The 70,769-nt window shown below is 42.5% G+C and overlaps 1 long non-coding RNA gene across 1 annotated transcript; it reads left to right on the top strand.

The window, feature by feature from the left end:
- The first annotated feature begins 35,817 nt into the window (after nucleotides 1-35,817).
- LOC122559405 lies at nucleotides 35,818-58,726 on the top strand. Its single transcript, XR_006314423.1, has 3 exons — nucleotides 35,818-35,918; nucleotides 38,343-38,440; nucleotides 58,203-58,726. It is a non-coding gene; the product is annotated as an uncharacterized LOC122559405 (long non-coding RNA).
- The last annotated feature ends 12,043 nt before the right edge of the window (nucleotides 58,727-70,769 follow it).

The raw sequence follows: 70,769 nt of genomic DNA, 5'->3' as shown, positions 1-70,769 counted from the left end.
TGTATGGAATGAGCTGCCAGAGGATGTGGTGGAGGCTGGTACAATTGCAATATTTAAGAGGCATTTGGATGGGTATATGAATTGGAAGGGTTTGGAGGGATATAGGCCGGGTGTTGGCAGGTGGGACTAGATTGGGTTGGGATATCTGCTCGGCATGGATGGGTTGGACCGAAGGATCTGTTTCTGTGCTATACATCTCTGTGACTCTGATATTATGGTTCTCCAGCATCTGCAGTTCTCACTTTCTCCGAGTTTATGAGATTGACAAAGTCAAAGAGAAAACCTGAACAAATGGGAGATCTGACTGTGTCAGCTACACTGCAGAAAGACCTGCTTTGCAGCCTGGACCTAATTGAAGAGGGCAGGATAAACGTTTAAAAGTCTTGAAGCCCTATTTTGAACTTTCTACAAATGTTATCTATGAATGAGATGTACTGGAGGAAAGAGATATTTGCAGAAGGTCCAGCAGAAAGATTAAGGTCAGAATACAGGATGTATCTTGGTGGAAAGAAGCAACATGGAGGGGTGTCCGGTGGTGTTTCTGATTAACCATTCTACACCATCTAAGAGGCTACAATACCCACTTTCAAGATGATAAACTGACAGAATGATCAATGAGGAAAGGTAGCATCAAATAAATATGAAGAGTCAAATAGACGTTGGTGCTAACTGCAACAACATGAGTATTGCCAACTTGCATGGAGTCGCTCAGTATAGTGACACAAATGTGAAATCATTAAAGACACATTTTAGGTGAGATGTTCGAACAATGCTCATCCCGTTAAGATAATTTAAGCTCAGACGCTATTGTTATGAGAGTAGAGAAGATCTGCAGTTCCAAGTTTTGAACATTAAGCAAAACCCACTCATTAGATTACTTACAGAGTGGAAACAGGCCCTTCGGCCCAACAAGTCCACACCGACCCGCTGAAGCGTAACCCACCCACTCCCGTACATTTACCCCTTTACCTAACATTACGGGCAATTTAGCATGGCCAATGCACCTGACCTGCACATCTCTGGACTGTGGGAGGAAACCGGAGCAAACCCACACAGACACGGGGAGAACGTGCAAACTCCACACAGTCAGTCGCCTGAGTCAGGAATTGAACCCGGGTCTCTGGCGCTGTGAGGCAGCAGTGCTAACCACTGTGCCACCGTGCCACCCACTAACGGAGGGCATTCATCTTAACGGAGACATATCTAAATTCTAAATCGACAGGTCCGAGAAAAGCTTTAGTGTTTACAGGGAACCAGATGAACATATCCTAAAAAAAGGGACACAAAGCTGTTTTGACAGGTCTTAGCTGGCTTCCTGTCCAATATCAACCTAAAGGAAAGGAGTGTGAGACCAACTCAGCATCTCCAAGGGGAGTTCCAGTTGCCTTCAAATCCAGCTTGAAAGAGCAGGATCAAGATCAGGAGCTGGAAAACAAAGGGAGTAATCAGGAAAGTGGCAATTCCTACAGACTGGATTAGCACCATGGTAGCAGTAAAACAATCTGGCATTTCCTAGAGGCATGGCACTCATCCACAGATTCAATCAATAAGCACATCGACCTGTACCTAATATACCGACCACTGCAGCGGACAGCTGGAACTGACAACTGGAAGTGGCAGATTCAAACCACTACAAATGCTGGAGGAAACACCACAGAAGCGCTTCACAGGAGGCTCCCAAGCACTGAGGATGTCACCTAGACAGGGGACGAAACGTCTGCAACACAAATTCCCAGCTCGGCGAACAGAACCACAACAATAGTAGATTTGGCAATGGAGATGATCTATAGCAAAATTAATTGTCATTTTTTTTCTTCAGAAGTTCCTTCAAACTTCTGACTTCTCCTTCTGCTTCACCATTTGTTTGCATGTGATGAGTTAACTCGCTACATAACTGATCCCATATTCTTTGATAAATTCTCCAAATTGCTTATTTGTGAATCATTGTTCATTATCTGAAACAACCACAATCAGGAATACCATGCACCGAATAGATTTGTTTCAATGATTTTGTCACCGGGTCCACTATGATACTGTGCAAACGATTTGTCTCAATCCACCTTGAGTAGTGGTCAATAATAATGAATATTTTCCCTTTATTCAAACAGGTCTGTTCCAAACCAGTCCAAGGCCTTGATGGAACTGAATGTTATTAAATATTCTTTCTGTTCCTGACTGCTGATAGTGAAAATTAGGCAGAAAGATATTAATTCCTCAATTAAATTAGTCAATGAAATGGCTGTTTGGCTCTTCTGCAACATTTCGATTTTCCGAGATGACCTTGACATTGTCTTTCAGAAATATCAATTCGAAGTGCTTCAAGTATTACCAATTTTTCATTGAAGACGATCAAATCTTCTATCATCATGCAATGTTTTCTTTGCTCAAAGTATTTTGTTAATCACAAGTTGCTGGGGATTTATGCTGACCCTCCATCCGTGCAATATCTTCCAATCTGGAGACAATCTTCATTTCCCCTTTGAGCTTCTGTAATCTCTTCCAATTTATCTCTGATGCTGGTAAGTGATTTGTTGCCAATGATGTACACACTTCTACCTTTGCTATAATCTATGAGTCTTGTTCTCCAGTGTTGTTAGAAGCTATTCTTAGTAGCACCTCTGCCATTGGTCGACATTTCCCTTGTATTGTCTCTGTGCTTCAGTTCTCTATCATCAAATACAGTGTAAAATATTGAAGGTGAAATGGCATCTCATCTCCACACATTAGTTTTTATTTTCAGTCTGAAACAAAGAAAATAGAAATTGCTGGAAAAGCTCAGCAGGTCTGTCAGCATCTGTGGAGAGAAATCAGAGTAAATGTTTCGGGTCAAGTGACCTTGCCTCAGTTTCTCAGCAGGCACTTCAGAACTGCTGAGCTTTTCCAGCAATTTCTATTTTTGTCTCTGTTTTGCAGCATCTGCTGTTCTTTCGCTTTTTAATAAAAGCCTCAAGATGTGTTAGAATTTTAAGACTTAGCCCCTTAACATTGCTTCATTAGATTAGATTAGATTACTTACAGTGTGGAAACAGGCTCTTTGGCCCAACAAGTCCACACCGCCCCGCCGAAGCGCAACCCACCCATACCCCTACATTTACCCCTTACCTAACACTACGGGCAATTTAGCATGGCCAATTCACCTGACCTGCACATCTTTGGACTGTGGGAGGAAACCGGAGCACCCGGAGGAAACCCACGCAGACACAGGGAGAACGTGCAAACTCCACACAGTCAGTCGCCTGAGGCGGGTATTGAATCCGGGTCTCTGGCACTGTGAGGCAGCAGTGCTAACCACTGTGCCACCATGCCGCCCACAACATAGATCAATAAACTCCTGCATACCCATTTACTTTCAAGATTTCTTTTGTCAATCCCAGGAAATCATTTCTCTATTTTTGTTAGAGGCCTTGAAGCAGAATGCACTGGGTTAAGTTTTCCATTTTCCTGATCTCGTAGCTAAACTGCTCCCAGGACTGTGGATGATACATCTGCGGCTAATATTGCTGGCAACTGTGGGTCATAAGGTGCTAATACTTTGAAAGAAGTTAACAATTTCTTAATCCCATTGAAAATATTTCTCTGGCTGACATCCCAGCTTCATGGTTGACCTTGCCTTAATAATTCTCTCCGTGGTTCATTAACTGCCTGTATGTTTGATATGAATTTCCCCACTTTACCAAACATACCCAGGAATCTTTGAGACAGGGTGAGATTCCACCTATCAACTTTTGTGGAAATTCTCATTTTTTGAGAATAAGCTGCTGCTCCTGTCACAGATTCTAATATCCCCATTTGGTTTGGGAACAGAGCTCATACCTGAGCACCATTACGTAGGTATTGTAATCAGTGAAATAATCTATAGTTGCTGCATATTTTCAATCTCTGCTTTCATTTTCTTGACTCGTGGCATGGTGCCTTTCGTGAAATGAAGCAATAAACTGGCATTGCATTTGTGTTTAATGTAACATTGTATTCAATTTTTAATTTACCTAGTCCTAAGAATAAATTTAGAAAATTCTTTAGATTTTAATTTCCTTTCTTCCTTAGCACATTGCATTTCAATTTCAATGTTGAGCATGCTCTCCTGCTGCGAGGTGAATATACTTGATTCTGTAAAATGGGTTCAGTCGTTTTCCTTCTCTTTATACTTGAATCTTACCATAATCTGAACTTCTACTTTCAAATTTATTGCATCTGAGCTTTGTGTTGATTTGAAGGAGGTTTTCATTTGGTCATAAAGAATACAAACACCTGCTCCAGTGTTCAGTGTGAACACTGTCTAATGTTCCTCTTCATCGAGATTTACTGACCAGTATTTCATGTCAGAATCATCTGTTTCTACCTGGTTGTCTAGCTTCTGTGGCTGTGGTTGTCTTGTTTCCTAGATGTGACAGTGTTTAAAATACTGTTGTCTTCTATTTCCACTGGCTACAGGTTATGAGCCATAACTTTTTTTTTAAAAATGAGGTTAAAAAAAACCACAATAATGGCTGTCAGCTTCATATAGAAGAAACTTCTTTCCACCTCATCTAAAACATCTCAATGGCATTTGGTGTGCCTCTATTATTTTTGCCTGGTTTTCACTTCAATATGCTTTCCAGTTTTGGACCTATCAGCTGCATTGACTAGCATGACATCTGCTATGAAGCCTCCAACTCTCCACAAACCACTGTGCCAGCTGGCTTCTGGATCTGAATGTGCCTCATGCTCAGCACTACTTTCACGAGCACTAAAAACTTCTGTAATTGTAGTAAATCAGACAATGCCTCACCGTTAAACTACATAGTTTAAATTACCATACACAGCAATTCCTGCGAGTAAAAGAATGGATTGACTTCCTAATTTCTCCCTCTATTTGCTAAACAAACCAGAAATCACTAGAGAATCTCAGATGGAGAAGCAGATGATTTCTTCACGAAGAAGAGTCTTTGGACCTGAAATGTTAACTCTGCTTTCTCTCCACAGATGCTGCCAGAACTGCTGAGTTTCTCCTGTTGCTGATCTCAAACATCTGCAGTTCTTTATGTCGCTAGGATTCTAAAACACAGATGTCCAGCAAGAAATCAGACCCTTTGGTCCAACCTGTCCATGCCGACCAGATAGCCTAACCTAATCTAGTCCAGCAGTTTGACAGCACTTATGGGCAGCATGGTGGCTCATTGGCTAACATTGCTGCCTCACAATGCCACGGACCCAGACTCGATTCCAGCCTCGGGCAACTGCATGGAGTTTATAGATTCTCCCCGTATCTGCATGGGTTTCCTCTGGGTGTGCTGATTTCCTCCCACAATCAAAAAGTGCGCAGGTTAGGTGAATTGGCCATGTTAAAATTACCCATAGTGTAGGTTATTAAATCAGGGGTAAATATAGAGTAAGGGGATTGGGTCTGGGTGGGATACTGTTCGGAGTGTCAGTGTGGAACTGTTGGGCCAAAGGGCCTGTTTCCACACTGTAGGGTTTCTAATTCTAAAAAAACACTTGTCCCATTTTCCTCCAAAGCCTTCCTATTCATATACTCATCCAGATACCTTTTAAATGTTGTAATTGTACCAGCCTCCACCACTTCCCCTGGTAGTTCATTCCATACATGCACCACCTTCAGCATGAAAAAGTTACCCCTTACCACCCTTTTAAATCTCTCTCCTCTCACCTTAAACTGTGCCCTATAATTCTGAATACCCCCACCCCAAGGAAAAGACTTTGTCTATTTATCCTATCCATGCCCCTCATAATTTTATAAACCTCACCCCTCAGCCTCAGACACTCCAGGGAAAGCAGCCCCAGCCTATTCAGCCTCTCCCTGTAGCTCAAATTCTCCAACCCTGGCAACATCCTTGTAAATCCTTTCTGAACCCTTTCAAGTTTCACAACATCTTTCCGATAGGAGGGAGACCATTATTTTCCCATTTGTTAAATTTGGCTCGTTCTTGTCTTATGAATACTAAGATACACTTTGAAGGTTTGCAGGACTTCATTTAAGCTGAAGACTTGAAATAGATCACCATTCCTTCACTCTCGCTGGGTCAGAATCCTGGAATTCCCTCCTTAAAGGCATTGTGGGTCAATCCACAGCATGTGGACTGCAACAGTTCAAGAAGGCAGCTCATCATCACCTTGTCAAGGGGCAACAAGTGAAGAGCAATAAATACTGGCCCCGCCAGCAAAGCCCACAGGGTCATAGAGTCATACAGTCATAGAGATATACAGCATGGAAACAGACCTTTCGGTCAAAATTGTCCATGCCGACCAGATATCCTAAATAAATCTTGTCGCATTTGCCAGCATTTGGCCCATATCCCTCTAAATGGGCGCCCACAGTGGCACAGTGATTAGCACTGCTGCCTCACAGCACCAGAGACCCGGGTTCATTTCCTGCCTCAGGTAACTGTCTGTGTGGAGTTTGCACACTCTCCCCGTGTCTGTGTGGGTTTCCTCCCACAGTCCAAAAATGTTAAATTGTCCATGGTGTAGGGGAATGTGTCTGGGTGGGTTGCTCTTCCGAGGGTCGGTATGGACTTGTTGGGCCGAAGGGTCTGTTTCCCCACTAAGTAATCTAATCTAAACCCTGGCTATGCATATACCCATCCAGACTCCTTTTAAATGCTGTAATTGTACCAGCCTCCACCACATCCTCTGGCAGCTCATTCCATACACACATTACCCTCTGCATCCCACAAATGAATAAAAAAAACAGAGTTCCACATGAACTCAGAAAACTGTTATCAGGAGATCTCTCTCCAGAAGCATATGACCTTAAGGCATCATTACATCATAATTTTTTCAACACATGCTATTAACCCCCTACTCCATACTGTACTCTGGGAGAAGGTAGGAGAATGGACTTGAGAAACACATCAGCACTGATCAAATGATGTAGCAAGCTCAATGGGCTGAATGGTCTAATTCTACACTGTTTTCTTATGGGCTAACATATAGCTTAAATCAGTTCTGGCCTACTTAAGTGGTTGAAGCTTAAATGAGGCATTCTGTCTTCATTCTATGTTAGAACAATGGAAAAGTAAATCTATATTCTCAGATGAGCAGAAGGTAAGCAGGAAGGCTGGCATTAATGGTGTGGCGCGTACCCAGCAACTGGAAAAGACACTTTCCTCTGCCCTGATTTTGCTACATTTTATTTTCCACTGAATATTCTTCAAATTCAAGAAACAGGTAGCTAGATACACTGCTAAACCATGTGTCGGTCAGACTAACGCTCAAGACGAAAAGCAGACAGGCTCAAGCCAAGCCTTTTCTTAAAAAAAGAAAATCCATAATTCACTATCAAAAATAGCAGCTGAGCATTTAGATATTTTAGGAGTGGCTATCATTTCTGAATCATTTTACATTTCAGGAAAAATAAACCTCCAAGGCATTTAGAACATTATCTGTGGATGGTTTGAGTCTGTGCTACCTGACAACCTATTCCAATTTGTCGTTTGATGGAAAAGTCATTACTGAACGGGCAGGAATCAAACGCACGGTTGAAAGTCAAGTTATGAGCTAAATCTTTCAGAAAAGATGGTTTGCATTTAAATTATACCACCCTGCATATCTGAAAAAGACCTTCAGAAGAAAAAGGCGCGGGTCCTTTCTTAAGTAGTTTTTACAGTTTGAGACAATTCTTCTTAAACATTTTAAAACGTGGAGCACCCTGCAATGAATACCATTCTTGAGGTAAAAGTGTCACTGTCAAGCTTTTGACAAGAAGAGCTGTGTTCTATCGATTGAAAAAGAAATCAAATCAAAGTGGGTCACGTAAGCATCACTGGGTCCGGTCACTTCTATAACTGTCACTGTGAAATTCAGGACAATTTCAGAAAAGGGAAAAAGAGTGAAGCTGGCATTTCTGTGTTGACACAGATTGTAAGGGTAACTGTGTAACAAAATCCCGTGTCCCCACAGGCAATTGAATGCTAAATTATTAATGTTCAGAATAGTTGAGCAGAAGTAGACAAAGATTCGAATAAAAAAGAAAAATTAAGCTTGATCGTAATGTTGAGAAAGATCTCACCTTAAGGCAAACACTTATGAAACTGCAACAGATTTATCCAACCTTCCCTAAAGTGAAGGGAATATTGTATTTCACATCAGTTTGTATGTTGAATTGCTTTCTCATATTCATCATTTTTGTTCATGTAAAATTTAACAGACAGAGTGATTGACCAGCAATTGTAACAGTAATGAATTACATTAATGTTATTAAAATTCAAATGAAGCATGAGAAACACTCTCCACCAACACTGCTGTAACATCTGAAACCCAGCAAAAAAAAGGTATGAAATAACAATGGTTAGCTGTTGTCTGACAGGGTTATTAAAATAACGAACATCTTAGATTTCTATTGCAGATATATTTATCCTTGCAGAAGGGAGCTGTTATGAGGTTTAGCGGTTTTTAATAATGCAAATAGGCAATTGCTGGTAGCGCATACAATAGGAACACTAGCCTCTAAAGGTGGAGAAACAATAATTGGGCTCTATAACAATGTAAATATTCACTGCTCACAGAAAACACTCGTCTCCTTTCCTTGTCCACTGACTGCCAATTTTTGAATAAAATTTTCTAAAGGTGCTTCTGACAATCATTATGATCTTAAATTCTCAGCAGATTGAAACTGACTCCAGAAATAGTTCCCATTAGAATCATAGGGATCTTTAGCAAAGAAAAAAGCCTTTGGCCCATCAAATCCGTGCCAATCAAAAACAACCACCTAACTATTTTATTTTCCACCATTTGGCTCATATCCTTGGCATTGTACCTCCAAACTGATTGACTCTGATCAACCTACTTTAAACAGGCAACCTGATGATTTCTTCTGTAAATTACATGAAGATTTGGGGTTATTTTTGTGTGTGCCACCATAGTCTTACCAGACCATAGGGGCTGCTCTCTTACTAAAGAGAAGCAACTGGTGGCAATTTAACCTAAGGGCTACCAGACTTCTGGCAAGGGAAGAAGTTGAGAAGGAGAGTTCTTCATGGTAACATCAAACCAGGGATGGAAATTGAACCTACACTGCTTTACAAACCAACAATCCAGCCAACTGAGCTAAACCAATTCCAGCCATTACCTATCTACAGGCAGTGATATAATAGTCTTGCCACTGGACCAGTACTCCAGAAACACAAACTAATGTCTGGAAACGTGGCTCAGAATTCCAACATATCTGATGGTGAAATTTAACTCCAGCAAAATTTGGAATTAAAACATAGTCTAATGGCAACTGTGCAAACATTATTGTAAATATCCATCTGCTTCCAGCATTCTTGAGGGAAGGAAATCTACCATCCTTACCTGATGTGGAGGTAGCTTCATATAACATGAGAAGGTTGGTAAGTAAAGCAGGATAGCACAGTGGTAACACTGCTACCTCAGTGCCAGGGACCTGGGTTCAAATTTATCCTTAGGCAATTGTCTGTGTGGAGTTTGCACATTCTCTGCATGGGTTTCCTCCGGTTTCCTCCCACTGTCCAAAAAAATGTGCAGGTTAGACCAATTGGCTGTGCTAAATTACCCTCTAATGTCTGGGGATATGTAGGTTAGTTGTGAAATGTAGGATTACTAGGATAGGATTGGGCCAGGGTGGGAGACCTTGAAGGGTCAGTGTGTTTTTGTTGAGCAGAATGGCTTTTTCTCCACACTGCAGGGATTCATCGGTAGTTAGAAGAATGTGAGGTGACCTTATTGAAACATACACGAGTCTTTGAAGTTAAACGTCACACAACACCAGGTTTGATTGGAAGCACACTAGCCTTCAGAGTGCCGCTCCTTCATCGGGTGGTTGCAGGCGGCGCTCCAAAGGCTAGTGTTTCCAATTAAACCTGTTGGACTATAACCTGGTGTTGTGTGATTTTTAACTTTGTACACCCCAGTCCAACACCGGCATTTCTGCATCAAGATTCTTTGAGGACTCAACAGGGTTGAAGCAGAAAGGTCATTTTCCCTGGTGGGAGAGTCTAGGATCAAAGGGCATAGTCTCAGAAAAAGGAGTCACATATTTAAGAAAGAGAGGAGGAGGAATTTCTTTTTTCAGAGGGTAATGAATCCGTGGAATTCTCTACTGTAGAGAGGTGTCGTGGCTGGGTCGCTCAATATATTCAAGGCTAAGATAGAGAGATTTTTCATCAGGGAGGGAATCAATAATTACCGTGAAAAGGCAGGAAGGTGGGGTTGAGGATTAATCAGATCAGCCATGATCTCAGGGAACGAAGGAGGAGGCTCAATGGGCTGAATGGCCTACTTCTGTTCTTATGATCTGATATTGCAATGTCCTCCAAGCCCATACGGTCTTGCGAAAGTAAGTGAAAAGAAACTTTGTTTGTATAAAGGAGAGGGATTTTGTCTTCACAACTGTGTCCAAAACTCCCTTCTTGAAAATTGACAATTTAAACAGTTGGTGGGGATAAGGGGTCAGATACTACCTCAGACAGTCACGCCACAAGGATTTCCATTAAAAAACACTTGGTCACTTTCTGTTTGCCTAATTTGATTCATTTTTCTACTGTTGAATTATTCCAAGGTATTTTCTTTTGTAATTAAACTTCATTGATTTTAGCACAAGACGCATAGCAGAGGCAATACACATGCAAATGGTGCACACTCATAGCAGGATCACTGTTTAATCGGTTCTGCCTGATTTCAAATGGAAACCAACTACTGTGTAGATTTAACTATACTTAACAGTGGCATGATTTACAACTTCAAAATTAATGGCAAAACCAATGTAACGTGTGTCAGTTTTAAAAATGTAAAAGAAGAAATGAAAAATGGAACAAAAACTCCACAGCATTACCCATCCTTTTCGGCAGCTTGGGATTGTTTTTGTTGGCATCGGCCTGAGTCTCCTTGTGGAATGTTATAGGCCAGGCCAGACACCCTCAAATTATTTTAAGGTAGTAGCCTGAACCCTAACTTTTTCTTATTTTAAATGTAGAGGTCAAGTGGTAGTGATGCAACTGGTCAAACCACTCAGTGTTAAGCCAAACAAATTTATTTCAACCCTACAATTAATACTTGAACAGAAGAAAGTAGAATTTAGAATACCTTAACTATTGGAAAACTTAACCAACCTGATACAGCTACTTAACTAATGAACTGTAGCAATACAGTAACATCCCATAAACACACCCCAAGGCAAAAAGGTAAACTCAAACACAGATTCTTATGAGCAGTAGGGAACAGCATCCAGAAAGATTTCAAAGAAAGTCAGGAATCTTTTACTGAAGCTTGCAACACTTCTGGATTACAATACCTAGCGACTGCTACAGCTAAAACAAACTAGAAGATACCTGAACTGGGAGAACTGGCCACTCCTCTTCCATTGTTGAATGGTTTAACTCCTGAGACTTTTCAGAACCTCTGGGAGAAAGTGAGCACTGCAGATGCTAGAGATCAGAGTCGAGGGTGTAGTGCTGGAAAAGCACAGGTCAGACAGCATCTGAGGATCAGGAGAGTCGACATTTTGAGCATAAGCTCTTCATCAGCTCTTCTCCACTCCTGATGAAGAGCTTATGCTCAAAATATCGATTCTCCTGCTCCTCAGATGCTGCCTGACCAATTGCACTTTTCCAGCATCACACAAACTCTTCTGAACCTCTGCCTTTACGACCTCTCTTCAAAATAAACTAAGGACAAACAATAATGTTTTTATAGTGACAGTATTATCACAAACAGCTTCACTCAGCAGGTGACTTAACGCAGTACTCTCTTCAGCATGGACCCAACTCTGATTTCAACGGGGGTTAGTTCCTCAAGCCTAGAGCCATGACATGGATGAAGTGGATGAGAGAATTGCACAGAGGCTGGATCCCATCACCAAGTCACCCTTTATTTACATGTGCACAGTACACTAGCTGTGCACAGTACACTAGCTGTGGTCAGTCGGCTCAGTCAGTCTTCAACTCAGGTGATTTTAATCACCTGGTTAGATATATTTTCTTCTCCGGAGAGATTCTAATCTAAGTTATTTTATTTTATTAAAACAATACAACTTACAGTTGACAAACAGAAAGCAGTTCACAAAACCCCACTTATATACAGGGGAAAGGGCAGCAAAGCCAAACCCCTAAACCCCACCATTCAGGATGATGAGGACAAACTTCAAATCCCATTTCCATTTATCATAAAGATAACACAAGCAAGACAAAGCAATCAAATGACAAACAGTGCATAGAGTGCAGACCCAATATAGCTGTAAAAACATCACCTGACACCCATCCATACCACACACTGATCAGACCGTCCTTGGCTAGCCTTCCTGCAGGACAGTCATCAGCTTGCCAGTCTCCAGGCACCCTGCATACTGACTGACCCTCCCCAGGCCTGTTTTCCTCCATGCTGGTCATCGACCACCCAGCTCTCAGTCACTGACTGGACTACCCTGGCCCACTTTCCTACAAGCTGGCTGGTGGACTTCTGGTCAGTCAGACCCCCAGACCACTTTCACTCCTCATTATTCATTATTCTTCCTCACTCCCCTAACCACCACCTAATAGTGGTAGTGCTCTCTCCTAGTTATATCAGTCAGCCAGGGCTTTCCTGATTGGCCCAGGTTACAATCCTAATTAAGGAGTTTGTCATCAATGAGATCCACCTGGTCCCAATCATTGCAGTGGTCTTCGTCTTAAATAACATTTTTAAAAATTTCTTGTTTTTCTTTATTATGTTGTCGTGGAAGGACTGTTATTCTGAACTTTTTATTTCTTTATTTTTCTAATTTATTACAATGATTTCATACTTTTTTTAAGGTCTCTAATACTGGACTTTTTATTTCTTGATTTATCTAAATTTTTTTTCCTTACAATTTGTACTCTAGAATCTGTACCTAGGTACGCTTTCACTGCATCTGCTGAAGGAGCAGCACTCTGAAAGCTTGTGATTTCAAATAAACCTGTTGGATTGTCACCTGGTATCATGTGGCTTCTGACTTTGTCCACCCCAATCCAACACTGGCAACTCCACATCATGGGTACCTTTATACCTAAGACGGTGCTGTAAGTGGTGACTTGTAAACTTTTTCATTGTACTCATGTGATAATAAAGTTAATTCAATTCAATTCAAGTCAAGTCACCATGTATTTGGAGCATGGCAGAGAGCCCAAATTAGGCCAAGGTGTGACACACCTGGTTATCCTGGCAAAGAAGTTTGGAGCACCCCGAAAGCGAGTGCTTCCAATTAAACCTGTTGGACTATAACCTGGTTTTTTTAAGGATTTTTAAGGAAATTTGGGGCTTAGTTGAGGTAGAACCTCGGCTTGTATTTAAAAAAATGATTATTTGTATCAATGAACGTGTAGGATTGGGACTTTCAGTTCTTGGAGTCATCACAATCTATAACACAGAAAAACCCATTGGGTCTATGCCAGTCAGAAACAAACACCTCACTATTCCAATCCCACTTCCCAGCATTTGGCCTGTAGTTTTATTGAGGAATCCTAACAAACAGTGGAGTTACTGAACTCCTGGTTAAACAGCTGAGGCCCTCTGGTCATCCAGGCTTGAGGCCTGCAATAAACCCAGGAAGATTACACATCACAACTTCCATGTATGACCCAACTGGCACGGTCAGTACTGTCCCCTCAGTAGTTGGGCATGCTAGTTTTGTGGGCACCTGCCTTAATATGTGACTGATAGAACCTCTATTGGATTCTGCTGGTGCTTTCCAGTGAGAATTTTCTGTTACCTTCAGGGATCGTATCTTGTCATATGGTAAGTCATCTCAAAATGATCCTCAGGTAATGGTTTGTCTTTGAAGGTATTCATTTTCATGTAGACAACAAAAGAATCCAAAGCAAGAGAAAGGCAGGAAGAGACAAGCCACAACTATTTGAGTGCCAGGCAGTTGCTCTCTTTTGATAAATCAAACTGTTCTTATCAATACAAATCATTCAGACTGACTCAGTCGGTTGGCACAGAAGACACGAGAATGTAAGATGAGGAAAATGCCATTGAGGCTTGGAACCTCAAACATTATTCAATTGTCTGTACCTCATCTCCAATTACTCAGCATCGACCCCTTCCTTTCGATACCATTTTCTGACTAAAATCTCCGTCCTGAAGATTTACACTGTTCCTGCATCTGCAGTCTTTTGGGAAAGAGAATTCCAGGATTCCTCGGAAACATAAAGAATATGCCATTTGGCCTTTCAAGCTGGTGCCACCTTTCACTATGACTATGTCTGATCCCCCAACTCATTACCCTGCTCCTGTCTTCTCCTCATACCCTTTAGCCAAAGAAATAAAGAATCCACATGTAACTCCTGAATGGTCTCAATTTTTGTCCCTTAATTCTAAATTCCCTCACCATCTCACTAATTCTTTACTAAATCCCTCTTATTGTTTGGAATATCTCCAGTCGGCTACACCTTCAACCTGTTAAACTCAAAAGATTAATTAGTTCTTAACAATCTGGCCTCATAATGTAAACCTTTAGCATCAATGGCATTTTAATGAATATGCGATGTACCCCTACTGAGGTCAGAACTATTTAGGAATCCTTGTGCATGATTCACAAGAAGCTAACATTCAAATTCAGCAGGTAATATGGGGATATAAATGGAATGCTGGCCTTTGTTTCAAAGGGAATTAAATATAAAGTATGTAGGTTTAGCTAAAATGATACAAGGTACTAGCTAGGCCACAGCTGGAAAACTGTTTCTGGAAAACTGATAAGGAAAATTTTATTTCCCTTATCTCAGGAATGATACATTAGCATTGGAGGCAGGCTGATACCAGGTATGGAGGGATTGTTTTATGATGAGCCGTTGAGTAGGCTGGGCCTGTAGTCATTGGAGTTTAGAAGAATGAGAGGTGACCTTATTGGTACATATAAGATTCTCAGTGGACTTGACAGGGTAGATGCGGAAAGGTTGATTCCTGTTGCAGGAAAATCTAGGAGTATCCTATTCTTGGATAATCGCAGATTAAGGGCTTGGCCACATGTTTAAATTCATAGAATCCCTACAGTATCTAAGCAGGCCATTCAACCCATCAAGTCCATATCAACCCTCCAAAGAGCATCTCACCAGACACGCCCTCCTGCCCCTGTAACCATGCATTTCCCATGGCTAATCCATCTAGCCTGCATATCCCTGAACACTTGGGAGGAAAGCAGAGTACCTTGGAGGAAACCCATCCAGGTGTGGGGAGAATGTGCAAATTCCACACAGAGTGTCACCCAGGGCTGCAATCAAACACAGATCCCTTGTACTGTGAGGCAGTAGTGCTAACTGCTGAGCCACCATGCTGAGGACCTACTTTACTCAGACAATAATGAATCTGTGGAATTCTTTACTGCAGACGGTGTTGAGGCTGGCTTTTAAGTATATTCAAGGCTGAGATAGACAAATTTTTAATCAGGAAGGGAATTAAGGATAATGGGGAAAAGGCAGTTTATTTATCATTTTTCCTACATAGCGTGCTCAAGCCTGAACACAAAGTCCAAGATAGAGATCAGACAAGGTTTTATTCCACTGAAACATCATTTTTTCCCTTTCCAGTCCCCTCTCACTTTCTGATTAGTCTTTGATTGATGTGTTTTGGGATGGTGAATATTTTCCCAGTGAGTCAATGGGTTTGACAAGATGCAGAAAAAGGATCTGATCCTTGTGACGGATGTCAAATTCTCTTTTGTTGCTTCACATCGCCCCGCCCCATGAACACCGCGTGGAGTTGTTCTTCGACATGTGTGAAATCATCAGCCTTACCAACACCACAAAGGGAAGTACCAGCCTACTCCAGAAAGCACTTGCTCATGGATTCAGACCATTCTCAGGATCTGTCAGTGGTGGAGAAGTTCACTTCCCTCAGCGGCACACTCTTGGGTTGTCTATATTGGTGAGGGCATGTGGAAGAATTGCCAAAACAAGTCGTACCCTCAGAAGAAATTCCTCCTCATCTCTGTCTTAAATGTGCGACTCTTAGTCTGAGATTATTCCCTGTGGTCCTAGACTCTCCCAGACAGACTCTGGACATTATTCTGGGAATGAAGAATAAGTCTGTCTACCTTCTTGAAAGTCTATTGAACAATTGACTCTCTCAGTCTGGTTTGCACATGGTAGACGTGTACTCTGTCCCATTGTCATATCAAGAAGCTCAACCACTCACCCAAGAATACTTTCAGAGGTGCCTGAGGATCAGGTCAGTCAGTTATAACTTTTTTAAAAACTTGTATCAAGTTGAATTCACCTAGTGTTGACATCTTCCAGCATGTCATACATCCCTCTTTCACTTCCAGTGAAGAACCAGTACACACAAGGAAAGACCATCAGAGTTTTTTTTTAAATTCATTCGGGATGAGGGTGAGGATGCTAGGCCAGTATTTATTGCCCATCCCTAATTGCCCAGAGGCCAGTTCGGAGTCAACTACATTGCTGTGTGTCTTAATCTATATTGGTCAGACCAAGTAAGGATGATAGTTTCCTTCCTTCATGGACATTAATGAACCAGATAGGCTTTTCCTGAAAATCAGAAATGGATTCATGGTCACCAGTAGACACTTAATTCCAGGTTTCTGTTGGATTGGAATTCCACCATCTACCTACATGTCTACCATCTGCTGGACTCGAACTAGGGTTGCCAGAACATCCCTGGATCTCTGAATTAACAGCAGTGATAATATCATGAGGTCATCGCCCTCCCATGTAAAGGCAAAGGTCAGCCATGCAGAACCATCATGTCTACTCTTCCATTGAATGACATCATGACTGATCTGATAATCCTCTCACCCACTTTCCTGCCTTAACCTTTGATCCCCTTACAGATTAAAAACCTATCTATCTCAGCCTTGAATATAATTAATGACCCAGCCTTGACAGCTCTCTGTTGTAGAAAATTCCACAGATTCACTCACTAACCTTTGAGAGAAGAAATTTCTCCTCAGCTCTGTCTTAAATGTGTGACCCATTAGTCTGAGATTATCCCCTGTAGTCCTAAACTCTCCCGCAAACCTTCCTACATCTACCCTATCAACTTCCCCAAGAAGCTTCTATTTTTTAATAAGGTCACATTATTCTAAACTCCAATTACTAATACATTCCAAAACCAGTCAATGCACGACTAAATGGGAAAGAGTAAGAGGACTTAATATTTTTGGTACAGGGGTGGGTTGAAATTTTAGGGATAGTGCTGTTTTGAGAAAGAGGTGCAAGAGGTTTGGTGAAGGGGGTTGAGAAAATCACCAGAGGAGTTTAATTGGCATGATGGTAGCCAGGTGTCCTGCAATGATCCCATTGTCCAATCAAAAGGTTGGCGCTGTCGGGCTAATGAGGTGCAAGTTATTTTGTCGCACAGCAGGGTAACAGGCTGGCATTGCCCTGAGATTGAAGCTGGCAAGTTTAAAAAGCTACTTGCCGGATTGGGCAGTGGAGAGAGTAAAGGAAATGGGGCCTCTGTTCACTTTCCAATCCTCCAGAACCCCTAACCCACCAGAGTTGCAGGCACCAATGACCATACTGTGGAGAGGTTTTCTTGCAGTCTGGCAGCCATTGTTTTACAAAACCATTACAATTTTGTCCAGCTGATTCAAGATGGAGATACCTCTATGGTGGATCCCATCCTCATCCTCAAAGACAACAGCAATTGTAAAGATAGTAAATTAAAAGTCAACTTCCATGAGAATACTGTAGGAAATATCTCACTTCAACATCCCCAAAGCCTGTCCACCATCTTCAGGACACGACATTCACTAAGGTCCTTCAGGGAAGGCAACGCCCATCCTTACATGGTCTGGCCTATATATGACTCCTATATATGACACAACAAAGTCATTGACTTTCAGCTGCCTTCTAGGCAATTTGTGTCAGGTAATATATACTGCCCTAGCCAGTGATGCTCTCACCCCATTAATGATAAAAGATAATATCAGATGCATGATGGAATACTCCCCACTTGCCTGGATGAGTGCAGCTCCAATAACACTCAAAAGTCTTGACATCATCCAGGGCAAAGCAACCCACTTGATTGGCACCACATCCACAAACATCCATTCCCTCTTCCACCGATGCTCAGTTGCAGCAGTGTGTACTGAATACGCGATGCACTGCAGAAATTCACCAACGATCCTCAGACAGCACCTTTCAAACCCACAACCACTTCCATCTAGAAGGATAAGGATTATTGGGAACACCACTATTTGCAAGTTCCCCTCCAAGCCACTCACCATCCTGACTTGGAAATATATCTTCATTGCTTCAATGTCACAGGGTCAAAATCCTGGAACTCCCTCCTTAAGGGCATTGTGGATCTGCCTACAGTAAAAAGGCATCTGGATGGGAATATGAAGATGAAGGGTTTAAGAGGGAAATGGGCCAAGTGCTGGCAAATGGGACAAGATTAGGTTAGGAATCTGATCAGCATGGACGAGTTGGACCGAAAGGTCTGTCTCCATGCTGTACATCTCTGACTCTATAAGCTGCAGTGATTCAAGGGCAACTATTAACAGGAAATAAATGCTGGCCAGCCAGCAACAACCATGAACCCCCATGAGTGAATTTTAAAAATTAAACCTTTGCTGGTAGGCACACTACGGCACAATGTGTCCCAGAAATGTTCTTACCCTACATTTATCTTTTAAAGAGGAGAAAATACTAACATGTCAAATGTGAGTTCCAGATCAGAGGGATGGGTATTCTGAAGACAGGAGAGATTGTGCAAGGGCAATTGTCCTTCCAAAAAAAAAATTTGGGTTAATGATTTTTTTAAAACTCGGAGCGAAGCAGATGCTAAGTAAGAGTGGTTCATACTGCTTTTAACCCATTTTAAAGAAAGCCGAATCAATTCCTCATTACAAATGAGACTGAAGGTTATAATGAGGATATTTTCCACTTTAATCAGCATGTTGATCTTGCTATTTTCCCTTTTTATTATAAGGGTGATGAATAGAAATTCTAATTACTTCAATTTTCCACTGGGCGAATTGGTACTGTGTGATTCTATTATCCTTAGCAGCTGAAAAATGGCCTACAATATCAGTCATTTGCTGCTTCCCAAATGATTTAACAGCCACTTAACCAGTCAGGTAACAGGCAAATACATTAATGCAGCTCCACAGTGCAGGGAACAGTCAGTGATAAAATAAAAGAGAACATTGTTACATCCTGATTCAATGGGACAGCCATTTCTGATGGTTGCAAGTTTGATACCCAAGAATGAATATATTGATGCTTACCCCTCAAAACTAAAAAAAAGACTAAACTGCACATTTAAGGAAGAATTTTATGTTTGTTAGCTTCATATGGAAAACTTATTTTTCGATTAATTTCTTTTTAAGTCCTACAAGTGTTTGCACTTGCAATGATTTATTGAGGCAATCAAACTGAGGTTATACGTGGCAGAATCAAATACATGGCTGTGCATTGCATTGGTCCTTTTATGCCATATATTACTGTTTACAGGTCTTCCACCCCTCTCTCCAAACACACAGCCATTTCTTTAACCAACTAATTGGGGCTGCACAAATTCTTACTGACTGGAACTCACTCAACTGCCTCTCAATGCTGTAGAACAAATTGGTCTATCCTTGAGAGAGTCTACAGTTTAAAAAAATGAATTTGAGAAATAAAAACATAATTCTCCAAAGCTCAAATTCAGTAATCATGTCTTTAATAAGTTAACAATACAAAACACTCTGTAGTCACTAATACACCCATTAGATTCAAATATCTTGCACGTTGTTTCACATTGAAGCAGTTATCTTCCACTGATCATGCTTGAAAAACTCCATGGAGGCCAGCATCCAGAGTCCATGTCACCCGCTATTTACACATGCACATTCTATAGGCTCAGACCAGCTAGCTCAGAGCCAGTCCCTGGAGTGAGGAGACGCTCTGACACTCCTGTTTATATTAGATTAGATTAGATTAGATTAGATTAGATTAGATTAGATTAGATTACTTACAGTGTGGAAACAGGCCCTTCGGCCCAACAAGTCCACACCGACCCGCCGAAGCGCAACCCACCCATACCCCTACATTTACCCCTTTAACCTAACACTACGGGCAATTTAGCATGGCCAATTCACCTGACCCGCACATCTTTGGACTGTGGGAGGAAACCGGAGCACCCAGAGGAAACCCACGCAGACACGGGGAGAATGTGCAAACTCCACACAGTCAGTCACCTGAGTCGGGAATTGAACCCAGGTCTCTGGCGCTGTGAGGCAGCAGTGCTAACCACTGTGCCACCGTGCCGCCCATATCTGTCAGCTAGGGCTCCCTGATTGGCCCCAGATTAACAGCCCCACTCAGGGAACTCATACTCAATGAGATCCTCCTAGCCAACCACGTTTCAATCATTATCATACTCTTCAGCAGCTGATCCAGTTGCTGAACTGCAACGTTGGAGCAATCTTTACAATGCTGTTTATAGCTTTCTTCCAGAAGTTGGCAGAAATGTTTCGTACTGTCCAGTTAAAACCCACCCTACAGCATTCAAAGAAATGAATGGTTCTTGTTTAAACCATGTAGTTAGATATCACCTTAGTAAGTCTCATGTCTCTTCATTTCTTTTTACCTTGAAGCTTGCTGATGAAATTAGCAACATGTCAGATGAAGACAAATAAAGATGGCAGGAGTATCAAGGAATATCATTTTCTCACAATCTCTGGCTCAACTTGCTTCAACTTACATTAGCTGGATTTCCATAGCTGACTTTTTCTTGTCTCCAACCTGCACCCCTCAGTCCCAATGACCCCACCCCCAATGAAATAGATATTGTGTGGCAGCCTTCTCTATGTTTCACTGAGGTTTGAATGTTGTATGAAGGCCAAACTCAACTTTGTGTCTCCTTCATAGTTTCAGTGCGACTAAATGTCATTAGACCTCCTTGCCAGCTAAATTATGGTCTAAAAGTGTTACTTTTCATCAAAGTCAATTGGCTTTGTTTATATGTGAAAAAAAACAAACTTTCTTTCAAAAAATTCTGCTAGTAAAGGTTTGAGAATTTCCTACACATTTTCTGTAGCAAACAGCGATCCATATTTCATTATATATCAAAACCTTCATGCCTTCCCCAGCTTTTCAGGTCTCAACTACCAATTTTGATTAAAATAATATGACCATTTCTCACTTTCAGGGAGGTTTCTCATCACGTCAATGTTAGCCAGGCCCCGACTGTTAAAATGGACCATGCCTTGCATAGCAACACTCAGGCAAACCTCCCATAGGCTAAGATTCCAGCCACACTGAGAAGATGTACAGTTAAAGGATTATCCTTCATTATTTCTCAGTCAGCTTTGAAAGTAAGATGTAGAATGCATGACTTTCCCACAATGCATCAAAGAAATTATGTTGAATGGAGAACATTTGTGGATGAAGTGGCCACCCAAAAAATAAGTGATTCATTCCTTCTGAATTCGTAGAAATAGTAATTAACAGAGCTAAGCTCCAGAGATAGGGTAAGAGTGACTGTCCTTGATTGCATTCGACAAAGAATCCAAGCAAAACTGGAATAAATGGGTTCCGGAGGCAAACTCTCCGTCGGTTAGAGTCATGCCTGGCACATAGGAAGATAGCTATTCTTATTGGATGTCAGTCATCGCAGCTCCAGGACATCTCTGCAGGAGTTCCTCAGGGTAGTTTCCTAGCCCAACCATCTTCAGTCCCTTCATCAATGACCTTCCTCCCTTCATAAGGTCAAATTGGAGAATTCCTCTGTTGATTGCACAATATTTTGCACCATTCGTGTCTCCTCAGATACTCCTCATCTGCAGTATGTCCTGGACAACATTGAATCATGGACTGACAAGTGACTAGTACCAATCACGTTGCAGTAGTGACCATCTCTGACAAGCAAGAATCTAACCATCTTCCTTGGTGTTCAATGGCATCACCGTCTTTGAATCCCCTTTACTATCAACATCCTACGGGTTATCATTGATAATAAGCTGACCTGGACAAGCCATATAAATACAGTGACTATAAGAGCAGGTCACAGGCTGGGAATTCTGCAGAAAGTAGCTCACATCCTGATTCCCCAAAGCCTTTCCACCATCTACATGGCACAGTCAGGATTGTGATGGAACATTCATCACTTCTCTGGATGAGTGCAACTCCAACAACAGTCAATAGTTTGATACCATCCAGGACAAAGCAGCTATCAATTGGCACCTCATCCATTAAAACTCACACACTTACCATCAACACTCAGTGGCATTAGTGGGTACCATCTATAAGATTCACTGCAGAAACTCACCAAGGCTCCATTGACAGCATATTCTAAACCCTTGAATGTCTGACATCTGGAAGGACAGGAGCAGCAGATACATGGGAATACCAAACCCACAAGGTCCCCTCCCAGCCAATCACCATCTTAACTTGGAACAATATCATGATGCTTCTAGTGTCACTGATTCAAAATCCTGGAACGCCCTCTTAGCATTGTAGGTCACACCACAACCCAGCACTGCAGTAGTTCAAGACAGCAACTCATCACCATCATCTCAAGGGCAATTATGTATGGACAACACTTTTAGCTTCTGCAGCAATGCCCAGACTCCACAAATGTATAACTGAGGAGAAACTTAGCCATTTCTGACATTTATCCTCACGATCTTCCAGCCATTTACTTTAACATGAATTAAAAAGCTCCCACTATAGTACTTACTAAGACAGAGAGAAATACACAAATTTCGCAGAAATATTTATTGTAAATAGAAATTGGATTTGAATAAGAAATTCCATCACATATGTTGATGTCCAGGGCCAAATCATAAAACATGTTTCTTGTATTTTAACTTATAATACAGGACTAGGAATAGGAACATATAACTTAGAGTGAGATGCCTTCAGCTGCCAATATCCTGGAATTTCCTCCCTAATCCTCTCAGCCTCTATTGTCCATCTGGATATTCCCCAAAACTTCCCTCTTTGACGATTATTTTCCTTTCCCTGTTATTTTCCTTTGACTATTATTTTTGTTTGATTATTATTTTCCTTACCTGTCCGAATATTTCATGGGGGTAACTTTTAAAATAAAAGTGTTCTTATGAAATAACGTGAAAGGTTGCAAGGTTTGTAGCTCAGGTTGAGGTTTAGCTACAGCTCAGCAAGCAAACCTACACCCTAAACGTGAAAGGTTTTATTAAATTGTAGGTGCTTGTCATGACCACATTGAAGACGTCTCTTCTAATTGGTCCATGATCTGAGCATTTGTCTGCATCCGTGTGTATATGTGCATATAATTACCTTTTAATTTGTGAGTGATTCAGTTTTAACAAACACACAGCAGCAAAATGTTGGTCTTCAACACGATATTGATTAAATTTACTACAAAATAACTATGGCAGCTTCTCAAGCAAAAATAATGAAGTTATTACCTAAAATACATACACAAAGATTAAAAGCAGGTAAAGATACTTACAAAGATTAAAACAAGATTTGCCTTTAAGATCATTTTAGGCCCTTTTTTGTGAAGTTTCTGTTTCTGAGGTGAAAGGGTTAAAGTAAGATTCAGCAACTGTGATGACATCTCAGATTAAATAGTCAGTCCAGTCAGCAGGAATTTGAAGAAAGAGGTTTTCAATCCTTGTCGGTTCTGTGGTTACTGCCCTTATAGATTGCCTCGACTCTTTTAGCAGGATAGCAATTAGAGTCATAGAGATGTACAGTATGGAAACGGACCCTAAGATCCGACTCATTCATGCTGACCAATTGATTTCCGAGTGCCTTCCCCAAGGCCTCCTTGGGTCAATAACCCACGCTGATGATGCCTATCAGAGCTCTTCCTGAACGTTATGCATGAAATGGTTAATCTCAGCCAAACTTCATCCCATTCAAAACTCTAAACCCCTGCTATGCTGCTCCAATAAGGGATTGTTAATCATGCTGAGATCCCTTTAAATATCTTCCTGATTCCTTGCCATCTCCAAGGAAGCTATGATTTTTCACACCTTTAGAAGATTCAATGGCTGTACCTGGAGGAGCCTTTCATTTGGATGACTATGTCATTGGTTCTAGAGATAGACAAGCAGGAGACTGGAAGAACACAGCAAGCCAGGCAGCATCAGGAGGTGGAGAGATGAACATTTTGTGTGCAACTCTTCACTGAAACATTGACGTCTCCACCTCCTGACGATGTCTGGCTTACTGTATTCTTCTAGTCTCCTGCTTCTCTACCTTGGATTCCAGATTATTTGCCTCTAACTAAATCTGTTCTAGACATGACAATGTCTGAACAACTCCGAAATGAGCTAATATATCCATCTATACTTCCATCTTGAAGAAAAATGTTTAATCACAATTCATAGGTCTGAAGCAAAATTGCACTTTTAATGGTTATCAATTAAAATGTCTATATTACAATAATTATACATTTGTGATGGTGCTACGTAAATGTCAATTACTGTCATTATAATAACATATCCAATATATGTAGTTTGACTGTGATATCTGAGTTCACTGAGTTTGTGTTTTCTAACTTCTTCAACATACTATACAACCCCTAATGAAATATTCTCAATATTCTTCATTGAAAGCAATTTCTATTAAATTCTCAATTGGATTTATCAGTGACCATCTTCTATTTATTGCCTCTAGTTTTCTAATCCACCACAACTGAAAACATCTTCTTTATACCTACTGGTCTTTCTGCTATAATGCGTGGTAACGTGAATTCACAATAACACAATTGGCAAATTGGGGACGTTGTTTCTAAAACATGAACTTCTAAAACCTGCGCTGCTGTAACATGATTACATCAGTAACACTTTAAATGCTGTTTCTAAAGCGCAGTTTTCCCATAACGTGGGGTTGCGGAAGAATATAACCTACATGTTACAGAAGAACTAGCTGTAATTAATATATTTAGCAACTTCTATCAGGTCACTTCTCAGCCCTCTCTTTTTCTGGACAAAAGGGCCTCAAAATTTTTAGTCTTTCCCCATCATTATCTCCAGTTCTGGTATTATTCTAGTAATCTTTCCTCCAATGACTCCGTAGAGAATCCCTGATTTATAAGCATCCAAGATACAAATCCTTGTATTTACAAATACTTTCCCAGACAAGGGTGTCATGTTAAAGATTTGACAAATGAGCATTTCCCGTACCTATTGGCCATTACTTTATATTCATGTGTGTTGTGTTCTGACTTACATCCAAATCGACTTGACAAATGGACTCAGGAATGGAACCTGTTCACGATGCAAGGACTGCCTGGGTGTATTTTTTTCTAATATGTGCACATCACTTGAAGTATATTCTAACCACAATCCTGTTGAGGTTTAACATGACTTCCTACTTTTTAGCAGCATCCCTCTATAATTAAATCCCAGTGTTTGCTTTGATTTATTTAAATGCCTTTATCAAAGCATAAAACTACCTTTAGTGACTTGTATGTCTGTACACTTAAAACTCTTCACCCATTTCATTACATATCATCCACATACCATGCTAAGTTCCCTCTGCTTCCTACAAAAACACTCTATCATTTCTTTCATTCGCTTTTCCAAGGTTCGGGCCTTGGACTTCCAATGAATTAGTCCACACTGATTACAAACTATTACTATGATTTGCCATTGCTTTCTGCAGGATGGCTGACCAAGAAACTGTCTAATACTTAGTGTCTTGCTTAGCCACATTATGAATGCATCTTCCAAGGCCAACAACTCCACATACTCAAAACTAAAGCTTCTCGTCTAGAGTTAGGGATGCTGCCACTGTTCTTCTATCCCAAAATACATTACCTCACACCTATCCATAATTCCATACATTTACCTGTAAAAAGCCCAATTTATTCATGTTTTCTTCCTTTGAATCGTCTTCTTAATTTGGCGCTGCCGCTAAATTAGAAACTGTGCTAATTAGTACAGAGTACAAATCATAACTGTAAATTGTGAACAACAGTGGTCTGTCACCAGTCCCTGTGGAACACCACTCCCCACTTTTTGCCAGTCTCAAGAGCTGCCCTTAACTCCAACTCTCTATTTTCTCTTTTGTAGCCAGTTACTTATTTACTATACTCCCTATCCCTTGACTCCACATCATCTGACCCTAGTTATGAATCTATTATCCATCACTCTCCTGGTAATAACAGCTTCAAGTGGATTATAAACGATGTCATATGTACAAAATATTATGAATAGAGTACGATATAGTGCCCTGTGTTTGGCTAAAGAGAAATCATCTGCAGAACCAGTCATGCACCTTCTGCCTGCAAGGTCACCAACGGAATGTCTTTATCACATCCATCTGGATCACTGTACTTCGCGGATGCTTGCCAAAAAAAAGGTAATAAAATAAAATGTAAACATTTTTTATTTAATAAAAGAAAATATACTGAAGTCTTATAAAGAACAAAAAAAATCTCATGGTGAGTTTTAAAAGCTGTAATTCAGTTTCAGAAAATGAGTGATGTTCATGAATCGCTCAACTTTCAATATCTGGTTTATGGTGTTATCAGGAGAACTCAGCTGAATTACTACCTTGTAACTCACTGGCATCCATCCATTGTGCAAAATATACTCAGCGGCCATGCAGCCTGGACCTTTTGCTCGTGAATTAAGTTGACGTACAGGTCGTAAGTCTGAAGAGCCCAGTTTTTGATTCGTGAAGCCTACGAACAGGAGGTCGTTTAGACCTTCCAACCTTGATATGCCATTCAGTCAGATCATGGCTGAGCTGAATATAAACTTGGCAACACAGAAACTGTTGCATATTTTTGGAAAAATAAAGAGAAATCGCCACCAGCTATATTTAAGCAAACCTGTGAACTTTTTTACAATTCAATTATGGGATGTGGGTGTCACTGGCTGGGTCAGCATTTATTGCTGGTCCCTGGTTGCCCTTGACAAGGTGGTGATGAGCCGCCTTCTTGAACCGCTGCAGTCCATGTGCTGTGGGTTGACCCACAATGCTGTTAGGGAGGGAATTCCAGATTTTGACCCAGTGACAGTGAAGGAACAGCGACATATTTTCAAGTCACGATGTTGAGTGGCTTGGAGGGGGACGTTCAGGGGATGGAGTTCCTTTATATCTGCTACCTTCCAGAAGGAAGTGGTTGTAGGTTTAAAAGGTGCTGTCTGAGGATCTTTGGTAAATATCTGCAGTGCATCTTGGAGATAGGACACACTCCTGCTATTGAGTACGTTTCAAGACTGATATAATATCTCATGAGACCCAGGTGTGATTAGCAAGCCCGATTTTTGGTGGGCATCCTCAAAAGCCTTTAAACTGAGTGATTGACAGATCCATTTCAGAGGGCAATTCAGAGTCAACCACATTGTTATGCACTCACTTGTCCCACAAGAAAATAAAATTCCTCACTTACCAGCAATAAATGTTTTGTCCTTCTGATTCAGAGTCATTGATTCTGGACAGTGCAGATAGAGGCCATGTGACCTATTGAGTCTGCACCAACTCTCTGAATTGGCACCCTGTCCACCCCTATACCTGTAAACCTGCATTTTTACCAGGGTGGATGCACCTAGACTTTACCTAGTCCCGGATCCACCACAGGACAATTTAGCATGGCAAACCCACCTCACATGCACATCCTTGGACTGCGGGAGGAAACCAGAGCATCCCCACGCAGACACAGGGAGAATGTACAAACTCCACACAGACAGTTACTCAAGGCTGGAATCGAACCCAGGTCCCTGGCACTGTGAGGTAGCAGTGGTACCCATTGACTCACCATGCAGTGGTGGCCTAGAGCGTGAAAGGAAGGCAGATTTCCTTTCCTGAAGACCATCAGTGAACTGGATGCGATTTTATATCAGTCAATGATTGTTTCCCGATTATCATTACTAAGAGTAGCTTTCAATTTCATATTCATGAATTCATCTAAATTCCACCAGCTACCAGGGTAAGATTGCACATCCCCAGAATCTGAAATAAAAACAGGAAGTGCTGGAGAAACTCAACAGGTCAATGTGCAGAAAGAAAGAGAGTTAACGTTTCCAGTCCAATGACTCTTCTTCAGTTGAGGTGAGCAAGAACAAGTGAAGAAAGATGTACTGAGAGTGGCAGAGCATGAGTCTTGATAGGAGGTGGGCATCCTCAAGAGTCAAGCATCCCCCTGAAGTTAACTTCAGAACTCAGAGCCAGAGCAATAGTGTCCAGTCACTAATGGGGCGGCACGGTGGCACAGTGGTTAGCACTGCTGCCTCACAGCACCTGAGACCCGGGTTCAATTCCCGCCTCAGGCGACTGACTGTGTGGAGTTTGCACGTTCTCCCCGTGTCTGCATGGGTTTCCTCCGGGTGCTCCGGTTTCCTCCCACAGTCCAAAGATGTGCAGGTCAGGTGAATTGGCCATGCTAAATTGCCCGTAGTGTTAGGTAAGGGGTAAATGTAGGGGTATGGGTGGGTTGCGCTTCAGCGGGGCGGTGTGGACTTGTTGGGCCGAAGGGCCTGTTTCCACACTGTAAGTAATCTAATCTAATCTAATGCCATCTGGGTCAGGATTCAAACCCTTCACTACATGACTCAAGCTGAGACTAATGTGGGAAGAGGTGGAAAAAGATTGCAGAGTGACATAAGACTCAACACTGCTGTGCAGAGTGGCAATTAACAAAGCAAACAGCATGCAGAACCAGATTTCTGATTTAAGATACATCCTGACATGTAAACTTCAGGCAGGACATGAACTGAATATTTATTGTGTACAATTCTGGTCACCGCATTACAGGAATGATGTGGAATTTTTGAAAAGGGTTCAGAGGAGATTTACTGGGATGTTGCCTGGTGTGGAGGGAAGGCCTTATGAGGAAAGGGAATTGAGGCTGTTTTCATAAGAGAGAAGAAGGTTGAGAGGTGACTTAATTGAGAAATATAAGATAATCAGAGGGTTAGATAGGGTGGGCGATGAGAGCCTTTTTCCTCGGATGGTGATGGCTAGCATGAGGCGGCATTGCTTTAAATTGAGGGGTGACAGATGGAGGACAGATGTCAGAGGTATTTTCTTTACTCAGAGAGGAGGAGAGATGTGGAATGCCTGCAACAGTAGGAGACTCGTCAACTTTAAGTGCATTTAAATGGTCATTGGATAAACATAGAGATGAAAATGGGACAATGTAGGATAGATGAGCTTCAAATTGGTTTCACAGGTCGGTGCAATATCGAGGGCTGAAGGGCCTGTATTGCACTGTAATGTTCTATGTTCTATGAACAGAATATTCAGTTCTGACCAGTCTATAAGAAGAAGCAGTGCAGTATATCCTCACAGTTTTCATCCCCTGTGGGTCAGTGAATTACTGGAAAGCTCAGAAAGAGGCATATGTGAGGGAATGTTAATGACAGCAATAAAATATGCAAGTTGTGTCGAAAAGGTTAATCCTGAAGAATATCTTAAATTACGCGAGAAATGCAAGATAAGGGGACAAAGGGACATACTGCTGAAAGATAAGTGGTGGCAGTTCATAAATCATTGAAAGACAATACCCAGTGTCATGAGACTGTTGGAGAAGCGAGAAGCAAGAAACAAAGTGAGGGTGTATAACAAGCACGATTCTGTATTAGACTTATATAAGAAAAGAATCACAGCAGATAATAAGACGATTAGGCATAGGAGCAGAAATTGGGCCATTCAGCCCATCGGGTCTGTTCCGCCATTCAATCATGGCTGCTAAGTTCCTCAGCTGAAAATGTGTTGCTGGAAAAGCGCAGCAGGTCAGGCAGCATCCAAGGAACAGGAGAATCGATGTTTCGGGCATAAGCCCTTCCTGAAGAAGGGCTTATGCCCGAAACGTCAATTCTCCTGTTCCTTGGATGCTGCCTGACCTGCTGCGCTTTTCCAGCAACACATTTTCAGCTCTGATCTCCAGCATCTGCAGCCCTCACTTTCTCTCTGATAAGTTCCTCAACCCCATTCCCCTACTTTTTCCCTGTAACCCTTGATCCCCTTGATACTCAAGAATCTATCTATCTCAGTCTTAAATATACTCAACGATCTGGGCTCCACAGCCTTCTGTGGCAGTGAATTCCATAGATTCACCACTCTCTGGCTGAAGAGGCTTCTCCTTACCTCCATTCAAAAAGGTCTTCCTTCATTCTAAGTTCTTTACTCTAAGGCTGTGTCCTCGGGGCCTAGTCTCTCCTACCAATGGAAAAATCTTCCTTACATCCACTCTCTCCAGGCCATTCAGTATTCTGTAAGTTTCAATTAGATCGCCCTTCATCCTTCTAAACTCCATCGAGTATAAACCTAGAGTCCTCAAATATTCCTCATATGTTAAGCTTTTCATTCCTGAGACCCTTCTCATGAACGTCCTCTGAACACACTCCAGGGCCAATACATCCTTCCCGAGACATGGGGCCCAAAACTGCACACAATACTCAAAATGTGGTCTGACCAGAGCCTTGTAGAGACTCAGAAGTACACCCCTGCTTTTATATTCAAGTCCTCGCAAAATAAATGCTATCATTGCATTTGCCTGCCTAACTACTGACTCAACCTGCAATTTTACCTTGAGAGAATCCTGGACTAGAACTCCCAAGTCTCTTTGCACTTCAGACTGAATTTTCTCTCCGTTTAGAAAACAATCCATCCCTCTTCTTCCTACCAGAGTGCATGACCTCACACTTTCCCATGTTGTACTCCATCTGCCACTTCTTTGCCCACTCGCCTAACCTGTCCAAATCCATCTGTAGCCTCCCCGCCTCCTCGATGCTACCTGTTCCACTACCTATCTTTGTGTCATCTGCAAACTTAGCCAGAATACCCTCAGTTCCTTCATCTAGATTATTAATGTATAAAGTGAACAGTTGTAATCCCAACACTGAGCCTTGTGGAACACCACTTGTCACCAGCTGCCATCCTGAGAAGGACCCTTTTATCCCCACTCACTGCCCACTGCCAGAAGCCAAGCTTCTATCCATGCTAGCACCTTGCCTCTGACACCATGGGCTCTTATCTTACTCAGTAGAATCCTGTGTGCCACCTTGTCAAAGGCCTTCTTGAAGTCCAGGTAAATAACATCCATTGGTTCTCCTTAGTCTAACCTGCTTATCATTTCTTCAAAGAAGTCTAGCAGATTTGTCAGGCATGACCTGCCTTTGATGAAACCATGCTGATCAGGCAGTATCCATGGACAGTTCTACAGAATAGAATAGAATCCCTACGGTGTGGAAACAGGCCATTTGGCTCAACAATCCACACCGACCCTCCTAAAAGTAATCCACCTAGAACCATTCCCCTCCCCTATTACTCTAAATTTACGCCTGCCTTATGCACCTATCCAGGACACAATGGGAAATTTAACACGGCCAATTCACCAAACTTGCACATCTTTGGATTGTGGGGGAGCCCAGAGGAAACCCACGTAAACACAGGGAGAACGTGCAAACTCCACACAGACAGTCACCTAAGGCTGGAATCAAAACCAGGTCCCTGGTGTTGTGCGGCAGCAGTACTAACCACTGAGCTATTGTGCCGACCCTTCTGATGAAGAGTCATCTGGACTCGAAATATTAGCTTGCTCCCTCCCCACAGATGCTGCCTGACCTGCTGTGATCTCCAGCATTGTTTTGATTTCAGTCATAAGTCACCATATTCCCAGTCTCTCATCAGAGACAACTAGTGGTGACTTAACCTGAGGGTCACTGCACCTCAGTCAAGAGGTAAAATGGAGAAGGCGGGACCTTCATGGCAACCTCAGTCAATACAGGAAATGGACCTTTGCTGCTGGTGTCATAGCTTCACTGCAAACTAGCCATCCAGCCAACTGAGCTAAGCAACCCCTTTCATTGATTGAGTGGTGTCTACACGAGTCGATTAATTGAGCTCAATGGGCTGATGACAACAAATCATGGCACTGTAAAGTATAAGAGAATCTTTAGAGGCAAAGTTGTACTTTATGTTCAGAAATTTATCTCTGGAATCAAAAGTGCAGTGAGTGTAAATTGGCCTCACCCAACCACAAGAGCAAATTAATCGAGTAGGCAAACACCATGGGTTTTAGGAAATAGCTAGGTTCACAGGATCCAATGGTGTGAGGTATTGTTGCTCTCCTGAAGCTTACTTGATTGATATTAAGAGACAATTTGTAAATGGCTTGGTGTTCATAGAACCCCCACAGTGTGGAAGCAGGCCATTCAGCCCATCAGGTCCACACCAACCATCCAAAGAGCATTCCACACTGACCTACCCTATCCCTGCATTTCCCATGGCTAGTCTGTACACTATGGATAATTTAGCACGGCCAATTCACCTGACCTGCACATCTTTGGACTGTGGGAGGAAACCGGAGCACCCGGAGGAAACCCACACAGACACAGGGAAAAATGTGCAAAATTCACAGTCGCTCGAGCTATCATGAGCTATCATGCTATTGGTAGCTCTTGTTGCATCATTGGTATGGTCCCTGCCTCCAGGCCAGAAGTCCTGGACTCAAGTCCAAACTTCTCCAGAGGCATGTCATAACATCTGTGAACAAGTTGATAAGCAATATCTGAAAATGATTCGGAGGCTGTTCTTAAAAAACCCAAAGCTTGCAGCAAAGTTTTATATTTTTCTTGAAGTGTTGAACTGCTGGATATGCCACCAGATGTGAGGGTGATATTGTCCAAGTAACTTTCAATGAAGAAACAAACATTCTCCAGGCCATATCAATTTTTCTCATTAACATTCTTCATACTGATATAAAAATCAATGGGCTCAGGGGTTTGTATACAGCCAAAAGCTGCATGAAATTCAGATTTATTGACAACTTATTTTGTTAGACAAACAGACAGACGTACCTGCAGAAACTCTGGATATAAAAATAAGACATTGAGTCGAATCAATCAACTAAAATTCAATTTAGAATTGTAGAAGCAGCATCAGCAATGAAACAAAATCAGTTAAAATGAGAATGAACTGCTTCACAGAACCCAAGTTTAAGCCAAAAGCATAATTTATTTGTGAAGCGCGTGAACACATTTAACAAATACTCTTTGCCTATGGAGATGGTACAAATAAATGATGTTCACCAGACCATCAAATTTCCCACACTCACCCCAAGAAATGGACAAGACATGAACGCACCACCGAGAAAATTAGAGATTAGGACGAAACAATTTGCATCTATTAATTATTTTTCATTTCTTTTTAAAAGATGGTTCCAAAGCACTTCATGGCTAGCATCTCAAAGTCATTGTTGTAATGTGGGCATATGTGAAAGCCTCAGGCGACTGACTGTGTGGAGTTTACACGTTCTCCCCGTGTCTGCGTGGGTTTCCTCCGGGTGCTCCGGTTTCCTCCCACAGTCCAAAGATGTGCAGGTCAGGTGAATTGGCCATGCTAAATTGCCCGTAGTGTTAGGTAAGTAAGGGGCAAATGTAGGGGTATGGGTGGGTTGCGCTTCGGCGGGTCGGTGTGGACTTGTTGGGCCGAAGGGCCTGTTTCCACACTGTAATGTAATCTAAATGTAATCTAATCTAAATCAAATTGTGAATAGTAAGATTCCACAAATATTCATGAGCGGAATGACCTGCACTGTTGATAAATAGTGACAGAGTAATGTTAAATCTTGAAATCTGAAGAGACAAGGAGAGATCTATTCTGGCACTATTCCTGTAGACAACCTAGTTTATGATCTGATCTTTACAAAAAAAAACATCTTTGCCAAACCACCTTTGAATCACCGTGTGATATATGGAGTGACCCTTTATACCATGAGGTACAGCACTACCTTATTGCTGTAAGTGTTCCCATTGTACAAAGCCTGACAGTGCAACAAAAGGACTAAGCAATTTTTCACCAAATGTTTATTGAGAAGAGATTTCCAGTCCCAATACTTAAAACATATTCTTTACCCTTGTCCTGCTACAGGTGAAATCTGTCAGATATCAAGATATGAGAAATATATTTTGTGGCTATCCAATGTAAAAACATGCAACCTTCAATCTCTGCAAAATCACCTTTAATTAGATGTAGTGATGCGAAAAATTGGGATTTCCCTCCTTCAACAGAAAAGGTACAGTCTGTTTAATAAGGTAACTAAGAAGGTAACTTGGCTGCAACTATTTCCACTGACAGAATTTTAATGTGAATGGCAAAAGTGACAGAGAAGGAACAGGTGAATTGTTTTTATGCACAGAGGTGCAATGAATCAGTATACAATGGTAACTTTTAAAATGGAATTGGATAAACACCTGAAGGGGAGAAAATAGGGAAGAGCTAGGGAGTGGAGCTAATTGGATAGCTCTTTCTATGAGTGGATGGGCCGAAGGATCTCCTGCTGTCCTGTAAGATTCTGAAATTTCTGAGATCCAAGACAAAATTAGCAAAACCATTTAAATTCGGTTCAATGCAAGTTTGGAAACCTTCTGGAAATGGAGGTCATTAAGGTATCAGTAGAAACTGAGATAACACGGTTCAGGAAAGGGACAGGAATAAATCTTCTGGGTCAGCGGAAACAAACCTTTTGGTTTTCTGCCATAAAGTATGGCTCCATGCCACTAAACCAGTAATCGTTGTTGCTATGACAGTACTCACTGCCAAAAGTACACACTCGCACATGCATGCGCACACACATACATACACCCTCACCCATGGACACACACACTGCCAAAAGCACACACTCACACGCACACATGCACACAGATATACCAACACACACAGACAAAACCATCCACTCACATGCACACTCACACACACACACAGGTAAAAGCAACACACAGACATACAAAACACGCAGTAATACACACAGCCAAAAGCACACACATGAATGTAGGTTTGCTCGCTGAACTGGAAGGTTCATTTTCAGACGTTTCGTCACCCTACTAGGTAACACCTTCAGTGGGCCTCAGATGGTGCAGTGCACATGATTCCTGCTTTCTATTTATATATTTGGGTTTTTTGAGGTTTGTGATGTCATTGCCTGTGGTGACATCATTACCTATGGTGATGTCATTTCCGGTTGTTTTTCTCAGGGGGTGGTAGATGGGGTCTAACTTGGTGCATTTGTTGATAGAGTTCCGATTGGAATGTCATGCTTCTAGGAATTCTCATGCGTGTCGCTGTTTGGCTTGTCCTAGGATAGATGTGTTGGCCCAGTTGAAGTGGTGTCCTTCCTTATCTGTATGTTAGGATACTAGTGAGAGAGGGTCATGTTGTTTCGTGGCTAGTTGATGTTCATGTATCCTGGTGGCTAGTTTTCTGCCTGTTTGTCCAATCCTGTTTGTAAAGCAAAGTGATGCCAACATTTTGGTTTCAATTCCTATGAGGTTGGGGTTACTATGAAGGTCCTACCTTCCTAACCTCTCCCTTTCCTGAGGTATGGTCATCACCAGTTTTCTCTCTCTCTAAAGGGAAATCAGCCCTCTGGTTCTCTGGGACTATGCGGAAGTTCTCTGGGACTATGGCAACTTGACCTAATCCACCCCTTATTGTATTAATCACTTTGAGTCATCGAATTGCTCTTCAGTCTTCTTCCATCCAATGAACATAAGCTGGTTGTGGAAAAGTACTGTATTTGTCTCATGGTGGTAGAATAGAACATTGAAGGAGATACTGGTGCCAGGATTGAAGATCACATTGCAAATGTGAGAACAGGCGGCAGTGTAGGAAATTTGGTCACAGATTGGCTATAGTCTGCAAAGTGATTTTTAAACTGTTCTGTGAATAAACTGTGGCCATAAAAATTGCTTCCTTCTTATCAGCATTGAAGGCAGATAACACTATTTAAGATAACAACTGCTTATTTTTTTTCTCTCTCAAGCTAGCTTTAGAAAGGGAACCAAGAAAATAGACTCAACCACAGCTTCAAACAGGACCTTGCTGCAAGTGAATCCCCAATAAATGGGCGAAAGACAATATTACCTTGTATGGTATACAATCATAACAGGAAGAGGTACAAAGAAAACAATGCAACATCACGACAGGCTGTTCTGCTGCGCTGGTGATTGACTGCAAGCTGCAGGACTTCTAAGCAGCCGATCCCATTGTAAATATGCACTATTCCTTAAGTGTTTAATGAAGACATACCACATTTAATGGAACTGTATTGAGGTAGGTGTGTCTCATTATCATAGTCAGAATCCTTAGACCATGTCACAGGGAGACAGGGTGGTTAAGAAGGCATTTGGCACAATTGACTTCATTGCTCAGACTATTGTGTAAAGGAATTAGAATAGAATCTCTACAGTGTGAAAACTGGCCCTTTGGTCCAACAAGTCCGTGCTAACCCTCTGAAAAGTAACCCATCCAGACCCATTCCCCCTACCTTATATTTAGCTGTGACTAATGCACCTAACCTACACAACTCTGTATACTTTGGGCAACTTAGCACAGCCAATTCACCTAACTTGCACATCTTTGGACTGTGGGAGGAAACCAGAGCAACCACAAGGAACCCACACAGACACAGGGAGAATGTACAAATACAACACAGACTGGAATTGGACCCAGGTCCCCAGCACTATGAGGTAGCAGTGCTAACCACGGTGTCACCATAGGACATCATGTCGAGGTTGTACAGGATATTGGTGAGGTCTTTTCTGGGGTACTGTGTACAGTTCTGGTTGCCCTGTTATAGGAAGGATATTATTAAACTAGAGAGGGTTCAGAAGAGATTTACAAGGATGTTGCCAGCAATGGAAGGTTTGAGATACAGGGAGATGCTGAACAGGCTTGGACATTTTTCACTGGAGTGTAGGAGGCTGAAGAGTGGTATTATAGAGATTTATAAAATCATGATGGGGATAGATACAGTGAATGGCAGGCGTCTTTTCCCTCGGGCGGGAGACTTCAAGACGAGGGGGCATATTTTTAAGATGAGAGAAGAAAGACTTAAAAAAGGGACCTGAGGGGCAACTTTTTTACACAGAGAGTGGTTCATGTGTGGAGTGAAATGCCAGAGGAAGTGGTGGATGCAGTACAGTTCCAACATTTAAAAGACATTTGGGTAAGTACACGAATAGGAAAGGTTTGGAGGGATATGGGCCAAGCACGGGCGGGTGGGACTGGATTAGTTTGGGATTATGTTCATCGTGGGTTGGTTTGACCGAAAGGTCTGTTTCCATGCTATCTGAACCTATGGCTCTGTATGAAAGTGTCACATGTATGTAGAGTGAGAAATGAAGGTAGTTTCTCAGGTCATTGACTTTCCATTAGAACTGGTCAATGCTGGTCAACTCTTACTCCATCTTCATAGACTTAACTAGGTCTCACTCAGTTACAACTATGCAATTCACCTCAGCAACACCAAGTTCCTAATTTTGTGGAGGAGGATTTTTCTAAATACCTTTTTTAATTTATTCATGACTGTCATATGTTTACAAAGCCTAATTCTATTCTCCCCAACAAATAAAACCGCTTTCCCTACACGTACGCTTTCACACCCCATCATCAATTCAAGGCCCTGCATCAGGTCTCCCTTCAGTCTGCCCTTTCCTATGGAAAAGATCCCCAGTTTGTACAGTTTGCAGCAGAGATCTACCAAAATATTACCTGTCCTGGAGTGTTTCACTCATGAAGATAGATTGGGGTTGTGTTCCTCAGAGCAGAGAAGACTGGAGGTGGACCTGACTAAGGTGTGCAAACTGTTGAGGGAAGTGTATCAGGTAGATACTAAGAAATATTTCCCCTTAGTAAAAGGGTCAACATCCAGGAGCTGTAGATTTTAGTTAAGGAGCAGGATGTTTCATGGAGATTTGAGGAGAGTTTGTTTTCACCTAGAAGGTGCTGGTTATCTGGAATTCAATGCAGAAAAGGATAGTAGAGACAGGAACCAGCAATATGTTTCAGAACTATTTCAGAACAATTAAAATGCCATAGCATGCTAGCTACAGGCTACGTGCCAGAAAGTGGGCCTAGAGAAGGTTTGAGGACCAGCACAAACATGATAGAGCAAAGGGCCTTTATTCATGTTACATTATTCTATGTATTTGAGTCTTTCCAGACAGCTGTACCAGGACAGTTTTGGCACCATCTTTATAATTATTTTTGCACCTCCACCTGTACCTTTTCACAATGCAGAAAGCAGAACTGCAATAAGACTGAAGGACTTTTTAAACTTTAGATGTCAAACTTGGTCTGGAGATTGAAGTTACTCTGACAGGAAACAAAACAATTTCAGGCTGTGCACAATGAAACACAATTTGCCCAGCAGAAATCCCTCCTGTATGACTTGAGAAAAAACTCAGCAGTACCAAACCAAACTTTGGGAATCTTCATTGATCTGCTCATGATCGGAAAACTCCCTGACAAAGTTTTCATTTGTTTCCGTATCCACTCTGTCTGTTGTCTGGAGGGCTTCTGTTGGGCTGAATGGTCTTTTACACTCATTAAAATTTCAATAATTTTGCAAAATAGGAAAAAAACGTTGTGGAGATATGTCATTATCAATACACGTAGATGCCAGAGCAGGAGGATTTGGAACGCTTGCGTGATACGTCAGCCTTTCCATTCAATGGATTGTTTCTTTTTTTTCAGTCTCCATCCCCAAGGATAAACGATTCCATTACATGGAGAGATGAGAGAGGATGGAATTCTTCTGGGAACAGAGAAGGTCAAAGGGAAATTTAATACAGGTATTCAAAATAATGAAGCATTCTGATATCATAAGTAACCGTCAACTTGGGTCTGACTTCATTTTATGAATTGAATTGAATTTATTGTCATGTGTACCGAGGCACAGTGAAAAGCTTTGTCTTGCAAGCAATACAGGCAGATCACAGAGTTAAATAGCATAGATAAGGAAATAATAGGTAAACAGCGGCAAAAACCAAAACACAGGTACAGGTGAATGCTAAGAGTTTGTGAGTCCATTCAGTAAGCTGGCTTTGAGGATTGGAGGAGCTTCAAATCTGTGAGTTTAGATAAAACATAGTTATTAGTAATTTTTAGACGTATGCTATTAAGTTTAAAGAGTGTAGAACCATTATAGGAAATAGGAAACTTAGATCTGCACACAGGAACTCGCAAGGAGTTGACCATATCTGACGCCATCTTGCATCCTAGTCATTTTGCACTCTTCAGGACAATGGCAAATATTTATCTATCTAACTTTATTTCTTATTTTTCTAACTCATGCTATGAATAGCTGTAATGTAATAATACTTTTTTCTTTATTTCTCTATTTTGCACCTAAGATTTGTACTTAGATACCCTTTACCTAAGATGGCACCATATGCAGCAACTTGTAAACTTTTCACTGTGTCCCTGTACATTTGAACTTGAGTAGATGTGACAATTAACCTCAACCTAAACCTAAATATCTTGCTAAATGCAGGACAAAAATATTTGATAACGTGTCCTTTTTCAGACATGCTAAAGTCCTGTGCTATCCACTGACTAAAAAGAGGAACTTTACACTCACAGAAGGTAGTCAGTAACTGATGAATACAGGTTATAATAATTTTTCTTATCCATTCACGGGATGTGAGCATCAATGGTCAGGGCAGAATTTAATGCTTCTCCTAATTGTCAAGAGGGCAGCTGAGAGTTTTCATTTCTCTCCAGGGGCAAGGGCGTCGCTGGCTTGTCAGCATTGATTGCCTATTTTCATTATTGTCCTTAAGGAAGCAGTGGTGAGCTTTCTCCACATGGCTATTGTTCTGGAGTCACACGTAGGCCAGACCATGTAATCTCTGCAGATTTGCTTTCCTAAAGGGCGTTGGTGAACCAGATGTTTTCACACAGTTGACCAATGATAATATACAGTCATAGAGTCATAGAGATGTACAGCACGGAAACAGACCCTTCCGCCTAACTCATCCATGCTAACCAGATATCCCAACACAATCTAGTCTCACTTGCCAGCACCAGGTCCATATCCCTCCACACCTTTCCTATTCATATACCCATCCAGAGGCCTTTTAAATGTTGTAATTGTACCAGCCTCCACCACTTCCTCTGGCAGTTCATTCCACACATGCACCACCCTCTGTATGAAAAAAATGCCCCTTAGGTCCCTTTTAAATCTTTCCCCACTCACTCTAAACCTATACCCTCTAGGTTTGGACTTCCCCAACCAAGGGAAAAGTCTATTTACCCTATCCATGCTTCTCATGATTTTATAAACCTCTATAAGGTCACCTCACAGCCTCCAATACTCCAGGGAAAACAGCCCCAGCCTGTTCAGCCTCTCCCTATAGCTCAAACTCTCCAACCCTGGCAACATCCTTGTAAATCCTTTTTGCACCCTTTCCAGTTTCACAATATATTTCCTATAGCAGGGCGACCAGAATTGAAAACAATAACCATTAGGCCATCTCTGTATTTCAGATTTTACTGAATTTAAATTTTGCCATCTGCCATGGTGGGGTTTGAACCCATGTCCCAAGTATATTGACATGGAGTTTTGCATTACAAGTCCTGTGATCTTACTATGACATTGCTGCCTCCACTAAATTTGCAAAAGAGAGAGAGAGAGAGACCTCCCAAAGTGTGAAAATTAGATCTTTTTAAATATAATGTATTTTTAAAAAATTTAAATAATGTTGTTAATATTAGTAATACATAACCTAAAAGGGTAATGGTAATGTATTCAATAGTAACTTTCAAAAGGAAACTGAATAAATAATTGAATGGGGAGAATGCTCAGGGAAAAGGAGTCAGCTAGGACAATAGGGCGAGTTAGAATTAGCTCTTTTACAGAATCAGCGCATGCAATGATGGGTCGAATGGCTTCATTCCATACTATTACTCTGTGACTCTATCTTGATTATATTCTTGGTTTTGTAATGTCGGATTACATCTGGAATTGTAAGATTGCATTTCCCAACATCCTGTACCATATATCGAGACTTGCTTGACAGGAAGTGGGAACTGAAAATCAGGTGTTATCCCAGTTTCCCTGTTTCATTTCGTGTCCTTACAAACAGGTGGTTGATAAAACAGAATTTCCACAAATTTTGTCAAGTAATTCTCTCTTTAATGTTCACATCAACCTTGTGAGTATTGGGAAAATGTTGTCAGCTGGTTCTGAGGGTAAGATCGAAGTCTGCAAAGCCACAATTCTCATCCAAACTTGAGAGTTGGCTTTAGTGACTTAATCTGACTATACTATTGTCACGCAGTCTCCAGTAATGAACTGCAAATGATTTTGTAGCTTATTGACAATTATGACGTTGCCAGCATTAGTCCTTCAGCATGCTTATCAATGGAATGGAGTCCATCTGAAAAGACAGCCACTGTTGGCTGTAGAATAGGCCCAAGCCTCAACAAAATCACTTCGTAAGAAACATAGATACAATGGGGTAACTACCAGGCAGTAATCAGGGCCTTACATACCAGGCCATGATTGTAGCTGTTGTAACGCAATGGTAGTGTCCCTAACTCTGAGCCAGAGTTTTTTACACCTTTAAATCTCAACTGAGGTCTGCCACAATTTCTTTGCCCAGGTGGCGAAAAATGATCAACTATCAAGCACTTTCTACTTCAAACGCCTAATATATAACAATGACCCAGAGTCTTGTCTTTTTTTCTCGTATTTCTCAGGCATTAAGTGCTTTCAACACTTTATACATTGCCAGAACAAGTGGCATAGAATCGTGTAAATTAATCCATTCCAAGCTTCATCAGTGACAGTCCAAATGTAAACCACTTAAAGACAATTGTGGTTTCAACACTTACCACCTTTCACAATATGCAATAGGCGGAAAACCTGGACTTGGATTCAATTGAAGATAGTTTTACAGTTCTAGTTATCCTGTGTGCCCTTTCACTAAGTTAATGTGACATTGCACTGGGGAAGTTACTGATCTATGGCACTGTCTAGTTTTCTCGCTGACGATGCTAGCGATTAAGTTGCAGTAATTTCAGTCTTTTCCCAGCCTAGACAGGTAAAACAATGAAAATATCCATCTGACAGACTTCATGCAATTGGATGCATGTATCTTTTTACAGGCATTGGCTGATCTGTTGTCAAATTGAAGGCTGGGAATGTCAAAGAGGAAATTGGGAGCATCCGGAAATGTTATCCTGTTGATTGTGAAGGTCCATTGCTGTCTAGCAAGTCAGGGTATCACAGATAAAACAAGTTCCCCTCATCCAAGGGCTAACTGAGCTATGAAGTGAGGGATTTCTATGACATTGCCATCTGCACCCGTTCCATTAGATGATTCTGTCCCCTTGCAAAAGCCTTAAATGTAGTAGCCTGCTTTTAATATGAAGAGATTTGGTTCTGTTGGGGACTTAATTAAAGCTAATCACAATGAGACAATCAGGAGTTACTCATGGAACAAGATGTACAATCCCTGTGGGATGAACCTAGCTAATGGTAATACTATAAAAGTCATATAGCAGTGAGGTTTAGACCATGATATGTAGAAGTAGGTCATTCAGCCCACTAGGTCTACTCTGCCATTAAATGAAGTCATAGTTGATCTGAATTGACAATTCTGCTTTCCTGTCTTTTCTCTACTGCCCTTGATTCCCTTCCTGATTAAGTATCATTCTATCTTGAATATGCTTCGTGACACAGACTCAACAGCTTGCTGTGCTAAAAGATTCTACATATTTACAATCCTCTGAGAGAAGAAATTCCCCCTGTTCTCTGTCATGGAATCCCTACAGTGTAATACAGGCCATTTGGCCCATTGAGTCTGTACCAACCCTCCAAAGTGCATCCCACTGTGTCCCCATAAGCCTACATTTACCATGGCCAATCCATCCAAGCTGCCAATCTTTGGACTGTAGAAGGAAACCGTAGCAGCCGGCAGAAACCCAGAGTGCAAACTTCGACACAGACAGGCACCCAAGGCTAGAATCAAACCTGGGTCCCTGGTGCTGTGAGTCCTCTGAGTCATTCTGCATCCATGCTTGTTCAAAATGGACAACCCCCTGTTCTGAGATGATACCTTCTGGTCCTAGAATCTCCCACAAGGGAATCAACATTTCTGCATCTACCATGACAAGTCACCAATGAATCTTGTATGTTTCAATAAAGTTGTAGCACAGTCTTCTCAACTCCAATGAATAATGGCCCAATGAGTACAGCCTTAGTGTCATAGAGTCATAGAGATGTACAGCATGGATACAGACCTTTCCATCCAACTCACCCACGCCGACTAGATATCCTCAAATAATCTTGTCCCATTTGCCAGCACTTGGCCCATATCCCTCAAAACTCTTCCTATTCATGTACCTGTCTAGATGCTTTTAAATACTGTAATTGTACCAGTCTCCACCACTTCCTCTCTTAGCTCATTCCACACACACGGCACTCGTTGCATGAAAAGTTGCCCCTTAGGTTTCTTTTATACCTTTCCCCTCTCACCCTAAACCTATGCCCTCTAGTTTGGGACTTGCCCACCCCAGGGAAAAGACCTTGCCTATTTGCCCTATCCATGCCCCTCATGATTTTATAAACCTTTATAATGTCACCCCTCAACCTCGAACGCTCCAGAGAAGGTAGCCCCAGCCGATTCAGCATCTCCCTGTAGCTCCAACCCTCCGACCCTGGCAACATCCTTGACTTGACAGACCACAAGTTTTATATTTTGCAGTTTGGTTACTGGTGGGGATCAGTCCCTGAGCATATTCTCATGAGACCTTAAGACCATGAGACAGGAGAACAGAAGTAGGCCATTCAGCCCATTAAGTCTGCTTTACCATTCAATGAGATCATGGCTGATCTGATAATCCTCAACCCCACTTTGCTGCCTTTTCCATATAACCTTTGAGCCCCATACTAATTAAAAATCTGTCAACTCAGCCTTGAATATACTCACCCCAGTTCAACACCAGCATCTACAAACCAGCCTCTGTTGCCCTCTACAGTAAAGAATTCCACAGATTCACTACCCTCTGAGAGAAGATGTTCCTCCTCATCTCTGTCTTAAATATGTGACTCCTTATTCTGAGATTGTGCCCTCTGGCCCTAGACTCTCCCACAAGTGGAAACACACCTACCCTGTCAAGTCCCATAAGAATTTTAGAAATCACACAACACCAGGTTATAGTCCAACAGGTTTATTTGGAAGCACTAGCTTTTGGAGCGCTGCTCCTTCATCAGGTGGTTGTGGAGTGTAAGATCGTAAGACACAGAATTTATAGCAAAGGTTTACAGTGTGATGTAACTGAAATGATATATTGAAAAGACCTGGATTGTTTGTGAAGTCTCTCATCTTTTAGAATGAACATATTGGTTTCAGTTCTTTCATGTGTAAATCGCAGAACTTCTTAAAATTACATTCTCAAGTGAACTTTAACAATTGCCAGCTTAAAGTGGAGAGGAACTCCAAAACGATCGCATATATTGACCCAGATATCAAGTTTCTATAGAAATGCAGGGAACATGACACCAATTGTTAAAGTTCACTTGAGAATGTAATTTTTAAAAAGTTCTGCAACTTATATATGAAAGAACTGAAACCAACATGGTCATTCTAAAAGATGAGAGACTTAACAAACAGTCCAGGTTTTTTTCAATATATCATTTCAGTTCCGTTACACTATAACCTTTTTCTATAAATTCTTGTCTTACGATTTTATACTCCACAACCACCTGATGAAGGAGCAGCACTCCAAAAGCTAGTGCTTCCAATTAAACCTGTTGGACTATAACCTGGTGTTGTGTGATTTTTAACTTTGTATACCCCAGTCCAACACCGGCATCTCCAAATCATAAGAATCTTGTATTATTCAATAAAATCACCTCTCATTCTTCTAAATTCTAATGAGTACAGGTCCAACCTATTCAACCTCTCCTTAAGAGATAGTCCCTCATACCTGTTATTAGTCTAGTAAACCTTCTCTGGACTGCCTCTACTGCCAGTGTATCTTTCAATAGATAAGTGCCCAGAATTGTTCATAGTATTCCAGCTGTGGTCTAGATAGTGCTTCGTATAGTTTCAGCAATTTTTGTTGCCATGTATACATTTTTCTGTTTGGAATAAAGGCAACATTCCACTTACCTTTCCTATTACTCATTGACCTTAGCTGCAAATGTTTTGTGGTTTAAGCATGAGTTTCCAAAATCCCTCGGTTCCGTACCTGTCTGCATTTAAATAACATTCAACTCCTCAATTCTTCCTGCCACAGTAGGGAAACACAGGATCAATACCTGGAACAGATTTTATTCCCTTTTGAGCAAGGTGGTCAGGTTGTTACATTGACTAGTTGATATTGTCCTGTTGAAGTCAAGTTTCAGCTACATTCTTCTATAAGATGTCCTATACTTTGTTCAGCTGCGATACCTGACACTCCAGTGACAATGACCACAAGTTCAAAACCTTCTACAATGATCTCTCATTGCTTCTCCCTGTCATGGAAGTTGCTTCTCTCAGAACCTCTTTCGTGGTTAGTGAAGTATAAAATAATTAAAGCTCTTTCAAGTTCAGGAGGAGATGGAGTTACACTGTTAATGTTACTGGAATCGTCATCTAGATTTCCAGGCTAATACTCTGTGATTTGAATTCAATTCATTAACAAAAAGACATAGAAGGGGGCTCTTGTGGCACTGTAGTAGTGTCCCTCCCTCTGAGCCCAAGTGCCCAGATTTGAGTCCCATATGCGTCAGAGATGTGTCAGTATCATCTCAGAACAGGTTGATTAAAAAAAACTTAGAACTGAAAGCTATTCTCTGAAATGACAACTATCATCAATTGTTGTAAACTCCCATCTGGTTCACTAATATTCTTTAGGGAAGGAAATTTGCATTCCGCACTCAGACTGAGCTACATGTGACTCCAGTCGAGAGTGTGGTGCTAGAAAAACACAGCAGGTCAGGCAACATCTGAGGAGCAGGAGAATCAATGTTTTGGGCAAAAGCCCTTAATCTGAAACTTTGATTCTCCTGCTCCTTGGATGCTGCCTGACCTGCTGTGCTTTTCCAGCACCACACTTTCTAATCCCCAGCATCTGTAGTCCTCACTTTCGCCTACATGTGACTCCAGAGCACAGCAAGATGGTTGTCTCTCAACTGCTCTCTGAAATGGCTTGGGAAGCCAATCAGCTCAGGGGCAATTAGACATGGGCAACACATACTGGTCTTGTCCGTAATACCCATGTTCTGAAAGAATAAAGACAAAAACATTCTTGACTCCTTACGAACTCTGGATAATGAGCAGCAAGTCCACCTGACACAGCATCACTTCTCTGTACTTCAGAAGGAGATAATATCAATCCGTGTCACCTTTAGTTGTCTACTGCAGCTCAATTAACAGCAACCATATCAGTATTTCACAACACATCATTTTAAAATCTCTGCTTAACGTCAAAGGAAAGCCTAGCTTTGTTGGTGTTTAACGAAGATCCCAAGGGTATGAGGTGAATGGAGAAAAGAACTCATGTGGAAACTTGAATGATTTTGGAGACACAAGAGGATTTGGGCTTGAGTATTGGTGAAAAGGGGCTATTTTGGCAAAGTTATACTAATCAGGACAATCAGGACACGTAGTACCAATGTAAAGGAAAAAATCTATTTCTCTCACACCATGGCATCTAACACCCACGCAGGAAAGCCATCCCTGAAACCAAATGAAGAGTTGGGCCCTGTCTCTCCTGGTTGCAGTAGAGTTTGTGTTTGCTTTGGAAGGCTCCCACTGAGTCTGTATTGGGAATCCTTCAGAACCTTAGGAAGTGAGGGGAGTCCACACCTGTTGACCCAGGCGGATTTTCCCTTCAGATCATTCTTGTGTAAGCTGCAAAAGAGATATCTGCTCGGGGAAGATCATCAATTCCAAAATTAAATTGCAAAGGGTCGGCACTGATGAACTGTTCAGGGCATACAGATACCTCACGCCCCCACCTCCACCCATTCTCCAGCCACGGCTTGGTTAGTTTCTTACTGATGTGAATACCGCATCTACTGGGAAAGCCATCCTAGTTTGAAACTGCAATGAGATTTGCCTGTCAGCACTGAGACCGAGCAATGTGCAATCGTCTCAGTCTAACGTCACCCCACTGCCATCAGGAATGACCCTTTATTTGATATCAATCAGTGGAGCTACATGAGTGTGAAGAGCAGTGTGCATGAAACTGCTCCCACTAACTTCTCCATCACCAGGTGACAGAGGCAGAATAGTGACTTCATGATTGATACTGAAACCAGTGGAGTTTAGAGCTACACCAATGAGAGCACGAATTAGACTTAAGATTAATTCTGCTCCTCTGTGGGATGCACAGAGAAAGTGAGGATTGCAGATCCTGGAGAGCAGAGTTAAGAATGTGGTGCTGGCAAAATACAGCAGGTCAGGCAGCATCCGAGGAGCAGGAGAATTGACGTTTCGGGCATAAACCCTTTTGCCCGAAACATTGATTCTCCTCCTCTTCAGCTGCTGCCTGACCTGCTGTGCTTTTCCAGCACCGCACTCTCAACTCTGCACATCCTCTATGTTTGTCGTGGATCACCTCAGTATGCCAGACAGATGGTAACTTAACGCAGTGATACAAATTAATATTGTTGTTTTTCACAATTGAACACAAGCTAACTTACGCACCATGGCTAAGTTGGGAGGACTCTCATCTCTGTGTCAGAAGGCTTGGGGGCTCAATCCTACTTCAGATTTGAACTCATGGTCAAAACATTGCCCACTCCAGTGCAATGCTGAGGGAATACCATACTGTCAGGGGTGTCATTGTTTGAACAGAATGTTTAAAAAAAAATAAAAGAACTGCTTACTTGCTCCTTTGGGGCTTCAAAGCAGAGGAAGCAGTCCTTCCAATGTCTGGCTGATAATTATCCTCAAAACATATGATCTGCTCATTATCATGCTGCAGTTTGTGAAAATTTGTGGTTCACAAATTAGCAGCTACATTTCCTCCACTGCAACAGCAAAGGTACTTTAAGTTGGCTCCTAACAATTTCAGAAAATTCTTAAATGTGACAACTGCACAAAAACAGAAATTCCTGCCGATATTCAGGAGACCTGGCAGCATCCAGGAAGACAGAAAAACAGAGTTAACTTTTCAAGCCCGATGACTCATTTTCAGCAGTTCTGAAGAAGAGCTATTAACTCTGTTCCTGTCTCCACCACTGATACCAAGCCTGTTGGGTTTCTGTAGCACTTTAGGGGCAGCACAGTGGCTCAGTGGTTAACACTGCTGACTCACAGCACCAGAGACCCAGGTTTGATTCCAACCTTGGGAAATTGCCTGCGTGGAGTTTTGCACATTCTCCCCGTGTCTGCGTGGTTTTCCTCTGGACACTCCAGTTTCCTCCCACAGTCCAAAGCTGTGCAAGTTACGTGGATTGGCCATGGGAAATTGCCCATAGTGGCCAAGGATGTGCAGACAAAGTGGATTAGCCATGGGAAATGCAGGGTTACAGAGAGAGGGTGGGTCTGGGTGGGATGCTCTTCAAAGGTTCGGTGTGGACTTGATGGGCTGAATGGCCTACTTCCACACTCTAGGGATCCTGTGATTATCTGCATTTGTTTCAGATTTCCAGTATCTGCACTATTTTGCCTTTGATGCCATGCTAATGTATGGCTGTCTTATGGAATTATGGATACTCAAAATTGAGTCTTTGATTAAGTATTAAAAAGGCAATTATTTGGCCGTGCAGATCTCAAATACAACTATAAAAAGAGGCATGCTGTTCAAACATTACATTTTGCATTCATCAGGACAAAATCAGGAACAGCAAATCTCAATGGGAACAACAATTTATACTACATGGTGCGGCATAGTGGCTCAGTGGTTGGTACTGCTGCCTCATAGCATGAGGGATCTGGGTTCAATTCTAGCCTCGGCGACTGTCTGTGTTGAGTTTGCACGTTCTCCCCATGTCTGTGTGGATTTCCTCCTACAGTCCAAAAGTGTACAGGTTAGGTGAATTGGCAATGCTAAATTGCCCATAGTGTTCAGGGATGTATAGATTAGATGTATTAGTCGGGGGGAAACGTGGAGTAATAGTGTGGGGGAAGGAGTCTGGTTGGGATACTCTTCGGAGGGTAAGCATGGAATTGCTGGGCCAAATGGCCTGTTTCCACACTGTAGGGAATCTATTATTCTGACATGCAGTGAGGGTCCTGATTGGTTGATAAGTAGGCTGTAAATGATAGAAGCATTGTCCTTGTAGAATGCACCAGAGAACAATTAATCTCCTACCATTTGTTTAAATTCAACCCAGGCAAGTCGACTTTGATTGGTCAAGATATTGCTTTGCTTGTTTCTTTAACTGCTCCTTGGTGCCTTTTCCCTGGAAATGCCGCTAACAAATATAGTCCATTCGCCAATCAATTGTCATCCTTTTCTCATGAGGTAAAATTTGTGGTTCCATTTGAGGCTTGTTATTCTTGTGATTCTGTCCTCATAGAATCACAGGCTGTGTGGCTCTTCATGCCTACAATGACTTCCCCCCCACCCCCACCCACAAAAGAACACCCTGCCCCTCTATCCCTGTGTTTCCCATAGCTAAGCCATCTCGCCTGCACATCCCAGGACATTATGGGAAATTTAGCATGGCCAATCCACCTAACCTGCACATCTTTGGACTGCAGGAGGAAACCCATGCAGACACAGGGAGAACATGCAAACTCCACACACAGACAGTCGCCCAAGGCTGGAATTGTATCTGGGTCCCTGACGCTGTGAGAAGCAGCATTAACCACTGAGCAACTATGCCAGAACATAGGTGGGATGTCTCCAATTTGCAAACATCTGACTTAAACAAACATTCATACTTACGAAGGTGATCCATTGCATGAGTGTAATTCTAAACACACAACATATGGCCATTTCTTGTAATTACAAGTCACTGCTTTCCACTTTTGGCCTTGTGTTTCACTTTGCATACAAATCAACTTGCAAAAATACTCCAGAACCCTATTTGCAACCTGCAGACTGCCTGGAAGACCAAAAGCTACATCTACAGGTCTCGTTTCTCCAGCAATAGTAAACAGACAGTCGATAAAATGCTTGACTCGATCAACAGGAGGTTTAGAAATGTGGAACATATAACATAAACCACACGTTGAGTTGAATCACTCCACAAACTGCTGGTGATTTTCCAATGACGAGCTTAAGAGATTATCTCTTCCTCACTCTCTCTCTGTGGATAAGCGATTAAAATAATGATGGTAGAATTTTAATGAATTGCCTGAACAACAATCAACAGAAGTTATGAGAAATTTAACAATGCATTAGTTGTGCACACCTGGCTCAAATTGCCTTAAATAAAGGTAGTTGAGATTGATGTGTTTGAAGCATTAATAGGGTAAATACAGATAAACTATTTCTTGTGGCTGTGGAAATGAAAACAAAGATGATCAAAATTTCAATATTAGGGCCAGGTCATAAAGAGCAAAATCAAAAGGAGTCATGATCTAACCTAATTGCTGAAAGTGAGCCTGACATCAGTGGTGGGCAAGCTGTTGGAGAGAATCCTGAGTGACAGGATTAACGTGTATTCATTCCTGAAGAAGGGCTTATGCCCGAAACGTCGATTCTCCTGTTCCTTGGATGCTGCCTGACCTGCTGCGCTTTTCCAGCAACACATTTTCAGCTCTGATCTCCAGCATCTGCAGACCTCACTTTCTCCTTAACGTGTATTCAGAAAGGCAAGGATTGATTAGGGATGGTCAACATGACTTTGTGCATAGGAAATCATGTCTCACAAACTTGATTGAGTTTTTTGAAGTAATAAAGAGGATTGATGAGGGCAAAGCAGTACACGTGATCTATACTTCAGTAAGGCATTCGACAAGGTTCCCCATGGGAGACTGGTTAGCAAGGTTAGATCTAACAGAATACAAGGAGAACTAGCCATTTGGATACAGAACTGGCTCAAAAGTAGAAGACAGAGGATGGTGGTAGAGGGTTGTTTTTCAGACTGGAGGCCTGTGACCAGTGGAGTGCCACAAGGATCGGTGCTGGGGCCACTACTTTTCATCATTTATATAAATGATGTGGATGTGAGCATAAGTGTTATAGTTAGTAAGTTTTACTGATTGGAGATGTATTGTACAATGAAGAAGGTTACCTCGGAGTACAATGGGATCTTGATCAAATGGGCCAATGGGCTGAGGAGTGGCAGATGGAGTTTAATTTAGATAATTGTGATGTGCTGCATTTTGGGAAAGCAAATCTTAGCAGGACTAATACACTTAATATTAAGGTCCTCTTTGCTGAACAAAGAGACCTTGGAGTGCAGGTTCATAGCTCCTTGAAAGTAGAGTCGCAGGTAGTTAGGATAGCGAAGAAGGCATTTAGTATGCTTTGCTTTATTGGTCAGAGTATTGAGTACAGGAGTTGGGAGGTCATGTTACAGCTGGACAGAACATTGGTTAGGCCACTGTAGGAATATTGTGTGCAATTCTGGTCTCCTTCCTATCGGAAAGATGTTGTGAAACTTTAAAGGGTTCGGAAAAGATTTACAAGGATGTTGCCAGAGTTGAAGGATTTAAGTTAAAAGGAGAGGTTGAATAGGCTGGGCGTCGGAGGCTGAGGGGTGACCTTATAGAGGTTGATAAAATCATGAGGGGCATGGATGCGGTAAATGGACAAGGTCTTTTCCCTGGGGTGGGGAATCCAGAACTAGACGGCATAGGTTTAGGGTGAGAAGGGAAAGATATAAAAGAGACCTAAGGGCAACGTTTTCACTCAGAAGGTGGTACCTGTATGGAATGAGCTGCCAAAGCGAGTGGTGGAGGCTGGTACAATTGCAACATTTAAAAGGCATCTGGATGGGTACATGAATAGGAAGGGCTTGGAGGGATATGGGCCGGGTGCTGGCAAGTGGGACTAGATTGGGTTGGGATATCTGGTCTTCATGGATGGGCGTGGTTCAGTGCTGTACATCTCTATGACTCTATGACTCTAAGTGGTTTTGGGACTGAGTGGACTACTCGTAATTCTACATTAAATTTCGTCACAATGATGGATTGTGTGTGAAATAAAATATTGTATTGATAATTTCTTGGGTGAAATTAATAAGGATTGGTTCACTTCATAACATTGACGTCTCAAAGACAGACCTCAATGCCATGTAAAGATTTTGATTGGAGACTTTTGTTGGTGTCACTTGTGCTGCTTAGGAGCCTATCATAATTTTGCATTTCACATCAATTATAACTTCTCTGCAGAGGTGTTTTAAATATGGAAATGATTGAGTTTTAAGGATGTCAAAGCAAAAATATGGATCTATACAGCATGCTTCCCAATCACTGAATGTCACTCAGCCCTTCCAATTTTAATTACAGTTGCTAATGTAATGTAGGAAATCTGGCAGCCAATTTCCATGCAGGAAGCTCCTATAAAGCAGCAACGTGATAATGACAAAATAATCTGCATTCTGTGATGATTATTGAAGGATAAATATTGGAAAGAAGACTGGAGATGTATCTCCTCTACTCTTCTCTGAAATAATAGCAATAGGATTGATTGTATCCACCCAACCAGACAGGAAGTTTCAGTTTAATGTCTCTCTGAAAGGCAAAACATTCAACAGTGCAGCACTACTGCATCCCTGTAACCCTGCATTTCCCAGGGCTAACTCACCTAGCCTACACTCCCTGTAACCCTGCATTTCCCAGGGCTAACTCACCAGCCTACACTCCCTGTAACCCTGCATTTCCCAGGGCTAACTCACCTAGCCTACACATCCCTGTAACCCTGCATTTCCCAGGTCTAACTCACCTAGCCTACACATCCCTGAACACCATGGGCAATTTCCCATGGCCAATCCACCTAGCCTACACATCCCTGAACACCATGGGTGATTTCCCATGGTCAATCCACCTAACCTGCACATCTTTGGATTATGGAAGGAAACCAGATCACCCGGGGAGAAACCCACGCAGGTATAGGGAGGATGTACAAACTCCACACAGGCAATCATCTCAGGCTGGAATCAAACCCAGGTCCCTGACACTGCAAGGCCACTGGGTCACTGGGCCACAGCCAGGGTGAATATGGGAGCATCCAAAGCACTTTCCCCATGTTGGTTTCTCGGACTCAGAAATTTTCCAGTCTCCCAATCCAGAGAGGCAAGTCCTGCCTTCAGGGGAAGCAGTGCAATCCGCTGAGTCTTTTAACACAATGTAACAGGGGCTAATGCCTTTTAATGTGATTTTAACTCTAAGTACTTCATCTGAAACCATTTAAATATAAAAGGGTCGAATCCGGCAGAAACGTATGCAGGTAATTATAAAGATCAAAATGATGGAATGTAAATGAATAAGGGGTAATTATAGGATCATAGATCGCTACAATGTGGAAGCAAGCCATTTGGCCCATCAAGTCCACACTGGTCCTCCGAACAGCATCCCACACAGACCTATCCCATCCCTGTAACCCTGCATTTCCCAGGGATAATCCACCTCGCCTACACATCCCAGAACATTATGGGCAATTTAGTATAGCCAATCCAACCTAACCTGCACATCTTTGGACTGTGAGAGGAAATGCACACAGTCACAGGGAGATTGTGCAAACTGCAAGGATACAGTCACCCAAGGATGGAATATGGACCCAGGTCCCTGGTGCAGTGAGGCAGCAGTGCTAACCACTGAGCCACCATGCCATTGTAGACTGCAGTAAAATACACGCTGCTGCTTGTATGTCATCTGGAGCTTTCTTTGACAATAAAAAAAATAGATTTTAACTGTGCCTAGTCCTGGCGCAGCTACCAATGTGGAATGTGGTTAGACCCAACAGAGATAATCCAGGAGGAACCATACAACTCACCTGCTAGTGAAAGCTCACCACTCTGATGGCTGAGAATCTGGTTCAAGCATTTCACAAGAGATTGAGACATCCGACTGCACTGATCCGAGTCAAAAGGATGAGACTCTATCAGCACTTGGAATCATTGCAAAAACTGCGAACTATCAGTAATTAGCCAAACTAATTAGATTTTTAATTTGTCCAATAAACCTGCTATCCAAAGCTGTTAACTGCAAGCCATACACGGAGTTAGCCACAAACTGATCTCGCAGACTTTGTCATTTCTAGTTAATGAACTATATATCAATTTATAATAACTGAAAGAAGGCAGACTGATTTGTAGTGTCATGCACCAGGACTAGGCGCAGTTGAAATCTATTTTTTTTATATCCTCAAAAGAAAACACCAGATAACAAACAAGCAGCAGCTTGTATTTTACTGCAGTCTACCAATGGCACAGTGGTTCAGTGGTTAGCACTGCTGCCTTACTGTAGCACAGGAAAAGGCCCTTTAGCCCATCAATTCTATCTGTTTTTGTTAATTTGATTATGTACTATATTTACCAACATCTGAACTCATGGAGTCATAGAGTCATACAGTGCAGAAACACACCCTTCACTCCAACCAGTCCAGGCTGACCATGTTCCAGACTAAACTAGTCCCATCTGCCTGCTCCTGACCCATATCCCTCCAAACCTTTCCTATTCATGAACTTATCCAAATGTCTTTTAAATGTCAAAACTGGACCCGCATCCATCACTTAATCTGGTAGGTCATTCCACACGCGAACCACTCTGTGTAAAAAAGGTGTCCCTCAGGTCCTTTTTAAACCTTTCCCCTCTCACCTTAAAAATAGTCTTGAACTCCCCCACCCGAGGGAAAAGATCCTTGTCACTCATGTAATCTATCTAGATAAATACTTGCAGATGTCTGAATAGATTGTAATCATTGTTGGTGGTAAACGCCTCGCATGGGGCATCTTTCAACATTGGAATGCTGTTGTGTCGTAGCAAATACAAGGTGCTTGATGGAAGGAAGGCCCAGCACCAGTGGCAAGGAAAGATCAATAACTAAAGATCTCTGTCATGCTGCAGTCTTCACCCATTCACACATCACAGCCATTGCTATCACATGAATATCTTCCACCTGGATCACCATTGAGGACTTGTTTCGGCCTATGCTTTGACAGGCTCCTAACCTTTGACCTTACCATTGGTGGTGTGGGGGAGGGGGGCAGGAGTTCAGAACGCTTGACTACATCTCTCTTGGGATCAACGGAGAGACTAGAATCTCTCGACTGCAGCAAAGTGACAATCTACAGGCAGGATATTATGATGTATCAATCTAATAAATAAATTACAAAAGCAGGAATGGACGGTGCAACAGCTTAACCTTGCTTGTGTATTTAACAGGACTGTTCCAGGTTTTTTACCTTGGCTCCACGTTCCTGTTTGATCTCTGACTGTGCTCCCTTCACATCTATCTACTCAGTCCTTCCGCCCGCCACTCCACCACCTGTCAACAACATAAATACCGCCATTTCCTACCAATTCTGAGGAAGGGTCACTGGACTTCGAACATTAACTCTGCTTTCTCTCCACAGATGCTGACCGACCTGCTGAGTTTCTCCAGCATTTTCTGTTTTTGTTTCTTCCAGATGTCCAGTATCCACAGTTCTTTGTTTTATTCCATCATACGATATGGGTAGAGCACCCCTTTGGCTATGAACTGAAAATATTCTATGCAGACGTTTGCAGTTGATGCTCAGACATGATTACTCATGCTTGTTGTCAATTTAAGTTTCTTGATGAAACCTCAGTATTGATCTGGAACGTGATCGGATTGTAAAGCTGGTAGGAAGGAGCACGCAACCAGTCCCACTGAAATTAGTTTTTGAAATCTATGCAGAAAAACATGGAAGAGTGATGACAACCTAGAGATTTCACAGTGCCTCTAGGGATGCACAAGGGTAATGTCTGGCACCACAATAATATACAATTGGATGGGTCGGGATTTGACCAGACATTGAATGGTTACACCATAGAAAGTAGGTCAGTTTGGCCCATTGGCCAATGATAGCTCTACCACAAGAGAAGCTCCCAATTCCCATTTTCCCTCTGGTCCTTCCCACCCAGTACTGACTTCATTTCCTTCTGACTGCCACAATTGCATTTGCATCCTCTTGAGATCACAGCCACCCAACCTGTGCAATCAATTTACCTTGCATTGCCTTTTGATCTTTTTATAAATCACCTTAAATCTCTGGTTCTCTATCTCTCTGCCAATAGGAATAGTTCCTCCCTATTGGTTTACAATACATCTCAATGTTTACAATGTCTACACAGTGTCAGAGACCAAGAGCACGTACTTGTGCATTGGAAAGGAAGCCCGATTGATTCGGAACTACTGTATAACCTTTGCCTCCCTTTATTGCTGCTTCCAGAACCATAGTCACGGTTTACGGACAAGGGGCAAATCACGAAGGACTGAGATAAGGAGAAATTTTGTCACCCAGTGAATGGGGAACCTGTGGAAGTCTCTCCACAGAAAGTGTGTTGAGGCGAAAACATTGAATGTTTTCAAGAGGGAGTTAGATATAAGTATTAAGGATAAAGGGATTAGATGGTTTGGGGAAATAGCAGAAACAGGGGACTGAGTTGGATGATCACCCATGATGCAATTGAATGGCATAGCAGGCTCGAAGGGCCGAATGGCCAACTCCTGCTCCTATTTTCTATGTTTCTGTCGACTGCTGAATAGCTTCGCAATCTCAACAAGACTGCGTGCGGCAAGATAATGGAAAAGCTGGCAAATTGTGATGAAGGATATGAGGACACATAAGAAGCAATTCAACCTGATGATGACTCAGAAATTGAGGCCTGATCTTGATTAATCCCTCGTCGGTACGATCAAAAGCATACATCATTTGTTACCAGTACCTTTAATATTCCATCTCCTGTCAAATTAAAACTCGATATATGTGCAGCACCTTCAGAAAAAAAAGCAGTGAGAGTGAATGGTGGAGTGCTGCTGAACGTGAACATCTCAAATGTAGTTAGAATAAAATGGAAAAGAAAATGAAAAGAATTAAAAGAGCACGGCAACAGGTGACAAACAGACCAGGAAAATCTAGATTGCAAAGACAGCTGCCACTGCTTAGCACTTCATTAAGGCCAGCACGTCAAACATGCCTTGATGGTTTCATCTTTACTGCAGTGGGTGAATGGTTATGAAAATTATTAAGTGGGTGTTTAATCAGCCTCTGTATAATTATATATGGTAGTATCTTCCCAATCACAGCAGATTTATGTCAAAGGCAAATCCTTCTGGGAACACAGTGAATGTGAAAACAAAGACAGATTTGCATTGATAGAGAGTTTTTTATGACCTCAGAATGAGTCAAAATTGCCCTGCAGCCAATGAAAGACTTTGAAAAGTGATAACCGTTCTGGTGTGGGCAGACATAGAAGCGAATTTACCTACAGCCAGTGCCGACAAACAACAATGTCCAGTTGCCCAATTTTATTGATGTTGATTGCAAGGTAAAGTTTGATAGGGACACTGGGGAGACTTCCGTTTACTTTGAGTAGTGACAGAGGATCTTGTACATCCACTTCATGGAGCCGACACAGTTTAATTACTGGTCTGTGAGAGGCTACAGTTCAGCAGTTCCTCAGCACTTCAGTTGAATCTGTGCCAAGTAGATTGCTAATTTTGGGTTGCAATGAATTAGCCACTCATTTTACACAACACCTAACTCCATTAAACAGCATCTCTCCACCATTTTTCTCTACCACAGTGAGAAAGCAAATGTGCTACAGTGTGTACAGGACATTAGTTAGGCCATGATTGGAATATGGCATTCAGTTCTCCCTGCTATAGGAAAGATGCTGTGAAATGCGAAAAGGTGCAGAAAAGATTTACAAGGATGTTGCCAGGGTTGGAGGGTTTGAGCTATAAGCAGAGGCTGAATAGGCTGGGGCTGTTTTCCCTGGAGTGTCAGAGGCTGAGGGGTGATCTTATAGAGGTTTATAAAATCATGAGGGACATAGATAGGGTAAATAACGAAGATATTTTCCCCAGGGTAGGGGGTCCAAAACTAAAGTGCATAGGTTTAAAGTGAGGGGGAGAAATTTCAAAGGAACTTAAGGAACAAGGTTTTCACACAGAGAGTGGTTCGTGTTCGGAATGAGCTGTCAGTGGAAGTAGTAGACGCTGGTATTTTTACATCATTTAAATGGCATCTGGATAGGTACTTGAAGGATCTAGAGGCCAAATACTGGCAAATAGGACTAGATTAATTTAGAGTCAAGAGTCTGGTGCTTGAAAAGCACAACAGGTCAGATAGCATCCGAGGAACAGGAAAATTGATGTTTTGAGCAAAAGCCCTTCATCAGGAATTCCTGATGAAGGGCTTTTGCCCAAAAGGTCGATTTTCCTACTCCTTGGCTGCTGCCTGACCTGCTGTGTTTTTCCAGCACAACACTCTCGACTCTAATCTCCAGCATCTGCATTCTTCACTTTCCCTAGATTAATTTAGGACAAGTAGTTGGCATGAACAAGTTGGACTGAAGGTCCTGTTTCAGTGTTGTACAACTGTACCACTCTATGAAACACAGATAATGCTGGAGAACGTTAGCAAGTCTGGCAGCAGAAACAGAATGAATGCTTTGAGTCTGAAATGACTCTTCCTCTTCAGAAGTGTCTGACATGTTTACTCTGTTTGTGTCTCCACAGATACTGCGTGAGGTTCTCCAGTATTCTCTGTAATGCAGTGTGAACCAGACTGTTAATTCACCAGTAATACTGTTGCCAAAGATCGTCATCTCTCTAAGCTCCATCTTACACAGGTCAACAAATTGATGAGCCAATGCCTGGTGTTGGTTTTGCTTCAGAGTCTGGCCTCTTCCTTATTTCGTGTTGTTTCAATCACACAAATAGGAACAAGCAGAAAATGGAATCATGTAAAACATATCTAGAATGATGATGCTCACCCATATGGACAGGCATTCCCTGATTTAAGGATTTTTTGGCTTAGCTCCATGCCTTAATGTGCATCATTGTCTTCCAAAAGCTAGGGACAAAGAAAATGCATTTGTATCATCCCGGAGGAGTATGACACTGCTTGTAAAATTCAACCAATTTTAAGGAAAAAAATGAGCAATATCAAAGGGGTTGAAATTACAGCAATATCTCTCCTACTGTATATTAAATTTGCTCCCTTAATAAAACAAAAGGCCTTTCATAAATGAAACTATAAACCTGACTCCTGTTTTTTTCCTTTGAAATGATTGTTGTCAGGCCACATTGCCAAAGGTACGTTTATTAGCCAAAACCTAATTACCTTTTGGTGATCCATCTTCTGAGTGATTGCATAATTAAATGGCATCCCCAATCTTTTCAGAGGGCATTAAGCATCAACTGTACCTTATGGGTCTGAGTCAGATGTTAGTCTGAGCTGGGCTGAGATGGCAGATTCTCTTCCCTGAAGCAAGGCACTTGAACTCTTTTCTCACTGGTGCTTGCTCAGAAATTGCTTGACTAAATTGAATTGAGTAAGTTGGGGGGATCGTAGTCATAGAGATATACAGCACAGAAACAGACCATTTGGTCTAACTCATCCATGCCAACCAGATATCCTAACCTAATATAGTCCCATTTGCCAGCATTTGGCCCATATCCCTCTAAACCCTTCCAATTTGTATACCCATCCAGATGCCTTTTAAATGTTGTAATTGTACCAGCCTCCACCACTTCATCTAGCAGCTCATTCCATACACATGCCACCCCCTTCATGAAAAAGTTGCCTCTCAGGTCCCTTTTAAATCTTCTCCCACTCACCTTAAACCTATGTCTTCCAGATTTGGACTCCCCTACTCTGGGTAAAAAAAACCCTTGGCTATTCACTCTATCCATGCTTCTCATCATTTTATAAAACTCTACAAGGTCATCTCCCAGCCTCCGACACTCCAGGGAAAATAATCCCAGTCTATTCAGCCTCAGCCTGTAGCTCAAATCCTCCAACCCTGGCAACATTCTTGTAAATATTTTCTAAACCCTTTCAAGCTTCACAACATCTTTCCTTTAGCAGGGAAACCAGAAATGATTGCAGTATTCCAACAGTGGCCGAACCAATGTCCCATACAGCTGCAACATGACCTCCCAACTCCTGTGCTCAATACACTGACCAATAAAGGCGAGTGTACCAAATGCCTTCTTCATTGCCCGTCATAACGTCTTAAAGCACGAAAAGAGCAGAGCTCCCTCAACACTATGTTGGAAGGGTGAATGAACCTTGTCACGTTATTGAAGCACTGAGTCTGGAGTTTGATTTATCTCATTGTTGAACACTGCCTTGAGAGGATAGATTGTCCCTGCTCCAGTTCTCAGATCGATCCTAGGGATGATGTTAGCTGACCTGAAAATGTGTTGCTGGAAAAGCGCAGCAGGTCAGACAGCATCCAAGGAGCAGAAGAATCGACATTTCGGGCATGAGCCCTTCTTCAGGAATGAGGAGAGTGTGTCCAGCAGGCTAAGATAAAAGGTAGGGAGGAGGGACTTGGGGGAGGGGCGTTGGAAATGCAATAGGTGGAAGGAGGTTAAAGTCAGGGTGATAGGCCGGAGTGGGGGTGGGGGCGGAAAGGTCAGGAAGAAGATTGCAGGTTAGGAAGGCGGTGCTGAGTTCGAGGGTTGGGACTGAGACAAGGTGGGGAGAGGGGAACTGAGGAAGCTGGAGAAATCTGAGTTCATCCCTTGTTCAGCTCTGATCTCCAGCATCTGCAGTCCTCACTTTCTCTATGATGTTAGCTGACATCTGGAATGGAGAAAAGCTCTTTTGCCAACAGTCAAAGCTTAGAGAAAGGAACGCAACAGCCAAGTTTCACTTCCATCAACTCAACAACTGCAGGCAGATACTTAGTAACAACAAATCAAAGGGGAACAGTTTTTGCTTTCCCTGTCTCTGCATTGCAACTGATCGTAATCCCTTATCACTTTCCACCAGTACAACTCACACTTCCCTTTCCCCACCTGAAATAATTCCTCATTGTTCACAAGGTCAGGAGTCACATGACACCAGGTTATAGTCCAATAGGTTTATTTGAAGTCACTAGCTTTCAGAGCGCTGCTCCGTCGTCACCTGTAAAGCTTGTAGTTTCAAATAAACCTGTTGGATTGTAACCTGATGTGCTGTGATTTTTAACTTTATCCATCCCAGTCCAACACCAGCTCCTTCAAATCGCAACCTGTTTTCTTCTAAAAGGTCCTGCCACTAATCTGTCTCAAGTTACACATACATTCCAAACAGGGAGAGAGAGAGAGAGCGACATACACACACTCTCACTTACACACTCCCTCACTCTCTCTCACACTCACACACAGATACACAGATCTACACATTCACAATCTCTCTCACACACACACACTCCATATCTCACACATACACACACACACATACACACACACACCCTACATCTCTCACACATACAGACAGACAGAGACACACACACAACACTCCTCCTCTCTTGGGGATATAAGTCATTTCTTCTGTGGAACTATAGTCGCATTCCCATGTGACCTCGTGCTATACAACAATCCCGCAACACAAGTAACACTTAGTATTGACGATGTAATCATGCTATAGCCAACACACATTTTAATAGTTCACACTTTAGAAATGGAATCCCCTATTCATCAATCACATTACAGTGATTTTGCGTTGATGAAATGTGTGTTCTATCAGAATGGCCTATACGTAGGGAATTAAACCCAGCGTCCTGGGCCCTTACTGGGATGATGACACTCAAAGTCAATGAGTCAGCAACAGTCTGTAGCATCAAGGCTGACAACGCTGGTGAACAAGGTGCCTGCTATCCAATCCTCAATCAGTATGATCAGGATGACCATGGGCTACTGTCCTGCCTAATGCCACCATTGTATTCTTTATCCCAGTCACAATGTGAGGCAGCTTAGAGGTCACCACTGACAAAGTAGAGACTTATCTTCTGGATAAGATGAAGGTGTGGAATCTCGGTGAGATTGATGATGTGTTTGAAGGTGCTTCAACCTTTTGAAACATCCAGCATGTCTGAGCAGAAATGGGGTATAGATAGCGGGGTGCAATCCAGGAGCTGACTGGGGGTAATAGCTTTTCACAGCTCATCTGAGCAGGGCAGAGATCAGGCCCTTTGGGGTCCACTTGTAATGTGAAGAAAGACTTGCAAAGATCATCAATTGGAGTGGCACAATGGCTCAGTTGTTAGCACTGCTGCTTCACAGCACCAGGGACCTGGGTTCAATTCCACCCTTGGACGACTGTCCGTGTGGAATTTGTAAGTTCTCCCTGTGTATGTGTGGAGCCCCTCTGGGTGCTCCAACTTCCTCCCAAAGTCCAAAGATGTGTAGGTTTGGTGGATTGGCATTGGGAAATTGCTCCATGTAGATTGGGGTGGGGATTAGCCATGGTAAATGGTGGGATAGGGTGGGATGCTCTTTGAAGGAGACTCGATGGGCCGAATGGCCCCATCTGCACAGCAGGGCTTCAGCCAGTGGGTGAAACAACTGCTCCAGTCTTCCTGAAGTGGACTGTGCATTGACATTTGACCCATTGCCAAAAGCATCTTTGGAAATGCAGGCGTGGGCCATTCAGCCCTCGAGCCTGTTACACAACTCAACATGATCGTGGCAAATTGCTGCAGACCACAGGTGGATCTCCTCAGGGTTATTTGTCGTTTTTCCAGAGTTGTCTCTAAGCCATTTTCAAATTGCTTGAATTCAACGTGAATTTGTCTCCACTTAGTGTGTGAGCTGCACTCAAAGTAGCACAGTAACGAGTGAAAACTGCAACAACAAACAGGAATCTTTGCCCTTGGCCCTGATGGATTGCTGAAAGCATTCACTTCCAATGGCTCTGTTGCCTTAGTTTTAAGTGTGTTCTCAAACCATTCACGCCAAGAATAATTGAGCAACTTTTATTTGGGAGTGAGATTCGAAAGTGTCACGAGGATAAAAGAAAAGAACATGCTGTTATTCATTTGGAAAGAAGTAAACAGACTGAATACTTCTGTGAGGACATTGAGACAAGCACTGTTTGACAGTGCTGCTCCACGTACTGTTTCCTGTTGTTATCAAGAGCTTTTTCTCTCCCTCTCTCGTGTGTCTCTTTTATTCCATCCACTACAAGGATGTGAGATTTGCGGTTTGGGATTTTTGCGACTCATTATCGGTAAGCCAGCACACGCTGTCAATCAATGTCGGACAGCTGTAGCTGTCAACCATAGCTTTTCCTTTCTTTTAATAAACGCAAAGAAAGAGCTATTAAGGGAATGTTTTTTAACGCTAGAGGACGAGAAGCCCATGAAAGACAGGGAAATATTTTACCCGTGGGTTCATTGATTTCAGCTCAAATTTATAGGTCATCTGAGTCCATCTAATCCTCCTGGGAGGATATTGACATTTCGTTAAAAAGGTCCATTATTAGTTACATGCTCAATTTGCCTAGTTAAAGGGGCAGTACGTACCCTATTATTGACCTCCATGTTAAGCTTCATAATAAAAATCAATACAACTATTTTTCCCAACATGCCCTATTTTGCTTAATTTATTTATTTTGTCCAAACGTGAAAAACTACTGCTATATTTCATGAAACAAACCAAGTGACAGATTTCGTTTCCATTTATCTTATTGCCATGTGTATCTCTGTAAGTGACCACATCAACATCTGACACAGTTGTAATAATCTGCTGTAATCATCTTCACTATTGTCAATCTGGCATCAAATACAACCATGCATATTCTGAGGAAGGGTCACTGGACCCGAAACGTTATCTGATTTCTTGGTGCTGCCAGACCTGCTGAGTTTTTCCAGAAATTTCTGCTTTTGTTTCTGATTTCCAGCATCCACAGTTGAGATTAGATTAGATTCCCTACAGTATGGAAACAGGCCATTTGGCCCAAGAAGTCCACGCTGACCCTCCTCAGAGTAACCCACCCAGACCCATTCCCCTACCCTATATTTATCCCTGACTAATGCACCTAATACTATGGGCAATTTAGCATGGCCAATTCACCTGACCTGCACATCTTTGGATTGTGGGAGGAAACTGGAGCACCCGGAGGAAACCCACGCAGACACGGGGAGAATGTGCAAACTCCACACAGTCAGTCGCCTGAGAGTGGAATTGAACACAGCTCCCTGCTAGCCACTGAGCCACCGTGCTGTGTTCTCCCAATGTTGTATCAAGTGTAACAAATTCAATAAAACAAACGACTGAAATACTGTCTTGGGTCACAATGGTGCATCCAAGTACTTCTTTTTGGATTTGGTTCTCCTGTAGACAACAGCGATTCCCTTAAATTTGAGGATTTATTGAGTAATAATAAAAGACAAGAAAAGAACAGTTATTGAGTAATAATAAAAGACGAGTAAAGAAAGGAACGGTTACTGAGTAATAATAATGGATGAAAAAAGAAAAGAGAACAAAACAATGAGCCTTATGCCCTTCTGCCCATTTTTTAAAAAGATGCACACAATTACAGCTGGTCTGGACGCTGAAGTTATTCCTGGCACCATTCCCAATCCCGGTCCGAGGTGAAGTCCAACTACTTGGAACGAAGCTCCCTCTCTCTTACACAGTGTAACAAACAGCAAGGCACAGATACGGAAGACAAAACATCTTGCCATTACAGAGATCAGCCAGGCAGCATCAGGAGGTGGAGAAGTCAACATCTCGGGTATAACCCCGATACCTACCCCTGCTTGTCCACCTTGGATTCTAGCAGCTGCAGTTTTCTTTGGCTCTATTACAGACAAGAGGTCTGGATTGTGCTGTCTGTGGCCCTCATGGGAATGTTCATTCAAGGTCATGCAGCTGTTGGAATAACATCAACAATTGTTGCCCTTTGGCCCCGTATTGTACAAAGATGATAGGAAAGATGTTTTATTCGCTTAGGAGCTTTCATGGCCTTGGGCTAAACCAAATATTTTGCAGCTAATGAATGACTTTTGAATCACAAATGTATTTACAAGAAATGAAACACAGCAGCCCATTTGTTCACAGCAAGCCCTTACAAACAGCAATAAGATAAAGACATGAGATTGTCAGCTTTCGTGATGTGTGCTGAAGTATCATTGGTGTCCTCAAGGCTGGGGGAGTGTGGCATTCCCACAGACTCCCCAGAGGCACTGGCCCAAGATCATCTGAAGTGGAGGAGGATCATCCGGGGAGGTGCCGAACACCTCGAGACTTGCCGTCAGGAAAAGTGAAAGCCAGGTGGGCACTACTGGTCTGCAGGGGAGTTGCCATTGTTCAGTTGGCTGGGTGACTTGTTTGCCCTACAAAGTGACACCAACAATTGAAGTTACGATGAAGAATTTGCCGTCTCAATCTCTCCCTCTGCCTGAGACATGGTTAAGCCTCTGGCACCTTTCTCTCTCTGATAAGAGAGCAGCACTACGGTCTGGTAAGACTACAGTGACCTTACCTTCTTTTTTAATGAAAGTGCAAGTTTTGCTTCTATTTTTTAAAAAGATGCACACAATTACCATTGAAATCAGGAATGCATTTTAACTCGAGATTTTAAACAACAAAATTAATTGTACTTGTCATATTTATGTTCACAGGATGCCCATTTAAAACAAACAAATCTGTACAAGAAGTGATTCATGTATGTGTTTTCCTGACACTGCCAGGAAAACAGGGGGATGATTGCACTGCCGGGGAAGACAACCATCGTCATATTGTGGGCAATCTAATGGCATGATAATGTAGCAAGAAATCATTTTGGCAGAAATAGCATTTCACAAATGGATCTCCGGATCAAAGAATGTGTCACAAATAGTAAAGTTCAAATTACCATAACTGACTAATGGCTGGTCTGAAATTCACTTTCGGTGGAGCTGTTACATTGGAGACTAGTGGTAAACGATTGTGTTGAATTACAGAGTAAATGGACAGACGTTAAGAGGTTTGACCCTTTGAAAGCTGACTGGTCTGCAAAGCTGGCTTTATCGGTCTTACTGCCACAGTTCAGCAGTAAGTTAGTAACATCTTAACTGTACCTTTCACAACATGACAGTTGTTGATCATAACTAATCAACATTTCCAACAATGAAAAATAAGAATGGAGCTGGAGTTTTCGGATTTTTAATTCTTGTGGATGATAACAATGACTGAGAGGAGATTTGATAGATGTTTGCAAAATCATAGGTGGCTGAATAGAGTAGATAGGAAGAAGCTGTTCCCTCTGATAAAATAAAAAAACATTGAAAAGGTATAGATTTAAAATTATGTGTAAGTTAAGCTAGGTTGATGTTAGAAAATAACATTTTCATATTTTGACTATTTAGAGTACAAGGTGTACTACCTGAAAATGTGATGGAGGTAGGTCCAGTCGAAGAGTTGAAAAGGCTATTGGATGGTTATTTGAATAGGAATGGTGTGCGGTTATATGGGGAGAGAAAGCAGGAAATTGGCATAAGCCAATGGAACCAGAGCAGACATAATGGGCCAATCCTCTACACTGTACTAATTCTGTGATATCAAATTTTTAGATTAAATTACTTACAGTGTGGAAACAGGCCCTTCGGCCCAACAAGTCCGCAGCGACCCTCCGAAGAGCAACCCACCCAGACCCGTTCCTCTACATTTAACTCTTCACCTAATACCACATTCAATTTAGCATGGCCAATTCACCTAACCTGCACATTTTTGGACTGTGGGAGGAATCCAGAGCACCCAGAGGAAACCCACGCAAACACGGGGAGAATGTGCAAACTCCACACAGACAGTTGCCCGAGGTGGGAATTGAACCTTGGTCTCTAGTGCTGTGAGGCAGCAGTGCTGACCACTGTGCCACCGTGCCACCCAAATTGTATCTTACTTTTATTTTTTCTTTCTTCCTCTCTTCCTCCAACTTTGTTGCTCTCATTATTTCCCATTCTATGTTTAATTTGACATATAATTGACTCTCCTTTCCAGTGTTTACATTCTAACTGGTGAAGGAGACATACCCCATAGTTTCCTTGTGCTTGCAGATGCTCTGTTGGCCTCAGCACTGCAATATGAGCTCGTGCTTCAAGCAGCATTGCCTGAATGGGTAATGGGTTGTTTTGGGCTGAAATGTGCAGAGGCAGGTATAATGGAACAGCAGATATCATTAGATATCATGTTGTGGCAGACTGCAGACTGCAGATAGTTGCCATGAACAGACATGTACTTGAAATAATTACTTCAGAAGTGTATTTTTATATCCCTAAATTTAAGCTGAAGATAAAGATAGGGAATGGTTTAAAAACAAACTATGAAGGGTATTAACTTATCTTCGAAAGGGTATTCTGTAATTTTTTAAAGACTAGTTAAAGTAATTTCAGCTGATCAATGTATGCTCTTAACAATTACATTGTCTACAGTGGAATCTTGAAATCACACATTTCACATATCTGACTTTCCCTTCATTACAGCTTAAACTGTATTGTAGTCTAGATTAGTGTAGTGCTGGAAAAGCACAGCAGGTCAGGCAGCATCCAAGGTAGGAAAATCAACGTTTCGGGCAAAAGCTCTTCATCAGGACTGAAGGCAGGAAGCCTCCAGGGTGGAGAGATAAATGGGGGGGGGGCTACCCATTCACCCATTGTACTCTTTGCTACCTTTCCCCACCCTCCTGCCTGACCTATCACCTCCATCCCCACCCCCATTCACCTATTGTACTCTTTGCTACCTTCTCCCTAGCCCCGCCCCCTCCTATTTATCTCTCCACCCTGGAGGCTCCCTGCCTTCAGTCCTGTTGAAGGGTTTTTGCCTGAAATGTCTATTTTCCTGCTCCTCGGATGCTGCCTGACTTGCTGTACTTTTTCAGCACTACACTAATCTAGACTCTGGTTTCCAGCATCTGCAGTCCTCACTTTTGCCTTAAACTGTACTGTAGACAGCCAAGAAAACCATACCTAAAACAGGACTAAACCAGATAAAGTATCAGCCAGACTCAAAACGTTAGCTTGCTTTCTCCCCATTGATGCTGACTGTGATCCCCAGCATTTTTTGTTTTCAGTAAAGAGGGGGATTGCTGGTGTCAGCAGTGATGAGACTGCCATTTTACTCACTCTGGAACCTGAACCAATGATTGATTACTGACCCAGAATGGAAATGCAAGAAAAGCGTGCAAAAGAAAAGAGGAGAGATACAGGAGGGAGAGAGGAAGGGTTAAGAAGGATAAACAAAGAGTGATAAAAGGGGGAATGAGAGAGGGATTTGCATTTACTATGCACCTATAACAACCTTGGGATATTGCGGATCAATACCTCTCAGTGCTTGGACATGGTGATCCTAGTGGGTAACTGCACCCCAGACCTAGAATATCTTACTGTGCAGTGCCGTACCTGTTACCTGCTGCAGGAGTTTACTTCTGTTATCCTGATAGCAGTTTACATCCTATCCCATGTGGAGGTGAAGCGTGCACTTGATGAAATATACACCATTACCAATAGCCTTGGGACAGAATATCCCGAGGCTTTGTTCATCATAGCCACTGACTTCAACCAGGCCAACCACTCGATTATATGACCAAGATACCACCAGCACATCTCCTGTCCCATCTGAGGCCCAAACTGCCTGGCTGTTGCTACACAATCACCGAAGACACCTACTATTTTGTCCCCTGCCTGCATTTTTGGCAAATCAGACCATAAGGCTGTGCTCCTTCTCCCAGCTTACAAACAGAAACTGAAGTGTGCGGATGCACGACAGAAAGTTGTGTAGTCACTGCTTAGAATCGGTGGACTGGTCCATATTCAAGAACTCAGCAGTTAGCCTAAATAAGTACGGCACTACTGTTAAAGACTTCATCAGTGAGGGTGTAGAGGACTACACATCAAAGAAGTTAATCCAAGTGTTCCTCAAACAGAAACCATGGATAAACCGGGAGATTCACCCCCGACTGAAGTCTAGGTCGGAGGTGTTCAAGTCAGGTCAGCCTAACCTAAACAGGATTTCGAGATATGATCTTCACAAAGCCAGCAGCAACACCAAGAGACAATACCAGACCAAACTAGAGACGTAGGCTAACCACACGTCGACTGTAGTGAGGCTTACATGATATAATGGGCTACAAAGTGATGGTGAGTAGAATTGCTGACGGCAATGTGTCCCTCCCCGATGAGCTCAATGTGTTCTCTGCACATTTTGAACAGAAGCTGAGTGAAATGACACCCCTTCCCCCGACAGTCCCAGGTATATTTATACCCACACCGTCCTCTGCCCCCAGTCTCGGGTACACCTGTACCCACACCGTCCCCTGCCCCCAGTCTTGGGTACACCTGTACCCACACCGTCCCCTGCCCCCAGTCTCGGGTACACCTGTACCCACACCGTCCCCTGCCCCCAGTCTTGGGTACACCTGTACCCACACCGTCCTCTGCCCCCAGTCTCGGGTACACCTGTACCCACACCGTCCCCTGCCCCCAGTCTCAGGTACACCTGTACCCACACCGTCCTCTGCCCCCAGTCTCGGGTACACCTGTACCCACACCATCCCTGCCCTGACAGTGTTGGGTACACCTGTACCCACACCATCCCCTGCCCTGACAGTCTCGGGTACACCTGTACCCACACCGTCCCCTGCCCCCAGTCTCGGGTACACCTGTACCCACACCATCCCCTGCCCTGACAGTCTCGGGTACACCTGTACCCACACCGCCCCTGCCCCAACAGTCTCGGGTACACCTGTACCCACACCATCCCCTGCCCCCAGTCTCGGGTACACCTGTACCCACACCGTCACCTGCCCCCAGTCTTGGGTACACCTGTACCCACACCGTCCCCTGCCCGGACAGTCTCGGGTGCATCTGTACCCACACCGTCCCCTGGCCTGACATTATCGGGTACACCTGTACCCATACCGCCCTCTGCCCGTACAGTCTCGGGTACACCTGTACCCACACAGTCACCGCCGCAGACCTCAGACCGGCTTCTTGAAATGAACCCACGGGAAGCGACTGGTCTGTGTGGAATCCCTGACTGTGAACTCCGATCCTGGATGCACCAGCTGGTGGGAACATTTGCTGACATCTTTAACCTCCCCTCACTCCGATGTGAGGTTCCCACCTGCTTTAAGAAAGACCACTATCATCCCAGCGTTAAAGAAAAATCAGGCAGTGTGCCACGATGACTATCTCCCAGAGGCTCTGACATCCATCACTATGAAATGTCTCGAGAGGTTAATAACAGCTCACATCACCTCCAACCTCCCAAAATGCTTTGATCCAATACGATTCATTTATTGTCACAACATTTCCACAGCAGACGCCGTCTCCATGGCCCTACACTCATCCCTGGAACATCTGGATGGCAAGGACACCGACATCAGATTCCTATTTATTGAGTTTGGCTCTGCCTTCGACTATAATTCCAAACAAACTCACGTCCAAACTCTGAGATTTGGGCTCTGCTCTGTGCTCTGCAACTGGATCCTCGACTTCCTGACCCCCAGACTGCAATCAGTAAGGATAGGTGACAACACCTCCACCATGGTAATCCTCAACACCTATGAGGATTACCTACTCAGCCTCTTAGGTACTCCTTATACACTCACGACTGTGTGGCTAAATTCAGCGCTAACTCTATTTGCAAGTTTGCTGATGACACCACCATAACAGGTCTGATCTTAAACAACAATGAGATAGACTACAGGAAGCAGATAGACAGCTTTGTGGCATGGTGTAATCTCTCCTTCAATGTCAGCAAAGTCATTGACTTCAGGAAGTGGAGTGGAGGATATACCCCTGTCTGTATCAATGGGGCTGCGGTGGAGATGGTCAAGAACTTCAAGTTCCTAGGAGTAAATATCACTAACAATCTCATGTGGTCTATCCATGTCAATGCTACAGTTAAAAACGCATACCAATGCCTCTACTTCCTCAGAAAGCTAAGAAAGTTCACTCTGTTCACAATGACACAAACCAATCCTTATAGATGAACAATAGAAAGCATCCTATCAAGATACATCACAGCTTGGTATGGCAACTGCTGTACCCAAGACCAGGAGAAATTACAGTGAGTTGTGAACACAGCCCAGTCCAACACGAAAACCAGCCTTTCTTCCATTGAGCTTAAAAATGTGTTGCTGGAAAAGCGCAGCAGGTCAGGCAGCATCAAAGGAGAAGGAGAATCGACATTTCGGGCATAAGCCCTTCTTCAGGAATGAGGAGGGTGTGCCAAGCAGGCTAAGATAAAAGGTAGAGAGGAGGGACTTGGGGGTGGGGCATTGGGAATGCGCTAGGTGGAAGGAGTTTAAGGTGAGGGTGATAGGCC

Source organism: Chiloscyllium plagiosum, chromosome 19 (assembly GCF_004010195.1).
Source record: "Chiloscyllium plagiosum isolate BGI_BamShark_2017 chromosome 19, ASM401019v2, whole genome shotgun sequence".
Classification (NCBI taxonomy): Eukaryota; Metazoa; Chordata; class Chondrichthyes; order Orectolobiformes; family Hemiscylliidae; genus Chiloscyllium; species Chiloscyllium plagiosum.
The sequence above is the reverse complement of the archived record's forward strand: the minus strand, read 5'-3'. Positions and strand labels throughout refer to the sequence as shown.